Genomic DNA, 63,447 nt, shown 5'->3' on the forward strand with positions numbered 1-63,447 from the left:
CAATCCCTGCCGCTACTTCTCTTAAGACCCTAGGATGTAATCCATCAGGTCCAGGGGATTTATCTGCCTTCAGTCCCATTATCTTACTGAGTAGCACCTCCTTAGTGATTGTAATTGTGTTAAGTTCCTCCCCCACCCTATAGGCCCTCGACTATCCACTATCGGAATATTGTTAGTTTCCTCTACCCATGTCATTGGTCCCGATGTGGACCACGCCCTCCGGCTGTTCACCCTCTCCCCCCAGAATGCCCTGCAGCTGCTCAGTGACATCCTTGACTCTGTAACCAGGGAGGCAACATACCATCCTGGAGTCATGTCTGTGGCCGCAGAAACACCTTTCTGTTCCTCTGACTATTGAATCCCCTACCACTATAGATCTTCCATTCTTCTTTCCTCCCCCCCTCCCCCCCGTGCAGCTGAGACACCCGTGGTGCCGTGGATTTGGCTCTGGCTGCACTCCCCAGAGCCACCATCGCCCTCACCGGTACTCAGATCAGAGAACCAGTTGGAGAGCGAGATGGACTCAGGGGACTCCTGCACTACCTGCCTAGTCCTCCTCTTCTGTCCAGGGGTCACCCAATCCCTATCTGCCTGCACATTCTTAAGCTGTGGGGTGACCACCTCTAGAAACGTGATATGCCCGTAGCTCTCAGTCTCATGGATGCACCGCAGTGACTCCAGCCGCCGCTCAAGCTCCAAAACGTGGAGCTGGAGTTGGTGCAGCTGGAGACACCTCCTGCACATGTGGTCGTCCCGGCTGTGCGAAGCTTCCAGGATTTCCCACATGCCACAGGATGTGTAATCCACGGGACTGAGCTGTCCTGTCATCCCTCGAGTTACACTCGCAACTATCAAGTAGAACTAAACTCTCAACCTTAGAAAAATACACCCAGCAACTACTCAGCAATCCGCTGATTTAATTAACTGGCTCTCCTTAGATAATAAAGTTCACATATATTTACTGGCAGATCCGACTTACAACAATGCCAAAGGTTTCCGACTGAAAAGCAAAAGAAAAAGATTTACCAATCCACCAGCCAATCACTGACCCGCTGGGCTGTGACCCTGCACCAGCCGGTTCCTCCCGGACCGCCCCTCCTCCACTCTCCCCCCCCTCCTCCCGGACCGCCCCTCCTCCCCTCCTCCCGGACCGCCCCTCCTCCACTCTCCACCCCCCCCCCATAGATGACCCCTCTCCCCCCCCTCCCCCCCAGGCGGTCCCCCCTCCCCCAGACGGCCCCGACTTAATGAAAGCCTGTTGGCCGATGAGACGCTGTAAAGGTGCTGGTGAGCTGCTGGATTGTTCTGCATTTTGCCTGAACAGAAAATAACTGAACATTTATCCCAGTTTAAACTTTGCTATTATGAAATGTGTGTGTAGTTTAATGTGGCTCATGTCCTTGCTCATGTCGGCTGTAATTGTGTAGAAAGGGGATGTGTGAAGTGATGGTGTTTGTATGGAGATGTGAAACAAGGAAACGGTATCTGTGTGTGACAGTTACACAGCCCTGTGGTCACAGGCAGAACCATGCACCGATATCCTTGTGGTTATGGTTTGAGCAGGGTCAGATCAGGAATGTAGCAAACCAGTTCAGTATAAATATCGCCAGTGTAACCACAGCTTGTTAGACACACCTGGGGAGAGGAGCCCTGGGAACCCACTCCATTATCCCTGTTCTCTGGATCCAGTAACTATACTGTCTGTATGTTTGCAGTGCTGTTAATAACGTCAGTAAAAGTCAGTCTATCGTTCTGTGCTTGATTATCTGGTGTCTGAAACCACAAGACTCAATATTTAGAGTCAACAGGATGAACTAGTGAAAACATCACGACCCAATACTCCAGCTCTATATTCACAGGAGAAAGTTGGTCATCTAACTCCTCGAGTGGGCAGAGTAGAGAAAGATACTGACTCTCAGAACATCTCGAATCTGTTGTATATAGCGTTCAAATCCTGACCGGTTCCAATTGTCAGTTTCCATGACAGTGAAGGCAATTCAAGACAAAAAGGGGCGAGGGGGGGGGATGTAATGTGGGAAATGCAGCAGCCAATTTGTGCACAGCAGGATCCCACAAACAGCCCTGTAATGATGACAAGACAATCCGTTCTCAGTGATGTAAGTTGAGGGATACACATTACCCAGGACACCGGGGTGAACTCCGCCTGTTCTTCCTCTGAATCGTGGCCGTGGGATCTTTTACATCCAACTTAAAATCTAGGCAGGGCATCGGTTTAATGTCTCATCTGAAAGACGGCACCTCTGACAGTGCAGCACTCCCTCTGTACTGACACCTGGAGTCTGGGCCTAGATGATGTGCTCGGGCTCTGGATTGGGAATTGAACCCTCACTCGGCCGAGAGTGCTACCACTGAGCCAAGGCTGACAGGGTCTGTTCCCTGTTCCCGTTACACTAGACCGTGCCGGTGTTATTACACTGACCCACACATTCATACTGCAGTGGGCCTTGACTCTGTTATCACACATTCGGTAAAGCATTTGTTACAACAAGAAAACAACCAGAACTTACATTAATATAGTGCCTTTAATACAATGAAACATCTCACGGTGCTTAACACGATCGATATCAATAAGAAAACATTTTTTACACAGAGTCACAGAGAAAGATATCAGGACAGATTCCCAAAAGGTTGATCGAAGAGGTAGTTTTTAAAAAGAACCTTGAAAGAGGAGGTGGAGGTTTAGGGGGGAATTCCAGAGCTTAGAGCTTCGGCAGCTGAAGACACGGCCACCAATGGTGGAGCGATTAAAATCAGGGATGGGCAAGGACAGATTTAGAGGAGTGCAGAAACTCAGAGGGTGGTGGGGCTGTAAGAGTTTACAGAGATAGGGAGGGGCGAGGCCAGGGAGAGTTTTGAAACCAAAGATTAGAATTTTAAAATCGAGGCGTTGCTTAACCAGGAGCCAATGTAGGTCAGTGAGCACAGGGGGATGGGTGAATGAGGTTATAGCAATAGGCCCCGACTTGCACACACTATTAGAGGAGACCCAATCTTTGTTTTGTTGCACTGGACACTGCCTGTGTGACCATCACACTCGATCCAGCATTGTGTTCAGTATTACACTAGAGTCTGCCTCTGTTATTATTGGCTCAAACACTGTCTTTGTTACTCTCACAGTGGGCCATGCATTTGCTGTTATTACTCCGGACCCTGTCTCTGGAATTGTTACACTAGACCTGAAAATAACCTGCCCCTGTAGTTCCAGTTCTAGTGCACACCTCTATTATTATAACTGTAGATCGTGTCTCTGTTGTATTCCATCGAGTATGTTTCTGGTATTGTTAAAGTGTTAAAGGCTTCTGTTAGAGGGGATAGTGTCACACTTTGTTATTATTGCAAAAACGCTGTTTCAATTATTAAATACTTGTTTACAGTGTAAAACTAGGCCGTGTCTCTGTTTGTATTACGCCGGACCCTGTCTCCGTTTGTATTACGCCGCACCCTGTCTCCGTTTGTGTTACGCCGGACCCTGTCTCCGTTTGTGTTACGCCGGACCCTGTCTCCGTTTGTGTTACGCCGGACCCTATCTCCGTTTGTGTTACGCCGGACCCTGTCTCCGTTTGTATTATGCGGACCCTGTCTCCGTTTGTATTACGCCGGACCCTGTCACCGTTTGTATTACGCCGGACTCTGGGTCTTTTGTGATGCCCAATAGCGTGAGCCCAGGCTGGCCCAACAGCGTGTGCCCGGGCTGGAAGTGGGGGTGCAAACACGGGGCCTGCGGGCTGTGATTCGGGGCCTGGGACCGAGCCCGGGTGTGTGTGTAACGGATGGTGCGGAGTGTTGTCTCTCGAGCCTGGGCCCGCGCTCGGGCTGCGTGACCTCCCGGGATTTATTAACGCAGGGAACTATTTGTTCTGCACTTTTCTGATGGACAGGCGACAAGCCCCGCCCCGTGTCATGGCCCGCCCCCTCTAAGCCCAAATCATTCCATGCAGGTGGTGCCGAGAAACAGGACTGGGGTAAGGCACATACTGAGACTGTGGTAAGGCACTTCAGCTGGGGGAGTCATGCACTGGGAGTAGGGTAAGGCACTTCAGCTAGGGGAGTCATGCACTGGGAGTAGGGTAAGGCACTTCAGCTGGGGGAGGAATGCTTGAGCTTGGGGTTTGAGAGCTTGAGCAGCAGCGAGGGTCACTGCACTCGCGAGGCTGAGAGCTACGTGGATAGCACCTTTCAGGGGGTCGTCACCTCGCAGCATAAGAGTGTGCAGGCAGAGAGGGAATGGGTGACTGCCGAGACAGACATAGAGGACCAGGCAGGAAGTGCAGGACACCTCTCAGTGCATCTCACTCTCTGTACTGGTGGTTCCTCAGGGAGTACAAGGCATCATTGGTGGCTCAACTGTAAAAGGGGGGGGCAGTGGGAAGAGGAAGGTCAGAGATACGGAGGGGTGTCGGGCTGGAGGAGGTTCGAGAGATAGAGAGGTGTGTAGGTGCTGGAGGAGGTTAGAGGGATAGGGAGGATGTAAAAGCTGGAGGAGGTTACAGAGGGGGAGGGGTCGAGTGCTGGAGGAGGTTACAGAGGGGGAGGATTGTAATGCTGGAGGGGGTTACAGAGATAGGGAGAGGTGTCGGACCTGCAGGAGGTTAGAGATAGGATGGGGTTTAGGGCTGGAGGAGATTACAGTGAGGGAGGGATGTAGGGGATGGAGGTTACAGAGATAAGGAGGGGTTTAGGGCTGGAGGAGGTTTTCGAGAACAGGATGAGCGTAAGGGCTGGAGGAGGTTAGAGAGAGAGAGATGTTTGTAGGGTCTGGAAGAGATTACAGAGATAGGGAGGGTTGTAGGGCTGCAGCTTGTTACAGAGATAGGGAGGTGTGCAGTACTGGATGAGGTTACAGAGATAGGAAGGGGCTGGAGGAGATTGCAGAGATAGGGAAGATTCTGGTATTGGAGGTGGTTATGGAGATAGAGAGGGGTGGAGGGCTGGAGGAGATTACAGAGATAGGGAAGGGTGTAGGGGCTGTAGGTTACAGAGAGAGGAAGGGGTGTAGGGGCTGGAGTAGGTTGCAGAGATTGGGAGGGTTGTAGGGGCTCGAGGAGGTTAGAGATAGGAAGGGGTATAGGGCTGGAGGAGGTTACACAGATAGGGAGTTGTAAAGGGCTGGAGGAGGTTACAGAGAAAGGGAGGGTTGTCGGGCTGGAAGTGGTTACGGAGATAGGGAGGGGTGTAGGGGCTGGAGGAGGTTAGAGATCGGGACGGGTATCTGGTCTGGAGGAGGTTACAGAGATAGGGAGGGGTGTAGGGGCAGGAGGAGGTTACAGAGAAAGGGAAGGGGTCAGGGCTGGAGGCGGTTCGAGATAAGGAGGGGTGTAGGTTTGGAGGAGGTTACAGAAATAAGCAGGTGCTGGAAGAGGTTGCAGAGATATGGAGGGGTGTAGGGGCTGGAGGAGGTTACAGAAATAGGGAGGGGTGTAGGGGTAGGAGGAAGTTAGAGATAGGGAACGGTTCAGGGCTGGAGGAGGTTGCAGAGATAGGGATGGGTGTAGGGGCTGGTGGAGGTTAGAGATAGGGAGGAGTGTAGGGCGGAAGGAGGTTAGAGGGATATGGAGGAGTGTAGGGCTGGAGGAGCTTAGAGATAGGGAGGGTGGTAGGGGCTGGAGGTTGTTACAAGGGATAGGGAGGGTTGTTGGGGCTGGAAGTGGTTGCAGAGATTGGAACGTTGTCGGGGCTCGAGGAGGTTAGAGATAGGGAGTGGTGTAGGGGCTGGAGGAGGTTACACGGATAGGAAGAGGTGTAGTGCTGAAGGAGGTTACAGAGATAGGGAGGGGTGTAGGGGCTGGAGGTTACAGAGGTAGGGAGTGATGTAGGGGCGGGAGGAGGTTACAGAGATAAGGAGGGGTTTAGGCTGGAGGAGGTTAGAGATAAGGAGGGTTGTAGGGGCTAGGGGAGGTTACAGAGATAGGGAGGGGTGTAGGGCTGGAGGAGGTTACAGAGATAAGGAGGGGTTTAGGCTGGAGGAGGTTAGAGATAAGGAGGGTTGTAGGGGCTAGGGGAGGTTACAGAGATAGGGAGGGGTGTATGGCTGGAGGATGTTGCAGAGATAGGGAGGGGTGTACGGCTGAAGGAGGTTACAGAGATAGGTAGAGGTGTAAGGCTGGAGGTGGTGAGAGATAGGGAGGGGTGCAGAGGCTGGAGGAGGTTTGAGAGATAGGGAGGGGTGCAGGGGCTGGAGGAGGTTAGTGAGATAGGGAGGTATGTAGGGGCTGGAGGAAGTTACAGAGATAGCGAGGGGTGTCGGTCTGGAGGAAGTTAGAGATAGGGAGGGGTTTAGGGCTGGAGGAGGTTACAGAGATAGAGAGGGGTGTAGTGGCTGGAGGTTACAGAGATAGGGAGGGGTTTAGGGCTGGAGGAGGTTACAGAGAGAGGGAGGGGTGTAGGCGCTGGAGGGGATTACAGAGAAAGAGAGGGGTGTAAGGGCTGGACGAGGTTACAAACAAAGGGAAAGGTGTAGGGTCTGGTGGAGGTTAGAGATAGTGAGTGGTGTAGGGACTGGAGGTTGCAGTGATATGGAGGGCTGTAGGGGCTGGAGGACATTACAGAGAGAGGGAGGGTGGTATGGCAGGAGGAGGTTATCGAGATCGCAAAGGGTGTAGCGCCTGGAGGAGGTTAAAGAGATAGGGAGGGGTGTATGGGCTGGAGGAGGATATAGAGGGGGAGGCTTGTAGTGCTGGAGGACGTTACAGATAAAGGGAGGGTTGTCAGGGCTGGGGGAGTTTACAGAGATCGGAAGGGTTGTCGGGGCTGGAGGAGGTTACAGATAGGGGAGGGTGCAGGGGTTGGAGGAGACTACAGAGATAGGGAGGGATGTAGGGGCTGAAGGAGGTTCCATAGATATGTAGGGCTGTAGGAACTGGAGGTGGTTACGGAGATAGGGAGGGGTGTTGGGCCTGGATTAGATTAGAGGTAGGGAGGGATTTAGGGCTGGAGGAGGTTATAGACAGAGGGAGGGGTTTAGGGGCTGGAGTTGCTTACAGAGATAGGGAGGGGTCTAGTGCTGGAGGAGGTTACAGAGATCGGGAGCTGTGTCGGTGCTGAAGGTTACAGCGATAGGGACGGGTGTAGGGGCTGGAGGAGGTTAGAGAGATGTGGAGATGTGTTGCACTGGAGGTTACAGATGGGGACGGATGTAGGGCTGGAGGAGATTGCAGAGATAGCGAGGGGTGTAGGGTCTGGAGGAAGTTACAGAGATAGGGAGGGGTGTAGGGTCTGGAGGAGGTTACAGAGATAGGGAGGGGTATCGGGTCCGGAGGAGGTTACAGAGATAGGGAGGGGTGTAGGGTCCGGAGGTGGTTACAGAGATAGGGAGGGGTGTAGAGGTTGGAGGAGGTCAGAGATAGGGAGAGGTGTAGGGGATGGAGGAGATTAGAGATAGGGAGGGGTATATGGGCTGGAGAGGTTACAGAAATAGGGAGAGGTGTAGGTCTGAAGGAGATTGCAGAGATAAGGAAGGGTCTCGGGGCTCGAGGAGGTTACAGAGATCGGGAGGGGTGCAGCGATTGGAGGAGAGTACAAACATAGGGAGGGGTGAACGGGCTGGAGGAGGTTACAGAGATAGGGAGATATGTAGGTGCTGGAGGAGGTTAGAGATAGGGAGGTATGTAGGTGCTGGAGTAGGTTGGAGAGATACCAAGATGTGTAGTGCTGGAGGAGGTTACAGAGGGGGAGGGTTGTCGTGCTGGAGGAGGTTGCAGACGTAGGGAGGGATGTAGGGGCAGGGGGAGGTTAGAGAGCTAGCAAGAGGTGTAGGGCTGGAGGAGGTTACAGAGATACGGAGGTGGATAGTGGCTGGATGGGATTAGAGATATGGACAGGTGTAGGGGCTGGAGGAGGTTTAGAGATAGGGAGGGATGTGGGGCTGGAGGGGGTTTAGAGATAGGGAGGGATGTAGGGCAGGAGGAGGTTCAAGAGATAGGGAGGGATGTAGGGGTGGGGCTTTGGGGCTGGAGGAGGTTTAGAGAGATATGAGAGGTGTCGGTGCTGGAGGAGGTTGAGAGAGATAGGGAGGGATGCAGGGCTGGAGGAGCTTACATAGATAGGGAGGGTTGTAGGGCTGAGGAGGTTACAGAGATAGGGAGGGGTGTAGGATCTGGAGGTGGTTACAGAGATAGGGAGGTGTATAGGGGCTGGATGGGGTTACAGAGATAGGGAGGTGTGTAGGGGCTGGAGGAGGTTTAGAGAGATAGGGAGGGATGTAGGGCTGGGGCTTTGGCGCTGGAGGAGGTTTAGAGAGATATGAGAGGGGTCGTTGCTGGAGGAGGTTACAGAGATCGGGAGGGTTGTAGGGCTAAGGAGGTTTAGAGAGATAGGGAGGGGTGCAGGGCTGGAGGAGGTTAGAGATGGGGAGGGGAGGGGAGGGGAGGGGAGGGGAGGGGAGGGGAGGGGAGATTGAGGGATATTAACACGAGGCTGAGAATTTTAAATCAGAGCCTCGCTGGGGCCGAGGAGGGGGGGAGAAGTGCAGGAACACAACCCCCTCACTCCCTACCCTGCACTAACCCCCATCATCTGTTAAATCACCTGGAGTTCCAGTGACACTCCTCCCCCTCTCTCTCGGTATTTATCTACTCACTGCCTCACTCAAAGCGTATTGACAGTCCGTGTGAGAGCCCTCGTTGTCCCAGAATTGCTCCCCGTGGACACCGACTGACCTTCCCCGTGCCTCCACCACCCTCCTCCTGTTCCGTGACGGCCGACAAATTCAGGTTGTGTTCCAGTCAGCAAGCGAAAGATCGGGAGTGGGGGTGTATAAATTAAAACATTTGGCGGGCCGGAGGAAGGGGCTTGGGGGGCCGTGTCCTGCCCACAGGCCGTATGTTTGACACCCCTGAGCTACACTGTCAAGCCCTGTAAAAGTTTTCTATGTTTCAATGAAATCACCTCTCATTCTTCTAAACTGTAGAGAATATCGGCCTGGTCTACTCAATCTCTGCTCACAGGACAATCCCCCCATCCCAGGAATCAGTCTGGCGAACCTTCGTTACCATCCTCAATGGTCTGTACATCCTTCCTTGGGTAAGCAGCCAAACTGTACACAATACTCCAGGTGTAGTCTCACCAGGGCCCGATATAATTGCAGTAAGATGTCTGGGAACAAGTTATTATTTAAATGGAGAAAGATTACAAAATGCTGCAGTACAGTGGGACCTGGGGTCACTTGTGTATGAAGCACAAAAGGATAGTATGCAGGTACAGCAAGTGATCAGGAAGGCCAATGGTATCTTGGCCTTTATTGCAAAGGGGATGGAGTATAAAAGCAGGGAAGTCTTGCTACAGCTGTATAAGGTATTAGTGAGGCCACACCTGGAATACTGCATGCAGTTTTGGTTTCCATATTGACGAAAGGATTTACTTGCTTCGGAGCCCGTTCAGAGAAAGTTCACTAGGTTGATTCTGGGGATGAGGGGGTTGACTTATGAGGAAAGGTTGAGTAGTTTGGGCCTCTACTCATTGAAATTGAGAAGAATGAGAGGTGATCTTATCGAAATGTATAAGATTATGAGGGTGCTTGACAAGGTGGATGGAGAGAGGATGTTTCCACTGATGGGGGAGACTCGAACTAGAGGGCATGATCTTAGAATAAGAGCCACCCATTTAAAGCAAAAATGAGGAGGAATTTCTTCTGAGGGTTGTAAATCTGTGGAACTCGCTGCCTCAGAGAGCTGTGGAAGCTGGGACATGAAATAAATTTAAGACAGAAATAGACAGTTTCTTACACGATAAGGGGATAAGGGGTTATGGGGAGTGGGCGGGTAAGTGGAGCGGAGTACATGATCAGATCAGCCATGATCTTATTGAATGGCGGAGCAGGCTCGAGGGGCCGTACGGCCTACTCCTGTTCCTATTTCTTATGTTCTCATGTTTACTCTTATCCTCAAATCCTCTTGTAATAAAAGGCTGACATACCATTTGGTTTCTTCATTGCTTGATGTACCTGCATATTAACTTTCAGTGATTCGTATACAAGGACTCCAAGGTCCCTCAAAACACCAACATTTCCCAATCTCTCACCATTTCAAGTAGCTGTTTCCAGTCCACTTTGGCTAAATCACAGATCAGCTTAGTAAAATTGGCTTTTCCCCAGTTGAGAACTTTTATTGCTGGTCTATCTTTGTCCTTTTCCATAACTACCCTAAATCTAACTGAATTACGATCACTAGCACCAATGCTCTCCCACTGATACCCCTTCCACCTGCCCAGCTTCAGTACCTAATACTAAGTCCAGAACTTCCCCCTCTCTTGTTGGGCTTACTACAGACTGGCTAAAAAGTTATGTTTGTTGCTGACCCCTCTGCGAAGGGAAATAGGTCCTTCCTCTCCAATCCAACTAGGCCCCTCATAATTTTATACACCTCATTAAAGGTCTTGCCTCAGCCTCCTCTGTTCCAAAGAAAAAAAAATATTAAGACGGTTGGTGGGCTGGAGGAGGTTACCGAGATAGGGAAGGGTGAGACCCTGGAGAGATTTGAACAAGAGGATGAGTATTTTAAAGGCTGATGCCACCAGCCATCTCGCCCAGCACAGAATGTAACTCACTACCAACAGGAAGGATGTTATTTTAACTACTACGGATGCATAATGCGGGGAAATCAATCTCTGTCCCTCTAACTAACAGCGATATGGAAAGAGGGAAATTAATGACCTTGAAACACCTGGTCCACTTGGCACTGAAGTGTCTGAAACTCATAATAGTAACTCATAAATAGAAATAAAATACTGACAGATGTTAAACTGTTTTGTTGACAAAAGAAATCTCGATTTAACTTTTAAAAGGTGAATTGTTTAACAGGGATTCACACAGACTCACCTGATAGGCCGACTCAGGATCCACCCCTCAAGCACCGCGATTGGTTGCAGAACACACTGCTCCCTGGGCCCTCCGGCCTCTGACCTCTCTTCCTGTTGGTTCCCAGAGCAATCAATCACCAGTCGCCAACATTACACTGACAGATTAAGTTGAGGGGCTTGGAGGAAGAAATAAAATGAGGCCGTGAATCTGAGTTAAGAAATAAAATTAGAAAAGCATGATTAAATAAACAAGGAGAGGCAATATAAATTAAAGGGTACAATCCTAAAGGGTGTGCATGAACAGTGAGACCTGCGGGTAAATGTAGACAAATCCTTGAAGGTGGCAGGACAGGTTGAGAAAGCAGTTAAAAAAACTTACAGGATCCTGGGCATCACAGAGTACAAAAGCAAGGAGGTTATGATTAACCTTTCTAAAAATTGGTTCGGTCTCAACTGGAGCATTGTGTCCAATTCTGGGCACCACACATTAGGATGTGAAGGCCTGAGAGAGGGTGCAGAAAAGATTAACAAGAATGATTCACGAGATGAGGTACTTCAGTTACGTGGATTGACTGGAGAAGCTGGGGTTGTTCTCCTTGGAGCAGAGAAGGTTGAGAGGAGAATTGATAGAAGTGTTCAAAATCTTGAGGGGTCCGGACAGAGTAGATAGAGAGATACTGTACCCACTGGCAGAAGGGTAGAGAATCAGAGGAGATGGATTTAAGGTGAATGGCAAAAGAACCAAAGGTGACATCAGAAAATCTATTTTACGCAGCGAGTGGTTAGGATCCGGAAAGCACGGCCTGAAGGAAGACTCAATCACAGCTTTCAAAAAAAAAAGTTGGATAAGTATCTGAAAGAAAACATTTGCAGGGCTGGGGGAAGGGCGGGCCGTGGGACTAGCTGGGAGCAGGCAAGGGTTCGACGGGCCGAACGGCCTTCCGTGCTGTAACCATTCTCTGATTGTGTGAGCAGAACCACTCTGTTCCCTGACTCAATCTAAAGCCTTCCTGATCGTGAGCACCTCTTAAACCTGCCCTGCACCTTCACTGCTCCAAGGAGAACCACCCCAGATGCTGCAGCCATCATCTTATTGAATGGCAGCAGGCTCGAGGGGCCAAAGGGCCGACTCATCTCCTATTTCTGATGTTCTCATGTATTCATGTCACTGGTCCCCATCCTGCACCTGCTCCCTGCAGTAAGATGGCCGCCGCGCATGCTCCCTGCCCTGCAGCGGGACAATGGAAAGTATTGTGACATCGAGGAAGCCCCGGCCCCGTGCTGCCCAAAGATGGCGGCCGAACTCCCGGCAAACCCCGACAGTAACCAAGGCCCGTCCCCGCCCGAAGGTGCCCCACAGCCGCCACCCGCCGACTCGGCGGCCAAATCTCACCGCCCGCACGTGTCCGTGAGAAGGTGAGTCCTCAGGGAGGCTGGGCGCACTGCCCGGGCTGCTCATCCATCCTCCGCCGGGGAGGGGGCAAAACATCGTCCGTCCGCAGCTAATCTCCCACAATAGGCTGGCCCCGCGCCTGCGCACAACTCCGCCCCGCCTCACCTGGGCCCCCAGCTCAAAGGCTGCGAGCGGAGCCCACCAACAAACCCCCCCAACCGCCCGCCCGCAACACTCAGCCCGCAGCCAATGGCGAGGCGGCGCGGAGCATCAGCCCACCCAGCGCGTTGCTCCGCACCAATCAGTGGCGGGGGGGCGGGGCCGCGGCACCAATCAATCACTTGTCCCTGAAGGTGCTGACTCTGGCTGGGTTCAGTTCTACACTCACTGGTTCCCCTCTCCTGAAGGTACTGACTCTGGCTGGGTTCAGTTCTACACTCACTGGTTCCCCTCCCCTGAAGGTACTGACTCTGGCTGGGTTCAGTTCCAGACACTGACATCACTTTGTTCCTGCACCAAGATGGCCGCGCATGCGCGGTGCTACTCACTGAATCAAAATGGAGGAGCGCTGAACCTGCCTTCCTGTACGAAGATGGCCGCCGTTATCCTGGGCCTGTGACGGGAGAAAGCCCCGAAGCTGCAACCGCCGATATTCCGGTTATTATTCCGGGCTTGCGGCGGGAACCGGTTGTTTGTGAAGCCTCCCCCGCTCCCCGCTGGTCCCTTACTCCGCTCTGTCCCGCTGAAAAGGACACTTTTGAGGAGCCTGCTCAAAACATGCCTTCTCCGCCATTACAAGCCTCGCGCATGCTCCAAACACAGCCAGGGCCCGCGCCTGCGCACTGAGCTCCTGTAGTCTGGGTGCGGCACTTTCTTCTCCGCGGGGCACGCTGGGTACATAAGACCATGTTCAATCGGTGCAGGAGTGGGCCAGATACTGCACGGTTATATACAGAGTAAAGCTCCCTCTGTACTGTCCTAAACAATCCCAGGGCAGGTACAGCACGGGTTAGTTACAATTTAAAGCTTGCTGTACGCTGACTCATCAAACACTCCCAGGGCAGGTACAGTACATATTAAATACACAGTAAGGATCCAGCTACACTGTCCCACCAGGTATTCCCAGGGCATTTACAGCACGGGTTAGATACAGAATAAAGCTCACTCTGCACTGTCCCAAGAAACAATCCCAGGGCAGGTACAGCACAAGTATTTTGTTGTTAATCTGTAAATAAAAAGCCCCCTGATTAAAGGGGGGAGGAGACACAAATAAACCAATTAAACTTTGGACGGTAAACTTAAATCAAATTAACAGTTGGTTGCTGGAGGCGATGATGCACTCCAGTCCGTCTGGTGCTGATCTCTTACAGAAGGCCGCAAGCGTACTGGTGGCAGGTACAGCACATGTTAGATAGAGAGTAAAGCTCCCTCTACAGTGACCTATCAAACACTCCCAGGGCAGGTACAGCATGGGTTAGATCCGGAGTAAAGCTCCCTCTACATTCACCAATCCAACACTCCCAGGGCAGGTACAGCAGGGGTTAGATACAGAGTGAAGCTCCCTCTGCACTGTCCCATCAAACACTCCCAGTGCAAGCACAGCATGGGTTAGATACAGAGTGAATCTCCCTCTACACTGTCCCATCAAACACTCACAGGTACACAAACAAGTACAGCATAATTTAGATGCAGGGTAAATGTCTTTCTAAACAGGCAATCCAAAATTGCACAGGACAGGCACAACACAGGTTAGGTACACATCATCATCATTATAGGCAGTCCTTCGAAATCGAGGAAGAGTTGCTTACACTCGAAAGGTGAGTTCTTAGGTGACTAACTAGTCGAATACGGGAATTACAGTCTCGGTCACAGGTAGGACAGCCAGTCGTTGAAAGAAAGGGTGGGTGGGACTGGTTTGCCGCATGCTCCTCTGCTTGGTTTCTGCATGCGCACAGCGATGAGACTTGAGGTGCTCAGCGCCCTCCCCGGATGCATTTCCTCTACTTAGAGTGGACTTTGGCCAGGGACTCCCAGGTATCAGTGGGGATGTTGCATTTTATCAAGGAAGCTTTGATGGTGCACTTGAAATGGTTCGTCTGCCCACCTTGAGCTCGCTTGCCATGTAGAAGTTCTGAGCAGAGCGCTTGCTTTGGGAGTCTTGTGAGAACCATGTGAACAATGTGGCAAGCCAGATTAGGAAAAGGGGAGGTGTAACGAGATCTGGGTGTCATGGTACATCAGTCATTGAAGGTTGGCATGCAGGTACAGCAGGCGGTTCAGAAAGCAAATGGCATGTTTGCCTTCATAGTGAGGGGATTTGAGTACAGGGACACGGAGGTGTTGCTACAGTTGTACAGGGCCTTGGCAAGGCCAAACCTGGAGTATTGTGTACAGTTTTGACCTCCTAACTTGAGGAAGGACATTCTTGCTATTGAGGGAGTGCAGCGAAGGTTCACCAGACTGATTCCCGGGATGGCGGGACTGACATATCAAGAAAGACTGGATCAACTGGGGTTGTATTCACTGGAGTTCAGAAGAATGAGAGGGGATCTCATAGAAACGTTTAAAATTCTGATGGGTTTAGACAGGTTAGATGCAGGAAGAATGTTCCAATGTTGGAGAAGTCCAGAACCAGGGGTCACAGTCGAAGGATAAGGGGTAAGCCAATTAGGACCGAGATGAGGAGAAACTTCTTCACCCAGAGAGTGCTGAACCTGGGGAATTCTCTACCACAGAAAGTTGTTGAGGCCAATTCACTAAATATATTCAAAAAGGAATTAGATGAAGTCCTTACTACTAGGAGGATCAAAGGGTATGGCGCGAAAGCAGGAATGGGGTACTGAAGTTGCATGTTCAGCCATGAACTCATTGAATGGCGGTGCAGGCTAGAAGGGTCGAATGGGCTACTTCTGCACCTATTTTCTATGTTTCTATGTGTGTCCCTGGAGATGGAGCATGCGGTATCCACGAGAGATGGGCACCGCAGAGACTGGAGTGCATCATTTCAAGAGGGAACTGAATTTTAATTTTAATAAATTTGATTTGATTTGACAAAGCTTCCCTTAATGTTGAATTGTTAAGTTTTGTTTTTGGTGCCCTCAAAAATAATAAAGGGGCACTTTAATGAAAGTTTCTGGAGTGTGACGCCCCTCCCCACTTTAATCAGGGGACACTTGATTATTGTTTTACTTAAAATAGTTGTGAACAATGTGGCCCACCCAATGGAACTGGTCGAGTGTGGTCAGTGCTTTGATGCTGGTGATGTTGGTCTGATCGAGGAAACACCAGGACTGGTTTAATGAGAATGACGAGGAGATCCAAGAGCTAATTGTTAGCAAGCACAGGGCATTTCTGAACCTAAAACAACAACCCAACTCGGGAGCAGCAAAGCAGCATTACAGACGGCTTAAGGCCGAGGTCCAAGAAAAAACCTGTGACCTAAAGCATAGATGGTGGGTCGAGAAATCACAGGAGGTTCAGCAGCTGGCCGACAGCCATGATGTGTGACGAGTCTTCATCGCTGTCAAGGCCATCTATGGCCCAAGCACCCAAGGCCCCACCCCACTGCTGGCCAAGAATGGGGAAACACTCATCAAGGACACTGAGGCAGTCAGGACCCGCTGGAAGGAGCACTTCGAAGATCTCTTTAACTGAGACTCTGCCTTTGACTCGAGTGTCCTCGATTCCAACCCACAGCATGCTACCCGCCAACATCTCCGCAAAACCCCAGCCCTGCACGAGATAGAAAAGGCCATCCACCAGCTCAAGAACAACAAGGCAATGGGAGCGGATGGAATCCCCACTGAGGCACGAAAGTATAGCAGAGAGGCAATATTGGCAAAAATGCATCACCTCATCTCTCTCATCTGGAAGGAGGAGAGCATGCCTGGAGATCTCAGAGATGCAGTAATCTTTAACAAAGGGGACAAGTCCGATTGCGGCAATTACAGATGGATCGCCCTGTTATCAGCCACTGGGAAAGCCATCACTAGAATCCTCCCAAACCGTCTTCTCCCTGTGGCTGAGAAACTCCTCCCGGAGTCACAGTGTGGTTTTCGTCCACTACGGTGTATGACGGACATGAGTAGGTACACAGTAAGGATCTCAATACGCTGTCCCATCAGACACTTGCAGGGAAGGTACAGCATGGGTTAGATACAGAGTAAAGCTCCCTCCACAGTGTCCCATCAAACATTCCCAGAGCAAGTACAACATGGGTTAAACAAAGATGATACAGCTCCCTCTATACTGTTCCATCAGTCATTCCCAGGGCAAGTACAGCACAAGTTGGATACAGACTACATCTCCATCTAACTTGTCCAGTCATTCCAGGGCAGATATAGCATCGGATAGATATAGAGAAAATCTCCCTCTACACTGTTCTGCCAGACATTGCAAGGGCAGGTAAAGCATGGGTTAAATACAGAGTAAAGCTCCCTCTACACTGTCCCATCAACCGTTCGCAGGGCAGGTACCACCAAGCTCATGGTCTACAGGATTATAGTAATACCCGCCCTCCTGTATGGCTCAGAGGCATGGACCATGTACAGTAGACGCTCAAGTCACTGGAGATATATCACCAACAATGTCTCTGCAAGAACCTACAAATCCCCTGGGAGGACTGGCACACCAACATCAGCGTCCTTGTCCAGGCTAACGTCCCCAGCATTGAAGCACTGTCCACACTCGATTAACTCCACTGGGCAGGCCACATAGTTCGCATGCCAGACACAAGACTCCCAAACCAAGTGCTCTATGTGGAGCTCCTTCATGTCAAATGAGCTAAAGGTGGGCAGCGGAAACGTTACAAGGACACCCTCAAAGCCTCCCTGATAAAGTGCGACATCCCCACTGACAACTGGGATTCCCTGGCCAAAGACTACCTTAATTCGAGAAAGTGCATCCGGGAAGTTGCTGAGCACTTCGAGTCTCAATGCCGAGAGCATGCAGAAATCAAGCGCAGGCAGCGGAAAGAGCATGTGGCGAACCAATCACACCCACCCCTTCCCTCAGTGATTATCTGTCCCACCTGTGACAGAGTCTGTGGCTCTCATATTGGACTGTTTAGACATCAAATAACTCACTTCAGGAGTGGAAGCAAGTCTTCCTCGATTCCGAGGGACTGCCTATGATGATGATGATGATGAGGAGGAGGAGGACAAGTCAGGTTAGATGCAGAGTAAAGCTCCCTCTACACAGTCTCACCAGACATTCCCAGGTAGGCACAGCATGGGTTATTAAAGGTTAAGTCTCCTTCTAGCCTGTCCCAAACACTCACAGGTTAGGTACAGCATAGGTTAGATACAGAGTTAATCACCCTCTACGCTGTCCCATCAAACACTCACACAACAGGCACAGCACGGGTCAGTCAGAGAGTAAAGCTCCCCATAGATTGCTCCATCAAACACTCTCATTGCAGGTACAGCACGGGTTAGATACAGAGTAAAACTCCCGCTAGTCTCATTAAACATTCCCAGGGCAGGAACAACACGGGTTAGATACTGAGTAAAGCTCACTCTACACTGTCCCATCAAGCACTCAGAGGGAAGATACAGCACAGGTTAGATAAGAGAGAAAAGCTTGCTCTGCACTATCCCATCAAGAACTGCCAGGGCAGGTACCGCACAGGTTAGACAGCAAGGTTTAGGCTGGGTTTTCCAGAACTTGGGGCCTGGGCAACAGAAGGCACAGCCACCAATTATAATCAGGGATGCTCAGGAAGCCATATATCTCATGGGTGAGCGGGTGTCAGCGGTGGTTGTGGGGCTGGAGGAATTTACAGAGCTAGGGAGGGGCAAGGTCACGGAGGGATTTGAAAATAAGTATAAGAATTTAAAATCAAGGCGTTGCTCAACTAGAAGCCAATGTAGGTCAGTGAGCACAGGGCTGATGGGTGAGCTGGACTTGGTGCGAGTTAGGGCATGGGCAGCCGAATTTTGGATTAACACTAGTTTATGTAGAGTAGAATGTGGGAGAAGTGCATTGGAATAGTCAAGTCAAGAAGTCACACAGGCATGGATGAGGGCTTCAGCAGTGGATGAGCTGAGGCAAGAGCGGGGACGGATGATGTTACAGAGGTGGAAATAGGCACTCTTAATTATGCTGTTGATATCTGATCAAATAACCTATTTCAGGGTTAAGTATGAAACCAAGGTTGCGAATAGTCTGGTTCAGGCTCAGACAGAAGTTGGGGAGAGGGATGGAGTTTGTCACTCGGGAACGGAGAGTGTGGCAATGACAATTACAAATATCAGAATATTTCACAGGCTATCACGTGCAAAATGCATGGATGAGTTTTTAAAATCCAATCGGTTCCAAAAATGGGTTACAGAAAGTAACAGATTTCAAACCTTATGCACGATGGTTCAATAAAGGGGTGCTTCAAAGGATTTCAGCTGAGTTTAAGGTGAGACACTGCAGTTAAGTCTACAACAATCACAACCCATGTACTCAAATGGAACAAGTTTGGGGTTTGATAGAAGGCGAACTAGGTGAGAAGTGATATAAGTTAGATTAATAAAAAGCACTAAAATGGAAGAGTCAGTAACAGAACATCAATTAGTCTCCTCTGATCATGGAGGAATCAAATATTCGACACAATGTGTCTGAAACAAAGATAATGTATTCAACATTTATACACAATATTAATCTCCAGCTCAGGTAAAGGGGTTATTAAGATCATCAGAAACAAACATGAGGTGCCAGAATGAACATGGTTCAGTGCCCAAAGCAATCACAGTAAATCCTGTTCGAGTCACAAATGCAGCCTTTTTGCTCAGCTCATTTAAAACTGAGATGAGGAGGAATTTCTTCTCTCAGACTGTTGTAAATCTGTGGAATTCTCTGCCTCAGTGAGCAGTGGAGGCTGGGTCATTGAATATATTTAAGGTAGAGATAGCCAGATTTTTGAGCGATAAGGGAGTAAAGTGTTCCGGGGAGTGGGCAGGGAATCATAGAAACATAGAAACATAGAAAATAGGTGCAGGAGTAGGCCATTCGGCCCTTAGAGCCTGCACCACCATTCAAGAAGATCATGGCTGATCATTCCCTCAGTACCCCTTTCCTGCTTTCTCTCCATACCCCTTCATCACCTTACCGTAACGGACACATCTAACTCCCTCTTGAATATATCCAATGAACTGGCATCAACAACTCTCTGCGGCAGGGAATTCCACAGGTTAACAACTCTCTGAGTGAAGAAGTTTCTCCTCATCTCAGTCCTAAATGATCTACCCCTTATCCTAAGACTGTGTCCCCTGGTTCTGGACTCCCCCAACATCGGGAACATTCTTCCCGCATCTAACTTGTCCAGTCCCTTCAGAATCTTATATGTTTCTATGAGATCCCCTCTCATCTTTCTAAACTCCAATGTATAAATTCCCAGTTGATCCAGTCTCTCCTCACATGTCAGTCCAGCCATCCCGGGAATCAGTCTGGTGCAGATTCAATAGTAACTTTCAAAAGGGAATTGGATATATACTTGAAATGGAAAAAATTGCAAGGCTATGGGGGGGAAAGGGCAGGGTCGTGGGACTAATTTGGACAGCTCTTTCAAAGAGCCGGCACGTGATTGGCTGAATGGCCTCCTTCTGTGCTGTAAAATTTAATGAAATGTAAGTTGATGACCTAATGGTAACATGTTAAAGTCCTTGGCTTTCCCTACAGATCAGTAACACTATCCTTGCAATAGAATGCAATGAGACACTGAAATGATCTTTTAAACACAAGCAGCTTGGCACCTGTACCAACACTTCGGTACCTGTAACTCGACACAAACACAGATCACAAACATTCTGCTGGGATAGTATGAGCTTGCTTATTTTGCATGTTACTTCTTCAGCCTTGCATCCCTACACATTTCAGGGCAATTAGGTCCTCTTGCTGAGGGCTGAAACCTATCTGAAAAAATTGATACATTATTTCGATGAGATCTGCAGCATCAAATGGTCATAGAGTGTTGATGAACCTTTGGCCACTAGAGACAAGAATAAGACTTTTTTTTTCAACACAGGGTTAAGTTGGACAATTCCTTTCCAGGACACTGCTCAGCTGTCTACCTGCATCGAGGTGCCATTGAGTGGTTGGTTGTACATCAGTAGACTAGTATCGTCATAATCAGAGCTCGATATTTTTTTGTTAGATTTCCTTTTCGTTATTGACTCTTTGAACTAGTCGACATATCCACGTGGGAACATTTGGCTAACAACTCTTTTGGGGAAAACATAATAAATTAATCCAAGTGCCCCCCAATCTGGGGGACACTCCAAACACTTTTCACGTGCCCTTTTTTTTGTGATTTTTGTGGGGTTTTTTTGTTGGTTTTTTTTGGGTAGTAAAACGATAATTTACAAGTGCCCCCTATCAAAGGGGAGGGGGACACTAAAACCCAGCAATTAAAACAAATTAAACTTTAAGACATATAAAATCAAATTAAAATTTGTTTGCCGGGGGTGACAATGCACTCCAGTCCCTCCGGTGCCCACCTCTCGGGGAAGGCCGTGAGCGTACCAGTGGACACCATGTGCTCCATCTCCAGGGACACCGTGGCCCAGATGTAAGCACGGAAGAGAGGCAGGCAGTCAGGCTGAACGACCCCCTCGAACGCCCGCTGCCTGGACCGGCTGATGGCACCCTTGGCAGTGCCCAGGAGCAGTCCTACAAGTAGGCCTTCGGACCTACCCGCTCCCCTCCGCACAGGGTGCCCAAAGATCAGGAGTGTGGGACTGAAGTGCAGCCAGAAATTGAGGAGCAGCTCATTTAAATAATGGAACAGGGGCTGCAACCTCGTATATTCACTTAAAACGTGGAACATAGACTCTTCCAGACCGCAGAAATTGCAGGCGGCCTGAGAGCCCATGAACCGACTTAAAAATTTATTGCACGGGCCTGCTCCGTGCACCACCCTCCAGGCCAAGTTCCCGATAAATAGCGGGAGGACTCCTGCGTAGAGTGCACTCCATCGGGGTCCCCCGCCTCCTCCGGATGGCAAGATGGTACGCCATGGCGTGTCCGGATGGCAGACGAGGATGACAAGGTTGAGAGTGTGCAGGAGCAGCCCGTACAGGAAACCCCACCGCGCGGAACTGAAAGGCATGGAGGGGATTTCCTTGAGGCGGCTCAAGTTGTGAGGCACCGGCTCCCGAAGGAGGTTCTGGGATTTGGCGCCGATGAGGAATTCCGTCCAGATGGGGGTCAGTTTGGACGGGATCTCCCCACGTGCTTGAGCCTCCTCGACACACCTAACAGAGTCAGGGCCCAGAGCTGCTTTTAGCGACTTGATGGCATCGGCCAAGCAGTGGACGTCGGCCGAATTTAGGCGCCATGCCAGCATGTCTGGCGCCATCCAGCCTGCTCCTCCACCATCCAGCAGGTCCCTGACCATGGTCACCTCGCCAGCCACAGCCCTCTCGTCCGTCTGCCACCTAAAACCTTGATCGTGGAAGTACGGATTCCTGAGCAGTGGCTCCTGCAGGACAGCCGCCACTCCAGCTGGTGGAGAGCTGCACTTGGTGGAGACTTTGTTCCAACATTTGGCTAACAAGTCTGAAAAGAAAATGCCATCTGACTCAATCCTGACATTGGATCCTATTTTCCTTAAATGTACAAGGCAATTTCTTCACTGTCCTACCCTGTCCCCTCAAGGTGCTAACTCGTGCTGGGGACAGTTTGACAGCACATGGATGCCGTATGCTACTTTCCCAAGTGGCAATCCTTCAGTAAATGTCCGAAAGGAACTTGACCAGGGGTATCACAACCGAGTCCAAATTTGACAAGTTTTCTTGCAAGTAGGGATCAGTGGATCTGGCCGAAATTCTAGTTTCCTGAGTCCAGGGGCACCGAAACCAACTGTATCTCCAAACTGCTGTCTGAGACCAGCTAGCTCTGCAGAAAGCAATGATTGAACCTGGGACTATCTCGCCTCTTGGGCTCAGCTGCACACTAGCTATACCAACTACACCATCAGTGGAAACAAATAAGACAACTGTAAGAAGTAGCGAGGTACTGATGTCTGATTCTGTAATCTGTACAGCGAGACACCAGGTCTATTCTTGAGCACCCTTCTGCGCTCAAAGAAATGTCAACATTTTGCTTGAGTAACTCATTGATTGTTCTGTCTCACGCTTCAGAATAGCAGCTTAGAAGTCTGGTGTGGCTTTATGGTTTACATGGGTCCAGGCTTTGGCCTGGAGAAGGTTCTGTCTGTTAAATGTCGACCCATACAATTGGACTGAAATTGCTGTCCAATCATGGTTGAACAACTCTCAAATTGCTTTGCTCTTAGACCTAAATTGGCAATCAGCATGTGACTGATTGATACCTGCCAGCAGCAATGCCGCACCCATAGATTGGAGCGTTGCATTATTCTGTTCCTATTTCTCATGGTCATATGTACCCAGCATGCTCCGCGGGGGAGAATGTGCTGCACCCAGACTACAGGAGCTCAGTGCGCAGGCGCGGGGCTGGTTGTGTTTGGAGCATGCGCGGTGTGTGTAATGGCGGAGGAGACATGTTTTGGACAGGCTCCTCAGAAGTGTCCTTTTCAGCGGGACGGAGCGGAGTAATGGACCAGCAGGGAGCCGGGGAGGCTTCATAAACAACCGGTGTCCGCTGCAAGCCCGGAAGTGGGTGAGTTCGGGCAAGCAGGGGTGGCAGATGCTGCTTTGTCTTGTTTTTGCTATCTGTGCTGACACTAGAGCAGCTGATAAGGAGTGCGAGAGTAGGAGACAGAGGCCCAGAGACCAGCCCAACCAGTTGCAGACAAAGATAGAGGGTTTGAAATCGAGAGGTGACGTCGCAGCCAAGCTGGTAAGTGGTTGGCTGTTCGACTGGTAAGTATAACTCTCTTTTAGACTGACTTTTAGATTGGTTTAATTGGCAGCCAACCAATAAGTAGCTGTTTGGTGTTTAAGTAAATTTTAGTAAGTAAATTAATTTAAGGGTTGAGTCATGGCAGCAGAGCTCGGACATGTGTCATGCTCCTCCTGTGTTACGTGGGAAGTCAGGGACGCTTCCAGTGTCCCTGACTACTATGTGTGTGGGAAGTGTGTCCAACTGCAGCTCCTGACAGACCGCATGACGGCACTGGGAAAAAGAGTGGGAGAGCTATAGTGATAGGGGACTCTACTGTAAAGGGAATAGATAGGAGTTTCTGCGGACGCAACCGAGACTCCAGGATGGTATGTTGCCTCCCTGGTGCAAGGGTCAAGGATGTCTCGGAGCAGCTGCAGAGCATTCTGGAGAGGGAGGGTGAACAGCCAGTTGTCGTGGTACATGTAGGTACCAACGATATAGGTAAGAAGCGGGAAGAGGTCCTACAAGCTGAATTTAGGGAGCTAGGAGTTAAATTAAAAAGTAGAACCTCAAAAGTAATAATCTCTGGATTGCTATCAGTGCCACGTGCTAATCAGAGTAGAGGGAGCAGGGTAGTTAGAATACATACGTGGCTTGAGCAGTGGTGCAAGAGGGAGGGATTCAAATTCCTGGGACATTGGAACCAGTTCTGGGGGAAGTGGGACCTGAGCTGCAAGGAGGATGCTATCAGGCTGCAGATTGACTTGGATAGGTTAGGTGAGTGGGCAAATGCATGGCAGATGAAGTATAATGTGGATTAATGTGAGGTTATCCACTTTGGTGGTAAAAACAGAGAGACAGACTATTATCTGAAAGGTGACAGATTAGGAAACGGTGAGGTGCAACGAGACCTGGGTGTCATGGTACATCAGTCATTGACGGTTGGCATGCAGATACAGGAGGCGGTTAAGAAATCAAACGGCATGTTGGCCTTCATAGCGTGGGGATTTGAGTACAGGGGCAGGGAGGTGTTAGTACAGTTGTACAGAGCTTTGTTGAGGCCACACCTGGAGTATTGTGTGCAGTTTTGGTCTCCTAACTTGAGGAACGACATTCTTGCTATAGAGGGAGTGCAGCGAAGGTTCACCAGACTGATTCCCGGGATGGTGGGACTGACATATCAAGAAAGACAGGATCAACTGGGCTTGCATTCACTGGAGTTCAGAAGAATGAGAGGGGCTCTGATGGTTTTCGACAGGTTAGATGCAGGAAGAATGTTCCCAGAACCAGGGGTCAGAGTTTAAGGAGAAGGTGTAAGCCATTTAGGATCGAGATGAGGAGAAACCTCTTCACCCAGAGAGTGGTGGACCTGTGGAATTTGCTACCAAAGAAAGTTGTTGAGGTCAATTCACTAAATATATTCAAAAAGGAGTTCGATGTAGTCCTTACTACTAGGGGGATCAAGGGGTATGGCGAGAAAGCAGGAATGGGTTACTGAAGTTGCATGTTCAGCCATGAACTCATTGAATGGCGGTGCAGGCTCGAAGGGCCGAATGACCTACTCCTGCCCTATTTTCTATGTTTCTATAATAATCGGAATATCGGCGGTTACAGCTTCGAGGCTTTCTCCCGGTCACAGGCCCAAGGTAACAGCGGCCATCTTGGTACAGGAAGCATGTTCAGCGTTCCGCCATCTTGATGCAGTTAGTAGCAGAGTGCATGCGCGGCCATCTTGGTGCTGGAATGTTCGTGTCTGGAACTGAACCCAGCCTGAGTCAGCACCTTCAGGGCAGGGGCACCAGTGAGTGCGGAACTGAACCCAACCAGAGTCAGGACCTTCAGGGCAGGGGCACCAGTGAGTGCAGAACTGAACCCAACCAGAGTCAGGACCTTCAGGGGAGGGGAACCAGTGAGTGTAGAACTGAACCCAGCCAGAGTCAGTACCTTCAGGGGAGGGGAACCAGTGAGTGTAGAACTAGACCCAGCCACAGTTAGCACCATTATTGGAGGAGAGGGAGATGAAACCAGTGATTGTAGAACTGGACTCAGCCAGAGTCAGCACCATCAAGGGGGGAGTGGAGCCAGTGAGTGTCGAACTGTACGCAGCTAGAATTGGTGGGGAAAATTGGGAGTGGAGATGAAGCAGTCTATAACATAAGAATATAAGAAATAGGAGCAGGAGTAGGCCATTTGGCCCCTCGAGCCTGCTCCCCATTCAATAAGATTATGGCTGATCTGATCATGGACTCGACTCCACATCCGTGCCCGCTCCCCATAACCCTTTACTCCCTTATCGCTGAAAATGTGTCTCTCTCCACCTTAAATATATTCAAAGACCCAGCTTGCACAGCTCTTTGGGGCAGCTAATTCCATGGATTTACAACCCTCAGAGAAGAAATCTCAGTTTTAAATGGGCGGCTCTTTATTCTGAGACTATTTCCGCTAATTTTAGTTTCCCCTATGAATGGAAATATCCCTCTGCATCCAGCTTGGCGAGCCACCTCATTATCATTAAGTTTCAATAAGATCACCTCTCATTCTTCTGAACTCCAATGTGTAGAGGCTAAACCTACTCAACCTATGCTCAGAAATCAACCCCCTCATCTCTGGAATCAACCTAGTGAACTTTCTCTGAACAGCCTCCAATGCAAGTATATCCTTCCTTACATACAGAGACCAAAACTGTACGCAGTACTCCAGGTGAGGCCTCACCATTACTCTGTACAGTTGTAGCAGGACTTCTCTGCTTTTATACTCTATCCCCCTTGCAATAAAGGCCAAAATTCCATTTGCCTTCCTGATTACTTGCCGTACCTGCATACTAACTTTTTGTGTTTCATGCACAAGACCCCCAAGTCTCTCTGTAATGCAGCTCTTTGCAATTTTTCTCCATTTAAATTATAATTTGCGTTTCTATTATTTCTGCTAAAGTGGATAACCTCACATTTTCCCACATTATACTTCATCTGCCAAATGTTTGCCCTCTGACTAAACCTGTCTGTATCCCTTTGCAGATTTTTTGTGTCTTCCACACAATTTTTGTAACAACTGCAAACTCGGTCCCTTCATCCAAATCATTAATATGGATTGTAAATAGTTGAAGACCCAGCGCCAATCCCTGCGGCACCCCACTAGTCATGTTTGCCAACTGGAAAATGACCCATTTATCCCGACCCTCTGTTTTCTGTTAGTTAGCCAATCCCCTATCCACGTTAATATGTTACCCCCAACCCAGTGAGCTTTTATATTGTGCAGTAAACTCTTAGGTGGCACCTTATCGAATGCCTTCTGGAAATCCAAATACATCACATCCACTGCTTACCCCTTTTCCACCCTGCTCGTTACATCCTCAAAGAACTCCAGCGAATTTGTAAAATTGATTTCCCTTTCATAAAACCATGTTGAATCTGCTTGAATGAATGATGCTTTTCCAAATGTCCTGCTACTGCTTCCTTATAATGGACTCCAGCATTTTCCCAACGACAGAAGTTAGGCTACCTGGTATATGGTTTCCTGCTTTTTGTCTGCCTCCTTTTTCAAATCGGCAAGTTACATTTGCGCTTTCCAATCTGTTGGGACCGCACTAGAATCCAGGGAATTTTGGTAGATTACAACCAATGCTTCCACTATCTCTGCAGCCACTTCTCTTAAGACCCTAGGATGCAAGCCATCATGTTCAGGGGACTGTTCTGCCTTTAGTCCCATTATTTTACCTAATACTACATCATTAGTGATTGTATTACGTAACTCCCTACCTATAGCCCTTCGCTTATCCACTGCTGGGATGTTTTTAGTGTCTTCTACCATGAAGGACTCTTATTGTATTCTGTACTCTGTGCTAGCTTACTTTCATCATCTATCTTCCCTCTCAATCATTTTTTTAGTCGTTCTCTGCTGGCTTTTAAAAATGTCATAATCCTCTGGCCTCCCACTAGTCTTGGCCACACCATATGCTTTTGTTTTCAATTTGATTCCTCCCTTATTTCCTCAGTTAGCCACGGATGATTATCCCTTCTCTTAGTCTCTCCTTCTCATTGGGATATATTTTTGTTGCAGGTAATGAAATATCTCCTTAAATGTCTGCCACTGCTCATCAACCAGTCCCATTCTTTAATCTATTTTCCCAGTCCACTTTAGCCAACTCTGCCCTCATACCTCTGCAGTCTCCTTTTATTTAAGCTTAGGACCCTAGTTTGAGAACCAACTTTCTCACCCTCCAGCTGAATTTGAAAGTCAACCATATTATGGTCACTTATTCCAAGAGGATCTTTTAGTATGAGATCATTTATTAATCCTGCTTCATTACACAGTACTAGATCTAAGATAGCCTGCTCCCTGGTTGGTTCCACAACGTACTGTTCAAGGAAACTATCCCGGATACACTCTATGGACTCCTCCTCAAGGCTACCCTGGCCAATTTGCTTTGTCCAATCAATATGAAGTTTAAAATCACCCATAAATATTGCTGTTCCTTTATTACAAGCCTCCATTATTTCTTGATTTATACTCCGTCCAACAGTGTAGCTACTGCTTGGGGGCCTATAGACTCTGCCCACCAGTGACTTTCCCTTTATTATTCCTCATCTCCACCCAAACTGATTCAATATCTTGATCCTCTGAGCAAATATCGTTTCTCACTAACGCACTGATCTCATCCTTTATTAACAGAGCTTTCCCACCTCCTTTTTTTTTCTGTATGTCCTTCCGAATTGTCAAATATCCTTGAATATTTAGTTCCCAGTCCTGGTCACCTTGCAACCACGTCTCTGAAATGGCTATCAGATCATACCCATTTGTATCTATTTGTGCCGTCAACTCATCTATTTTGTTACAAATGTTATGTGCATTTAGACAAAGAACTTTTAAATTTGTTTTTTTACCGGTTTTTCCTGCTTTTTTCTTCTGTCCTTCAAACTCACTTTCTACATTTTTGCTTTCTAATTCCAGCTTTACTTCCCTACCGACTGAATCTATTCTCAGGTTCCCATTCCCCTGCCAAGCTAGTTTAAACTCTCCCCAACAGCACTGGCAAACCCCCCCACCCCCGGCGAGGATATTGGTCCCGGCTCTGTTGAGGTGCAACCCGTCCGGCTTGTACTGGTCCCACATCCCTCCAGAAGCGGTCCCAATGCATCAGGAATCTAAAGCCCTCCCTCCTGTACCATCTCTCCAGCCACGCATTCATCTGCTCTGTCCTCCTCCTATTTCTGTACTCACTAGCTCATGGCACCAGGAGTAATTTTAAATATTATCTTAGACAATGTCACTGTTTACAATTACACATGACCCTGTCTCGGTTTATATTACATTCGACCCTGCCTCTGTTTATATTACACTAGACCCTGTCCCTGTTTATATTACACTAGACAGTATCACTGCTTATAAATAGAAGTATAGAGTACAAACGCGTGGATATTATGATGAACCTGTACAAAACACTGGTTCGGCCTCAACTGGAGTATTATGCACAATTGTGTGCAACACACTTTGGGAATAATGTGAAGGCCTTGGAGAGGGTGCAGAAAAGATTTACGAGAATGATTCCAGGGATGAGGGACTTCAGTTACCTGGACAACTGGAGCAGCTGAGGTTGCAAGGGGGATAGAGTATAAAAGCAGAGAAGTCCTGCTACAGCGGTACAGGGTTTTGATGAGGCCACACCTGAAGTACTGCGTACAGTTTTGATCTCTGTATTTAAGGAAGGATATACTTTCATTGGAGGCAGCTCAGAGAAGGTTCACTAGGTTGATTCCTGACATGAGGGGGTTGACTTATGAAGAAAGATTGAGTAGCTTGCGCCTATACTCATTCGAGTTCAGAAGACTGAGAGGTGATATAATTGAAACATATAAGATATTGAGGGGGCTTGACAAGGTGCATTCAGAGAGAATATTTCCACTCATAGGGGAATCTAGAGCTTAGGGGGCATAGATTCAGAATAAGGGATTGCCCATTTAAAACTGAGATGAGGGGGAATTTCTTCTCTCAGGGTTCTAATTCTGTGGCATTCTTTGCCCCAGAGAGCTGTGGAGACCGGATCATTGAATATATTTAAGGCGAAGATAGATAGATTTTTTTAGCGATTATGGGAGTAAAGGTTTATGGGGAGCGGGCGGGGTAGTGGAGCTGAGTCCATGATTAGATCAGCCATGATTTTATTGAATGACGGAGCAGGCTTGAGGGGCAAATGGCCGACTCCCATTCTTATTTCTTATGTTCCCCTTAGAGCAGGGAAGATTGAGCGGGGATTTGATAGAGATGTTCAAAATCATGAGTGGTCTTGCCAGAGTAGATCGTGAGATACTGTTCCCATTGGCAGAAGGGTCGAGAACCAGAGGACACAAATTTGAGGTGATTGGCAAAAGAACCAAAGGCGACACAAGAAAAAACCTTTTTGCGTAGCGAGTGTTTAATATCTGGATTGCACGGCCTGAAAGGGTGGTGGAGGCAGACTCAATCACGGCTTTCAAAAGGGAGTTGGATAAGTACCTGAAAGAAAAACATTTGCAGGGCTGTGGGGTAAGGGTGGGGGAGTGGAACTAGCTGAGGTGCTCTTGCAGAGAGCTGGCACGGGCTCGACGGGCCGAATGATCTTGTTTCGTGCTGTAACCATTCTCTGATTCTATGGTTCTAACTCTCTCATCATAAGCCTCTATTCACTTCTCCCTCATATGCTGATCTTCAGTGCATCGATACTGGAAACACAGAGCGACCAATCCAGAGCCGCTCTGTATCAGGGTGGGCGCTGGATGCAGAAGTCGCTCCCTGGCCTCCTGTGTGCGTCTGTTTGTTGCATCAGTTTGAGCTGGATTGGAGAGGGGGAGAAGCTGCTGGGTTTAACCCCCAGTACCTCTGGGCCCAGTCGGGACCAACAATTTCCGATGAGAGACTATCAACGGCGGTGGATTCTAGGGGAGATTAGGTTGTGAAACAGACACTGCCCGCACAATGTAGAAGCGTATTGTTTTAGGAACAAGTATTTCTATAGAGGCTTTCAATATACAGATTTGTTTGAATCCATTCTTAGGATGTCGCTCGTAGGGCCAGAATATATTTCCAATTTCCATTTGCCCCTTCATAAGGTGATGGTGGGCCTTTTCGAACCGCTGCAGTCCGTGTGGTGAAGGCCCTCCCACAATGCTGTTAGGTGAGGAGTTCCAGGATTTTCACCCAGTGACGATGTAGGAACGGCGATATATGCCCAAGTCAGGATGGTGTGAGACTTGGAGGGGAACTTGGAGGTGATGGATTTCCATGCACCTGCTGCCCTGGTCCATCTAGGTGGGAGAGGTTGTGGGTTTGGGAGGTTCTGTCAAAGTTCTGGTCGAGTTACAGATGTTTAACTTCCCTCCCCTTCGCCCTGCCCACCTCTCCCTCCTCCCATAGAGGCCAGAGTCTTGTGTAGTCCCAGACCGGGTGGTGGGTTCCCTTCCCTGAAGGACATTGGTGATCAGTTGGGTTTTTTGACAATCCGGCAGCTTTCGTGGTCACTTTTTTTCTGTTGGCGGCCGCACAAATAGCCAGGTTCATTCAGCTCAATTTCACAACCTGCCTTTGTGTTTTTATGGGTTCTCTCTCACCCACCCTTTTTTCTGTTTGAAACTCACTTTACAGGTTATTAAAAGGAGAAGATTTGTCGACCAGAGGCTTAAACCAAACATCACATTAAGATATGACTGAGTCACTCAATTCATCGGGAATGGAATATCATCGGCCTTTGACCATGGAAGCAAAAAGCACTGTTCACAGTGGGGAGAAATGGTACACGTGCTCTGCATGTGGACAAGGCTTCAGCCGATCAGCCAACCTGGAGAGACACAAGTGCAGTCATACTGGGGAGAAACTGTGTAAATATGGGGACTGTGGGAAATATTTCAAGCTGGAAACACATTGGCGAGTTCACACTGGGGAGAGGCCGTTCACCTGCTTCGATTGTGGGAAGTGATTCGTTCGGTCCTCCCACCTGCTGAGGCACCAGCGAATTCACGCAGGGGAGAGGCCATTCACCTGCTCTGAGTGTGGGAGGGGATTCACTCAGTCATCCACCCTGATGAAACACCAGAGAGTTCACAAGTGACTGCAGGGGTGGGATTCTGCTATTATTGCTGCTGTTAATCACATCCCGACTGAACCATGTTCATTCTGACAGTTGAGGTTTGTTTCTGCTGATGCTAATAACTCCTGTAACTTGACTGGAGTTTAATATTTGCGATATAGACAAATAAATTAGTGTTGCTTTCAACATATTGCTGTGGATTTTTGTCTTTACCATGCGGGAGTGTTTAGCATCACCTGGCTGGAGCTCAGTGAGGACAATCTGTGGGGAGGATTGTATGGGGGGAGAACTTCAGCATGGGCACAGTCCTTCAGGGTCACACTGAGAGGGGCAAACGGCACTTTGGTCTTTCTCATCACACTTCACTGTCAGCAAAGTCACCGAGCGGGGTAAACTTGATGGTGTAAGGTGCGGATGATATCCACCCAAGTGTGTTTAAAGAGATGGGATGGGTGCTCTGTTAGCCCCTTGCCCATATCTCCAACCGCTCAGTAGCATCATTGGTTGTTCCTTGAGATTGGAAGGTAGCACACGTAGTTCCCATTTTTCAAATTGGGCACAAGTCAGAGCTCGGGAATTGAAGGCCCATCAACATGACCTCAATCACTGGAAAGGTGCTTGAAGGGATCCTGAGAGATGCTGTTTTCCATCATGGGGAAAGGGAAGGGGCCATGAGAGATACTGAACATGGATTCCGGTAAACATGGTCAAGTCTTACAAGCTAGCTTGAGTTTGTAAAGAAGTTGTTAGGTTGGTGGATGGGGGAATCTGGTTGACATTGTCTACCTCAAGGTGTCAAACTCATTTTCTATGGTGGGCCTGATCCAATATCCTGGCACTTGGCATAGGCCACATTCAGAAAAAGCTATTAAAATAGGAATACATGAAATAAACTACATCGGAATTTACATTTAGATTTGATTTACTGCCTCTGCTTCTGATCCCTGGCACCTCTTAGCTTGAGCATTCATGAACTGACCCTGCTCAAACCATAATCACAAGGATATCGGTGCATGGTTCTGCCTGTAACCACAAGGCTGTGTCACTGCCACACACACATATCGTTTCCTTGTTTCACATCTCCATACAAACACCAACATCCACACATCCCCTTTCTACACAATTGCAGCAGACATGAGCAAGGACATGAGGCTTATTAAAAGACACATTTCATTACAGCAAAGGTTACACTGGGAGACATGTTCAGTTATCTTCCATTACAGGCAAAATGCCGGGCAAACCAGCAGCACACTGGCACCTGAGCACTGTCTCATCGGCCTACAGGCTTTTCTTAAATAGATTTTCTGCCTGGATATAAACTTAAACCAGCTTTGCAGACGTGATGCTCTATTCACACATAGAAGGTGAGAGAGGTGCAGTGGGGAACATGCTATGTCCAGTAGCTGAAAGTGATTCACGGACTGGGTTTTGTGTTTAGTGATCCCAGGCGTGTTACCAATGCCAGCAAAGATGAAGCCCATGGAATAAAACGGACAGTGGATACTGTCTCACTGTAAGCGATTCAGAATGAGAAGCTTTAACAACAGCTGATGTTTCACAAAGGGAGACCTCAACAGACCAAAGGACATTGGAGGCGTTTAATGGGCTGTTTGTGTCACTGGGCTACAGGAGGCTATTTGTGACAGAAGGAAAGCTGTTCACAGCAAACAAACAGTTTACCTGCCAGTCCAGGGCCCACTCTGACCCCCACCTTCTCTCTCTCACTATTGATGGACACTGCTGCAGTAATTGCTCCTCTGACTTTTCCTCTCTTCTCCCTCCTTCACCCTTAATACACGACCCAACACAATCTCCCTTCCCCGACATCCTCACTGTGTTGGAGTCCACGCCAGTCTCCCCATCTGCTCCATGTTCTCTCCCTGGATCCTGAAACTACAGTCTGCATCCCTCTGTACTTAAGGAAGTGGCCCGAGAAATAGTGGATGCATTGCTCATCATTTTCCAACAGTCTATCGACTCGGTATCAGTTCCTATGAACTGGAGGGTAGCTAATGTAACACCACTTTTTAAAAAAGGGGGGAGAGGGAAACGGGTAATTATAGACTGGTTAGCCTGACATCGGTCATGGGGAAAATGTTGGAATCAATTATTAAAGATGAAATAGCAGCGCATTTGGAAGCAGTGACGGGATCGGTCCAAGTCAGCATGGATTTATGAAAGGGAAATCATGCTTGACAAATCTTCGAGAATTGTTTGAGGATGTAACTAGTCGAGTGGACAAGGGAGAACCAGTGGATGTGGTGTATTTGGACTTTCAAAAGTTTTTTGACAAGGTCCCACACAAGAGATTGGTGTGCAAAATTAAAGCACATGGTATTAGGGTTAAAGTATGGATGTGGATAGAGAACTGGTTGGCAGACAGGAAACATAAAGTCTGGATAAACGGGTACTTTTCAGAATGGCAGGCAGTTACTCGTGAGGTGCCGCATGGCTCAGTGCTGGGAACCCAGCTATTTACAATATACATCAATGATTTAGATGAAGGAATGGAGTGTAATATCTCCACGTTTGCAGATGATACTAAGCTGGATCGCGGTGTGAGCTGTGAGGAGGATGCTAAGAGGCTGCAGGGTGACTTGGACAGGCAAATGCCTGGCAGATGAAGTATAATGTGGATAAATGTGAGGTTATCCACTTGATGGCTAAAACATGAAGACAGAATATTATCTGAATGGCGACAGATTAAGAAAAGGGGAGTTGCAATGGGACAAGGGTGTCATGGTACATCAGTCATTGCAAGTTGGCTTGCAGGTAAGAAAGCAAATGGCATGTTGGCCTTCATAGCGAGGGGATTTGAATACAGGGGCAGGGAGGTGTTGCTACAGTTGTACAGGGCCTTGGTGAGGCCACACCTGGAGTATTGTGTACAGTTTTGGTCTCCTAACTTGAGGAAGGACATTCTTGCTATTGAGGGAGTGCAGCGAAGGTTCACCAGACTGATTCCCGGGATGGCGGGACTGACCTATCAAGAAAGATTGGATCAACTGGGCTTGTATTCACTGGAGTTCAGAAGAATGAGAGGGGACCTCATAGAAACGTTTAAAATTCTGACGGGTTTAGACAGGTTAGATGCAGAAAGAATGTTCCCAATGTTGGGGAAGTCCAGAACCAGGGGTCACAGTCTGAGGATAAGGGGTAAGCCATTTAGGACCGAGATGAGGAGAAACTTCTTCACCCAGAGAGTGGTGAACCTGTGGAATTCTCTACCACAGAAAGTAGTTGAGGCCAATTCACTAAACATATTCAAAAGGGAGTTAGATGAAGTCCTTACTACTCGGGGGATCAAGGGTTATGGCGAGAAAGCAGGAAGGGGGTACTGAAGTTTCATGTTCAGCCATGAACTCATTGAATGGCGGTGCAGGCTAGAAGGGCTGAATGGCCTGCTCCTGCACCTATTTTCTATGTTTCTATGTTTCTAGGTACAGCAGGTGGTGAAAAAGGCAAATGGTATGTTGGCCTTCATTGCAAGCGGATTTGAGTATAGAAGCAGGGAGGTCTTCCTGCAGTTGTGCAGGGCCTTCGTGAGGCCTCACCTGGAATATTGTGCTCAGTTTTGGTCTCTTAATCTGAAGAAGGACATTCTTGCTATTGAGGGAGTGCAGAAAAGGTTCATGTGACTGATTCCCGGGACGGCAGGACTGACCTATGATGAGAGACTCGATCGACTGGGCCTGTATTCACTGGAGTTTAGAAGAATGAGAGGGGATCTCATAGAAACATATAAGATTCTGATGGCACTGGACAGGTTCGATGCAGGAAGAATGTTCCCGATGTTGAGAAAGTCCAGAACCAGGGGACATAGTCTAAGGATAAGAGGTAAGCCATTTAGGACCGAGATGAGGAGAAACTTCTTCACTCAAAGTTGTTAACCTGTGGAATTCTCTGCCGCAGAGAGTTGTTGATGCCAGTTCGTTACATATATTCAAGAGTGGGTTAGATATGGCCCTTACCTCTAAAGGGATCAAGTGGTATGGAGAGAAAGCAGGAAAGAGGTACTGAGGTGAATGATCAGCCATGATCTTATTGAATGGTGGTGCAGGCTCGAAGGGCCGAATGGACAATTCCTGCACCTATTTTCTATGTTTCTATATTTCTAACTAACTCTTCCCCCTCCTGAAGTCTTCAGGCTCTAAAACTGAAGCTTGGTGGCCCTCAGTCCCTGCTCCTTGATTTACATCCCCTTCTCTCCTCCTCTTTCCCCCTTGGTTGTGTTCCACACTCTGGGCCTTGGGCCTTCCCTGGGGATTCTCAGTATGAACAGGGTGTGTGTGTTGAGACAGGATGTCCCAGCTTTCCACCTTTAAAGGGACAAGGAGAGGACCAGCTTGGCTGAATGGCCCTGCTTAGTGACATCACTGCAGCGCCTAGCAACCACCCTCCCTGAGCCCTGCTCATTATGGGCTGGGTTGAGCTCAGTGCTGTCACAGGAAGGGCAACAGGAGCAGGATTCGAGCCGTGTGGAGCCCAGGATTAATGGGGAGAGGTACAGGATCAATTTATACCTTATTGAGTGAGAAATGTCAGTGTCCCAGACACTACCTGTCCCTCAGTATCTGTGTCGAGGAGCGACCGATGGGTTCAATCTGTATCTAACCCATGCTGTGCCCGACTGGAGAGTGTTTGATGCTGGCACGAGGTGCTCAGCTCAATGAACACAACATTTTACCATAAGATGATCAGATAAACCCATCAGCTTCTCCCCTGGACACAGGCCCTGAAGGACCGGGAGTGTCTCTAATAATTTAGCTGGTGCCCTTGATTAAATTTAAGCACCTCACATCTCTTTTTAAAAATTCGTTCAGGGGATGTGTGTCTCGTCTCTCACCTCTCATTCTTCTAAACGCTGGAGAATATAGGCCTAGTCTACTCAATCTCTCATAGGACAATCCCCCCATCCCAGCAATCAGTCTGGTGAATCTTCATTGCACTCCCTCTATAGCAAGTTTATCTTTCCTTCGGTAAGGAGACCAAAACTGCACACAATACTCGAGGTGTGGTCTCACCAGGGCCCTGTATAATTGCAGTAAGACGTACATACTCAAATCCTCTTTTAATAAAGGCCAATAAACCTATTGATTTCTTAATTGCTTGCTGCACCTGCATATTAATTTTTAGCGATTTGTGTACAAGAACACCCACGTCCCTCTGAACAGAATGTTTCCCAAACTCTCACCATTTAAAAAAAATACTCTGCCTTTCTATTTTTACTATAAGTGTCTAACTTAACATTTCTTCACCTTATATTTTATTTGCCATGTTCTTGCCCACTCACTGAGCCTGTACATATCCGTTTGAAACCTCTTTTCATCCTCCTCACACTTACATCCCCAAATGGCTTTGTAGCCTCAGCAGACTTCGATATATGACATTTGGTCCCCTCATCCAAATTATTGATATAGATTGTGAATAGCTGGGGCCCAAGCACCGATCCTTGCAGCACCCCAACAGTTACAGCCTGCCAACCCGAAAATCACCCGTTTATTTCTACTCTCTGTTTTCTGTCAATTAACCAATCCTTAATCCTTGCTCGTATAATAATCTCTTGTGAGGCACCTCATCGAATGCCTTCTGTAAATCTAAATACACGTCTGTTCCAATGGGATTCTCACAGCCTCTTTGTCTGACTGGCTCTCTCTTTCCCATCATTTCGGTCTGTCCCTGTCTTTGCCTGTCTTTGTTAGTCCCTGCCTGTAAGCTGAGAAGTATTTCCATCATTTTCTGTTTTAGTCTCTATCGCTCTCTCTCTATCTGTCTCTCTCCTTGTCACTGCCTTTATCATTGTCTTTCACTCACTCTTTCCCTCTCTCTCTTAATAGATCACACACACACAACTCTGTATATGTATATATTTGATTCTTTATCGCACTCAGTCTGCCTCTCCTTCTCAGTCTCACACTTTCTGTCTCTCGTTGTTTCTATCTCGCTGTCTGTCTCTCCCTATTTGTCGGTTTGTCTCTGTCTCTCAATGTGTATGTCGACTTCTCATGTTGTCCAGTTCTGTTCACAGTGGCTCGATTCCTGCTCTGACAGAACTGGTACCCGTCAGTTCCTCGTCAGCATAGTGGTGAATGTACCCGCCTGTCACGCGGGTAATCGGGGTTCAATTTTTCTGAGTAACGTTTAAAAAGGCAGCGACACAGTAGTCGTGGCTGAGTGGTTAAGGCGATGGACTAAAAATCCATTGGGTTATCCCGCGCAGGTTCGAATCCTGCCCACTACGATTCTCTGCATTTTTCATTCCATTTCACAATTTCACCGGTTCTCTGACAAACTGATCCTGAGATAGATGGAATAACATCCCACACCTTTCAACTTTGAAATTTTTTTCTCATTTTTATTAATCTGCAATATTCACGATACATCCGTTTCACAAATCGCATACATCAGTCAAAGTTGCGACAGTGATTCAGCCTGTCTATCCCTCGAGATGTCAAAGTCATCTGTGCATGCCCGTTGGTGCGTGCAAATTTTTGGTTATGTGTGTGTGTCTCGCTGTCTGTCTATCTCTTTATATGTCTCTGTGTATGTGCAACTGTCTGTGGCAATCATCACTATTAATTTGGTATGTCCTGGAACTTATAAAAAAGACTTGGGGAAAATAATACGGTTGTGAACTTTTGTATCGGCTTTGGTTCAGTGGCCGCATTCTCGACTGAATCGGGAGTTTGTGTGTTCAAGTCGCCTGAGACTTGAGAATATCATCTTGGCTAACACTCAAGTGCAGCACTTGGGGAATTTTGCAATGTTGAAGCTGTTGACTTGCGGATGAAATGTTAAATTGAAGCTCCGTCTGCACCCTCGGGTGGATATGAAAGTTCCCAGTGCATTACTCGAAAAAGAATAGGAGAGTTGCCCCCGTGTCAATATTACTAAAAATTTTCGTAAATGCTTACTGAAAGCCGATGTGTATGTGTTTGTATGTCGGGTTGGGGTTGAAGCCCAGATTCTCACAGAGACAGAATCCAGGTTCTCACAGGACCAGAATAGCCGAGTGGTTGAGGCGTTGGCATTAAATTCAATGGGTTTGTCCCGCGTGGGTTCGTCCCCCACTCCTGGTATCTCTTTAATTTAACACGGATTTCCTCCCATTCTGATCAGTGAGACCCGATTTTCATCGGTTGAATCAGCAATTTTCTGTAACAATGTGACACTCTGAACCGATAATGAAATGAAATTGTGAAATGTATGTGTCGCTCGGTTTCTGCCTCTCTCTCTCTCTTCAGAAAGTTTTGTATGTTTGAGTCTTTGTCTCTCTCAGTCTGACTCACTCTGTCTGTCCCTGATTCTCTGTTTGTCTTTGTCTCTCAATCTGTCTCTTTCTCACGGTGCCACGTCTGTTCCAATAGGATTCTCTCAGACTCTTTGTCTGACTGGCTCTCTCTTTCCCATCATTTCGGTCTGTCCATGTCTTTGCCTGTCTCTGTTATTCCCTGCCTGTAAGCTGAGAAGTATTTCCATCATTTTCTGTTTTAGTCTCTATCGCTCTCTCTCTATCTGTCTCTCTCCTTGTCACTGTCTTTATCATTGTCTTTCTCTCACTCTTTCCCTCTCTCTCTTAATAGATCACACACACACAACTCTGTATATGTATATATTTGATTCTTTATCGCACTCAGTCTGCCTCTCCTTCTCAGTCTCACACTTTCTGTCTCTCGTTGTCTCTATCTCGCTGTCTGTCTCTCCCTATTTGTCGGTTTGTCTCTGTCTCTCAATGTGTATGTCGACTTCTCATGGTGTCCAGTTCTGTTCACAGTGGCTCGATTCCTGCTCTGACAGAACTGGTACCCGTCAGTTCCTCGTTAGTATAGTGGTGAATGTACCCGCCTGTCACGCGGGAGATCGGGGTTCAATTTTTCTGAGTAACGTTTAAAAAGGCAGCGACACAGTAGTCGTGGCTGAGTGGTTAAGGCGATGGACTAGAAATCCATTGGGTTATCCCGCGCAGGTTCGAATCCTGCCCACTACGATTCTCTGCATTTTTCATTCCATTTCACAATTTCACCGGTTCTCTGCCAAACTGATCCTGAGATAGATGGAATAACATCCCACACTTTTCAACTTTGACATTTTTTTCTCATTTTTATTAATCTGCAATATTCACGATACATCCGTTTCACAAATCGCAAACATCAGTCAAAGTTGCGACAGTGATTCAGCCTGTCTATCCCTCGAGATGTCAAAGTCATCTGTGCATGCCCGTTGGTGCGTGCAAATTTTTGTTATGTGTGTGTGTGTCTCGGTGTCTGTCTATCTCTTTATATGTCTCTGTGTATGTGCAACTGTCTGTGGCAATCATCACTATTAATTTGGTATGTCCTGGAACTTATAAAAAAGACTTGGGGAAAATAATACGGTTGTGAACTTTTGTATCGGCTTTGTTTCAGTGGCCGCATTCTCGACTGAATCGGGAGTTTGTGTGTTCAAGTCGCCTGAGACTTGAGCATATCATCTTGGCGAACACTCAAGTGCAGCACTTCGGGAATTTTGCAATGTTGAAGCTGTTGACTTGCGGATGAAATGTTAAATTGAAGCTCCGTCTGCACCCTCGGGTGGATATGAAAGTTCCCAGTGCATTACTCGAAACAGAATAGGAGAGTTGCCCCCGTGTCAATATTACTAAAAATGTTCGTAAATGCTCACTGAAAGCCGATGTGCACGTGTTTGTATGTGGGGTTGGGGTTGAAGCCCAGATTCTCACAGAGACAGAATCCAGTTTCTCACAGGACCAGAATAGCCGAGTGGTTGAGGCGTTGGCCTTAAATTCAATTGGTTTGTACCGCGTGGGTTCGTCCCCCACTCCTGGTATCTCTTTAATTTAACACGGATTTCCTCCCATTCTGATCAGTGAGACCGGATTTTCATCCGTTGAATCAGCAATTCTCTGTAACAATGTGACACTCTGAACCGATAATGATATGAAATTGTGAAATGTATCTGTGTCGCTCGGTTTCTGCCTCTCTCTCTCTCTTCAGAGAATTTTGTATGTTTGAGTCTTTGTCTCTCTCAGTCTGACTCACTCTGTCTGTCCCTGATTCTCTGTTTGTCTCTGTCTCTCAATCTGTCTCTTTCTCACGGTGCCACGTCTGTTCCAATAGGATTCTCTCAGACTCTTTGTCTGACTGGCTCTCTCTTTCCCATCTTTTCGGTCTGTCCATGTCTTTGCCTGTCTCTGTTATTCCCTGCCTGTAAGCTGAGAAGTATTTCCATCATTTTCTGTTTTAGTCTCTATCGCTCTCTCTCTATCTCTCTCTCTCCGCGTCACTGTCTTTATCATTGTCTTTCTCTCACTCTTTCCCTCTCTCTCTTAATAGATCACACACACATCTCTGTATATGTATATATTTGATTCTTTTTCTCACTCAGTCTGCCTCTCCTTCTCAGTCTCACACTTTCTGTCTCTCGTTGTCTCTATCTCGCTGTCTGTCTCTCCCTGTTTGTCGGTTTGTCTCTGTCTCTCAATGTGTCTGTGGACTTCTCCTGTGTCCAGTTCTGTTCTCAGTAACTCGATTCCTGCTCTGACAGAACTGATATTCGTCAGTTCCTCGTTAGTATAGTGGTGAGTATCCCCGCCTGTCACCCCGGATATCGGGGTTCAATTCCCCGAAGGGAAGGCAGTTGTTTCAAGATGTCGAATTTTACTTCTGTTTCTTGGAAGAGATGCATATTAAAAAGTTCCAGAGCAATATCGAACTGCAAAAATACAGGTGGAGGAGATTGCCTCGTCCAGATTTTTAGCAAACGGAGAATTTTTCAGGAGTCTTTGGCCGTCTGCTGCACAGAGTTGGATGACTGAGTTTTTTCTGAGTAACGTTGAAAAAGGCAGCGATACAGTAGTCGTGGCCGAGTGGTTAAGGCGATGGACTAGAAATCCATTGGGTTATCCGGCACAGGTTCGAATCCTGCCGACTACGATTCTCAGCATTTTTCATTCCATTTCACAATTTAACCGGTTCTCTGCCAAACTGATCCTGAGATAGATGGAATAACATCCCACACCTTTCAACTTTGACATTTTTTTCTCATTTTTATTAATCTGCAATATTCACGATACATCCGTTTCAAAAATCGCAAACATCAGTCAAAGTTGCGACAGTGATTCAGCCTATCTATCCCTCGAGATGTCTGAGGCATCTGTGCATGCCCGTTGGTGCGTGCAAATTTGTGGTTATGTGTATGTGGGTCTCTATGTCTGTCTAACTATTTTTATGTCTCTGTGTATGTGCAACTGTCACTGGAAATCATCACCATTAATTTGGTATGTCCTGGAACTTATAAAAACGACTTGGGGAAAAAAAATACCGTTGTGAACTTTTGTATCGGCTTTGGTTCAGTGGCCGCATTCTCGACTGAATCGGGTGTTTGTCTGTTCAAGTCGCACTCCTGAGACTTGAGCATATCATCTTGGCTAACACTCAAGTGCAGCACTTGGGGAATTTTGCAATGTTGAAGCTGTTGACTTTCGGATGAAATGTTAAATTGAAGCTCCGTCTGCACCCTCGGGTGGATATGAAAGTTCCCAGTGCATTATTCGAAAAAGAATAGGAGAGGTGCCCCCGTGTCAATATTACTAAAAATGTTCGGAAATGCTCACTGAAAGCCGATGTGCATGTGTTCGTATGTGGGGTTGGGGTTGAAACCCAGATTCTCACAGAGACAGAATCCAGGTTCTCACAGGACCAGAATAGCCGAGTGGTTGCGGCGTTGGCCTTAAAACTCAATGGGTTTGTCCCGCGTGGGTTCGTCCCCCACTCCTGGTGTCTCTTTAATTTAACACGGATTTCCTCCCATTCTGATCAGTGAGACCGGATTTTCATCGGTTGCATCAGCAATTTTCTGTAACAATGTGACACTCTGAACCGATAATGAAATGAAATTGTGAAATGTATCTGTGTCGCTCGGTTTCTGCCTCTCTCTCTCTCTTCAGAGAGTTTTGTATGTTTGAGTCTTTGTCTCTCTCAGTCTGACTCACTCTGTCTGTCCCTGTTTCTCTGTTTGTCTTTGTCTCTCAATCTGTCTCTTTCTTACGGTGCCACGTCTGTTCCAATGGGATTCTCTCCGACTCTTTGTCTGACTGGCTCTCTCTTTCCCATCATTTCGGTCTGTCCATGTCTTTGCCTGTCTCTGTTAGTCCCTGCCTGTAAGCTGAGAAGTATTTCCATCATTTTCTGTTTTAATTTCTATCGCTCTCTCTCTATCTGTCTCTCTCCTTGTCACTGTCTTTATCATTGTCTTTCTCTCACTCTTTCCCTCTCTCTCTTAATAGATCACACACATACATCTCTGTATATGTATATATTTGGGTCTTTTTCTCACTCAGTCTGCCTCTCCTTCTCAGTCTCACAATTTCTGTCTTTCGTTGTCTCTATCTCGCTGTCTGTCTCTCCCTGTTTGTCGGTTTGTCTCTGTCTCTCAATGTGTCTGTCGACTTCTCCTGGTGTCCAGTTCTGTTCACAGTGACTCGATTCCTGCTCTGACAAAACTGGTACCCGTCAGTTCCTCGTTAGTATAGTGGTGAGTATCCCTGCCTGTCGCGCGGGAGACCGGGGTTCAATTCCCCGACGGGGAGGCAGTTGTTTCAAGATGTCGAATTTTACTTCTGTTTCTTGGAAGAGATGCATATTAAAAAGTTCCAGAGCAATATGGAACTGTAAAAATACAGGTAGATGAGATTGCCTCGTCCAGATTTTTAGCAAACGGAGAATTTTTCAGGAGTCTTTGGCCGTCTGCTACACAGAGATGGATGATTGAGTTTTTTCTGAGTAAAGTTTAAAAAGGCAGGGACACAGTAGTCGTGACCGAGTGGTTAAGGCGATGGACTAGAAATCCATTGGGTTATCGCGCGCAGGTTCGAATCCTGCCGACTACGATTCTCAGCATTTTTCATTCCATTTCACAATTTAACCGGTTCTCTGCCAAACTGATCCTGAGATAGATGGAATAACGTCCCACACCTTTCAACTTTGACATTTTTTTCTAATTTTTATTAATCTGCAATATTCACGATACATCCGTTTCAAAAATCGCAAACATCAGTCAAAGTTGCGACAGTGATTCAGCCTGTCTATCCCTTGAGATGTCTGAGGCATCTGTGCATGCCCGTTGGTGCGTGCAAATTTTTGGTTATGTGTGTGTGGGTCTCTGTGTCTGTCTATCTATTTATATATCTCTGTGTATGTGCAACTGTCTGTGGAAATTATCACCATGAATTTGGTATGTCCTGGAACTTATAAAACGACTTGGGGAAAATAATACGGTTGTGAACTTTTGTGTCGGCTTTGGTTCAGTGGCCGCATTCTCGACTGAATCGGGAGTTTGTCTGTTCAAGTCGCACTCCTGAGACTTGAGCATATCATCTTGGCTAACACTCAAGTGCAGCACTTGGGGAATTTTGCAATGTTGAAGCTGTTGACTTTCGGATGAAATGTTAAATTGAAGCTCCGTCTGCACCCTCGGGTGGATATGAAAGTTTCCAGTGCATTATTCGAAAAAGAATAGGAGAGTTGCCCCCGTGTCAATATTACTAAAAATGTTCGTAAATGCTCACTGAAAGCCGATGTGCATGTGTTTGTATGTGGGGTTGGGGTTGAAGCCCAGATTCTCACAGAGACAGAATCCAGGTTCTCACAGGACCAGAATAGCCGAGTGGTTGAGGCGTTGGCCTTAAAACTCAATGGGTTTGTCCCGCGTGGATTTGTCCCCCACTCCTGGTGTCTCTTTAATTTAACACGGATATCCTCCCATTCTGATCAGTGAGACCGGATTTTCATCGGTTGAATCAGCAATTTTCTGTAACAATGTGACACTCTGAACCGATAATGAAATGAAATTGTGAAATGTATCTGTGTCGCTCGGTTTCTGCCTCTCTCTCTCTTCAGAGAGTTTTGTATGTTTGAGTCTTTGTCTCTCTCAGTCTGACTCACTCTGTCTGTCCCTGTTTCTCTGTTTGTCTCTGTCTCTCAATCTGTCTCTTTCTCACGGTGCCACGTCTGATCCAATGGGATTCTCTCTGACTGTTTGTCTGACTGGCTCTCTCTTTCCCATCATTTCGGTCTGTCCATGTCTTTGCCTGTCTCTGTTAGTCCCTGCCTGTAAGCTGAGAAGTATTTCCATCATTTTCTGTTTTAGACTCTATCGCTCTCTCTCTATCTGTCTCTCTCCTTGTCACTGTCTTTATCATTGTCTTTCTCTCACTCTTTCCCTCTCTCTCTTAATAGATCACACACACATCTCTGTATATGTATATATTTGAGTCTTTTTCTTACTCAGTCTGCCTCTCCTTCTCAGTCTCACACTTTCTGTCTCTCGTTGTCTCTATCTCGCTGTCTGTCTCTCCCTGTTTGTCGGTTTGTCTCTGTCTCTCAATGTGTCTTTCGACTTCTCCTGTTGTCCACTGCTGTTCACAGTGACTCGATTCCTGCTCTGACAGAATTTGTACCCGTCAGTTCCTCGTTAGTATAGTGGTGAGTATCCCCGCCTGTCACGCGGGAGACCGGGGTTCAATTCCCCGACGGGGAGGCAGTTGTTTCAAGATGTCGAATTTTACTTCTGTTTCTTGGAAGAGATGCATCGTAAAAAGTTCCAGAGCAATATTGAACTGTAAAAATACAGGTAGATGAGATTGCCTCGTCCAGAGTTTTAGCAAACGGAGAATTTTTCAGGAGTCTTTGACCGTCTGCTGCACAGAGCTGGATGACTGAGTTTTTTCTGAGTAAAGTTTAAAAAGGCAGCGACACAGTAGTCGTGGCCGAGTGGTTAAGGCAATGGACTAGAAATCCATTGGATTATCCCGCGCAGGTTCGAATCCTGCCGACTACAATTCTCAGCATTTTTCATTCCAGTTCACAATTTAACCGGTTCTCTGCCAAACTGATCCTGAGATAGATGGAATAACGTCCCACACCTTTCAACTTTGACATTTTTTTCTCATTTTTATTAATCTGCAATATTCACGATACATCCGTTTCAAAAATCGCAAACATCAGTCAAAGTTGCGACAGTGATTCAGCCTGTCTATCCCTCGAGATGTCTGAGGCATCTGTGCATGCCCGTTGGTGCGTGCAAATTTTTGGTTATGTGTGTGTGGGTCTCTGTGTCTGTCTATCTATTTATATGTCTCTGTGTATGTGCAACTGTCACTGGAAATCATCACCATGAATTTGGTATGTCCATAAAAACGACTTGGGGAAAATAATACGGTTGTGAACTTTTGTATCGGCTTTGGTTCAGTGGCCGCATTCTCGACTGAATCGGGAGTTTGTCTGTTCAAGTCGCACTCCTGAGACTTGAGCATATCATCTTGGCTAACACTCAAGTGCAGCACTTGGGGAATTTTGCAATGTTGAAGCTGTTGACTTTCGGATAAAATGTTAAATTGAAGCTCCGTCTGCACCCTCGGCTGGATATGAAAGTTCACAGTGCATTACTCGAAAAGAATAGGAGAGTTGCCCCCGTGTCAATATTAATAAAAATATTCGTAAATGCTCACTGAAAGCCGATGTGCATGTGTTTGTATGTGGGGTTGGGGTTGAAGCCCAGATTCTCACAGAGACAGAATCCAGGTTCTCACAGGACCGGAATAGCCGAGTGGTTGAGGCATTGGCCTTAAAACTCAATGGGTTTGTCCCGCGTGGGTTCGTCCCCCACTCCTGGTGTCTCTTTAATTTAACACGGATTTCCTCCAATTCTGATCAGTGAGACCGGATTTTCATCGGTTGAGTCAGCAATTTTCTGTAACAATGTGACACTCTGAACCGATAATGAAATGAAATTGTGAAATGTATCTGCGTCGCTCGGTTTCTACCTCTCTCTCTCTCTTCAGAGAGTTGTGTATGTGTTTGTATGTTTGAGTCTTTGTCTCTCTCAGTCTGACTCACTCTGTCTGTCCCTGTTTCTCTGTTTGTCTCCGTCTCTCAATCTGTCTCTTTCTCATGGTGCCACGTCTGTTCCAATTGGATTCTGTCAGACTTTTTGTCTGACTGGCTCTCTCTTTCCCATCATTTCTGTCTGTCCATGTCTTTGCCTGTCTCTGTTAGTCCCTGCCTGTAAGCTGAGAAGTATTTCCATCATTTTCTGTTTTAGTCTCTATCGCTCTCTCTCCATCTGTCTCCTTGTCACTGTCTTTATCATTGTCTTTCTATCACTCTTTCCCTCTCTCTCTTAATAGATCACACACAAACATATGTGTATATGTATATGTTTGAGTCTTTTTCTCACTCAGTCTGACTCTCCTTCTCAGACTCACACTTTCTGTCTCTCGTTGTCTCTATCTCGCTGTCTGTCTCTCCCTGTTTGTCGGTTTGTCTCTGTCTCTCAATGTGTCTGTCGACTTCTCATGGTGTCCAGTTCTGTTCACAGTGGCTCGATTCCTGCTCTGACAGAACTGGTGCACGTCAGTTCATCGTTAGTATAGTGGTGAGTATCCCCGCCTGTCACGCGGGAGACCGGGGTTCAATTCACCGACGAGGAGGCAGTTGTTTAAAATTGTAGAATTTGACTTCTGTTTCTTGGAAGAGATTCATATTAAAAAATTGCAGAGCAATATCGAACTGTAAAAATACAGGTAGAGGAGATTGCCTCGTCCAGATTTTTAGCAAACGGAGAATTTTTCAGGAGTCTTTGGCCGTCTGCTGCACAGAGATGGATGACTGAGTTTCTTCTGAGTAACGTTTAAAAAAAGCAGCGACACAGTAGTCGTGGCCGTGTGGTTAAGTCGATGGACTAGAAATCCATTGTGTTATACCGCGTATGTTTGAATCCTGCCGACTACGTTTCTCAGCATTTTTCATTCCATTTCACAATTTAACCGGTTCTCTGCCAAACTGATCCTGAGATGGATGGAATAACGTCCCACACCTTTCAACACTGACATTTTTTTCTCATTTTTACTAATCTGCAATATTCACGATACATCCGTTTCAAAAATCGCAATCATCAGTCAAAGTTGCGACAGTGATTCAGCCTGTCTATCCCTCGAGATGACGAAGGCATCTGTGCATGCCCGTTGGTGCGTGCAAATTTTTGGTTATGTGTGTGAGTGTCTCTGTGTCTGTCTATCTATTTATATGTCTCTGTGTATGTGCAACTGTCTGTGGAAATCATCACCGTGAATTTGGTATGTCCTGGAACTTATAAAAAAGACTTGGGGGAAATAATAAGGTTGTGAACGTTTGTATCGGCTTTGGTTCAGTGGCAGCATTCTCGACTGAATCGGGAGTTTGTGTGTTCAAGTCGCAGTTCTCAGACTTGAGCATTATCATCTTGGCTCACACTCAAGTACAGCTATTGGGGAATATTGCAATGTTGAAGCTATTGACTTTCGGATGAAATGTTAAATTGAAGCTCCGTCTGCACCCTCGTGTGGATATGAAAGTTCCCAGTGCATTACTCGAAAAAGAATTGGAGAGTTGCCCCCGTCTCAATATTACTAAAAATGTTCGTAAATGCTCACTGAAAGCCGATGTGCATGTGTTTGTATGTGGGGTTGGGGTTGAAGCCCAGATTCTCACAGAGACAGAATGCAGGTTCTCACAGGACCAGGATAGCCGAGTGGTTGAGGCGTTGGCCTTAAATTTTAATGGTTTTTTCCCGCGTGGGTTTGTCCCCTACTCCTGGTATCTCTTTAATTTAACACGGATTTCCTCCCATTGTGATCAGTGAGACCGGATTTTCATCGGTTGAATCAGCAATTTTCTGTAACAATGTGACACTCTGAACCGATAATGAAATGAAATTGTGAAATGTATCTGCGTCGCTCGGTCTCTACCTCTCTCTCTCTCTTCAGAGAGTTGTGTATGTGTTTGTATGTTTGAGTCTTTGTCTCTCTCAGTCTGACTCACTCTGTCTGTCCCTGTTTCTCTGTTTGTCTCTGTCTCTCAATCTGTCTCTTTCTCACGGTGCCACGTCTGTTCCAATTGGATTCTCTCAGACTCTTTGTCTGACTGGCTCTCTCTTTCCCATCTTTTCGGTCTGTCCATGTCTTTGCCTGTCTCTGTTAGTCCCTGCCTGTAAGCTGAGAAGTATTTACATCATTTTCTGTTTTAGTCTCTATCGCTCTCTCTCCATCTGTCTCCTTGTCTTTATCATTGTCTTTCTATCACTCTTTCCCTCTCTCTCTTAATAGATCACACACACACATCTCTGTATATGGAGATGTTTGAGTCTTTTTCTCACTCAGTCTGCCTCTCCTTCTCAGTCTCACACTTTCTGTCTCTCGTTGTCTCTATCTCGCTTTCTGTCTCTCCCTGTTTGTCGGTTTGTCTCTGTCTCTCAATGTGTCTGTCGACTTCTCATGGTGTCCAGTTCGGTTCACAGTGGCTCGATTACTGCTCTGACAGAACTAGTACACGTCAGTTCCTCGTTAGTATAGTGGTGAGTATCCCCGCCTGTTACGCGGGAGACCCGGGTTCAATTATCTGACGGGGAGGCAGTTGTTTCAAAATGTAGAATTTTACTTCTGTTTCTTGGAAGAGATTCATATCAAAAAATTGCAGAGCAATATCGAACTAAAAAATACAGGTGGAGGAGATTGCCTCGTCCAGATTTTTAGCAAACGGAGAATTTTTCAGGAGTCTTTGTCCGTCTGCTGCACAGAGATGTATGACTAAGTTTTTTCTGAGTAACGTTTAAACAGGCAGCGATGGAGTAGTCGTGGCTGAGTGGTTAAGGCGATGGACTCGAAATCCATTGGGTTATCCCGTGCAGGTTCGAATCCTGCCGACTACGATTCTCAACATTTTTCATTCCATTTCACAATTTAACCGGTTCTCTGCCAAACTGATCATGAGATGGATGGAATAACGTCCCACACCTTTCAACACTGACATTTTTTCCTCATTTTTACTAATCTGCAATATTCACGATACATCCGTTTCAAAAATCGCAAACATCAGTCAAAGTTGCGACAGTGATTCAGCCTGTCTATCCCTCGAGATGACGAAGGCATCTGTGCATTCCCGTTGGTGCGTGCAAATTTTTGTTGATGTGTGTGCGTGTCTCTGTGTCTGTCTATCTCTATATATGTCTCTGTGTATGTGCAACTGTCTGTGGAAATCATCACCATGAATTTGATATGTCCTGGAACTTATAAAAAAGACTTGGGGGAAATAATAAGATTGTGAACTTTTGTATCGGCTTTGGGTCAGTGGCAGCATTCTCGAATGAATCGGGAGTTTGTGTGTTCAAGTCGCACTTCTGAGACTTGAGCATATCATCTTGGCAAACACTCAAGTGCAGCACTTGGGCAATTTTGCAATGTTGAAGCTGTTGACTTTCGGATGAAATGTTAAAGTGAAGCTCCGTCTGCACCCTCGAGTGGATATGAAAGTTCCCAGTGCATTACTCGAAAAAGAATAGCAGAGTTGCCCCCGTGTCAATATAACTAAAAAAGTTCGTAAATGCTCACTGAAAGCCGATGTGCATGTGGTTGTATGTGGGGTTGGTGTTGAAGCCCAGATTCTCACAGAGACAGATTCCAGATTCTCACAGGACCAAGATAGCCGAGTGGTTGAGGCGTTGGCCTTAAAACTCAATGGCTTTTTCACGCGTGTGCTCGTATCCCATTCCTGGTCTCTCTTTTATTTAACACGGATTTCATCCCATTTTGATCAGTAAGACCGGATTTTCATCGGTTGAATCAGCAATTTTCTGTAACAATGTGACACTCTGAACCGATAATGAAATGAAATTGTGAAATATATCTGTGTCGCTCGGTCTCTGCCTCTCTCTCTCTCTTCAGAGAGTTGTGTATGTGTTTGAGTCTTTGTCTCTCTCAGTCTGACTCACTCTGTCTGTCCCTGTTTCTCTGCTTCTATCTCTCTCTTTCTCACGGTGCCACGTCTGTTCCAATTGGATTTTCTCTGATTCTTTGTCTGACTGGCTCTCTCTTTCCCATCATTTCGGTCTGTCCATGTCCTTGCCTGTCTCTGTTAGTCCCTGCCTGTAAGCTGAGAAGTATTTCCATCATTTTCTGTTTTAGTCTCTATCGCTCTCTCTCAATCTGTCTCTCTCCTTGTCACTGTCTTTATCATTGTCTTTCTCTCACTCTTTCGCTCTCTCTTTTAATAGATCACAACACACACATCTCTATATATGTACATATTTGAGTCTTTTTCTCACTCAGTCTGACTCTCCTTCTCAGACTCACACTTTCTGTCTCTCGTTGTCTCTATCTCGCTGTCTGTCTCTCCCTGTTTGTCGGATTGTCTCTGTCTCTCAATGTCTCTGTCGACTTCTCATGGTGTCCAGTTCTATTCACAGTGACTCGATTCATGCTCTGACAGAACTGGTATCCATCAGTTCCTCGTTAGTATAGTGGTGAGTATCCTTGCTTGTCACGCCGGAGACAGGGGTTCAATTCCCCGACGGGGAGGCAGTTGTCTTAAGATGTCGAATTTAACTTCTGTTTCTTGTAAGAGATGCATATTAAAAAGTTCCAGAGCAATATAGAACTGTAAAAATGCAGGTAGATGAGATTGCCTCGTCCAGAGTTTTAGCAAACGGAGAATTTTTCAGGAATCTTTGGCCATCTGCTGCACAGAGATGGATGACTGAGTTTTTTCTGAGTAACGTTTAAAAAGGCAGCGACGCAGTAGTCGTGGCCGAGTGGTTAAGGCGATGGACTAGAAATCCATTGGGTTATCCCGCGCAGGTTCGAATCCTGCCGACTACGATTCTCAGCATTTTTCATTCCATTTCACAATTTAACCGGTTCTGTGCCAAACTGATCCTGAGATGGATGGAATAACGTCCCACACCTTTCATCTTTGACATTTTTTTTCATTTTTATTAATCTGCAATATTCATGATACATCCGTTTCAAAAATTGCAAACATCAGTCAAAGTTGCGACAGTGATTCAGCCTGTCTAACCCTCGAGAGGTCTGAGGCATCTGTGCATGCCCGTTGGTGCGTGCAAATTTTTGGTTATGTGTGTGTGGGTCTCTGTGTCTGTCTATCTCTTTATATGTCTCTGTGTATGTGGAACTGTCTGTGGAAATTATCACCATGAATTTGGTATGTTCTGGAACTTATAAAAACGACTTGGGGAAAATAATACGGTTGTGAACTTTTGCATCGGCTTTGGTTCAGTGGCCGCATTCTCGACTGAATCGGGAGTTTGTCTGTTCAAGTCGCACTCCTGAGACTTGAGCATATCATCTTGGCTAACACTCAAGTGCAGCACTTGGGGAATTTTGCAATGTTGAAGCTGTTGACTTTCGGATGAAATGTTAAATTGAAGCACCATCTGCACCCTCGGGTGGATATGAAAGTTCCCAGTGCATTACTCGAAAATAAATAGGAGAGTTGCCCCCGTGTCAATATTACTAAAAATGTTCGTAAATGCTCACTGAAAGCCGATGTGTATGTGTTTGTATGTGGGGTTGGGGTTGAAGCCCAGATTCTCACAGAGACAGAATCCAGGTCCTCACAGGACCAGAATAGCCGAGTGGTTGAGGCGTTGGCCTTAAAACTCAATGGGTTTGTCCCGCGTGGGTTCGTCCCCCACTCCTGGTGTCTCTTTAATTTAACACGGATTTCCTCCCATTCTGATCAGTGAGACCGGATTTTCATTGGTTGAATCAGCAATTTTCTGTAACAATGTGACACTCTGAACCGATAATGAAATGAAATTTTGAAATGTATTTGTGTCGCTTGGTTTCTGCCTCTCTCTCTCTCTTCAGAGAGTTTTGTATGTTTGAGTCTTTGTCTCTCTCAGTCTGACTCACTTTGTCTGTCCCTGTTTCTCTGTTTGTCTCTGTCTCTCAATCTGTCTCTTTCTCACGGTGCCACGTCTGTTCCAATGGGATTCTCTCAGACTCTTTGTCTGACTGGCTCTCTCTTTCCCATCATTTCGGTCTGTCCATGTATTTGCTTGTCTCTGTTAGTCCCTGCTTGTAAGCTGAGAAGTATTTCCATCATTTTCTGTTTTAGTCTCTATCGCTCTCTCTCTATCTCTCTCACTCTTTCCCTTTCTCTCTTAATAGATCACACACACACATCTCTGTATATGTATATATTTGATTCTTTTTCGCACTCAGTCTGCCTGTCCTTGTCAGTCTCACACAAACTGTCTCTAGTTGTCTCTATCTCGCTGTCTGTCTCTCCCTGTTTGTCGGTTTGTCTCTCTCTCTCAATGTGTCTGTCGACTTCTCCTGGTGTCCAGTTCTGTTCACAGTGACTCGATTCCTGCTCTGACAGCAGTGGGACCCGTCAGTTCCTCGTTAGTATAGTGGTGAGTATACCCGCCTGTCACGCGGGAGACCGCGGTTCAATTCCCTGATGAGGAGGCAGTTGTTTCAATATGTCGAATTTTACTTCTGTTTCTTGGAAGAGATGCATATTAAAAAGGTCCAGAACAATATCTTGTGTTGGGGGACTTTACGAACCGAGCTGCCATTACCAGTCGCTCCCTTCTGTACTGTGCAATGATTGTAAAGCTAATTCAGTGACTTGAGCCATTCTAAAATGTCTCACTGTTTTTGATGATGCATTTCACTTGCTTGTCTAATTTGGAAAGAGTTCAGAATTGTGCATTGTGACGAAGTTTTCCTTCACAGGTGGAGTCAAATTTGTTTCAAAATATTCTGTTCCCACTTTCCCCAACCTCCCCCCCACCACCCCCGCACCCCCAACCCCAAATTTTTAGAACACTGCAGTACTGACTGGGACGGTCACAAGTTCGATCCTTGATCTGGGCTTTTAGTTGAGCTCAGCCAAGGCAGCAGTTCACAGGTTATAATTGTCCTCTGTACAACTGGGAAGTGTGTGGATGTCATTTGAGGACAGGAGTTGAGGCTGTGATGCCTACCACAGTGGCAATCCTGCTGGCCCTCACTGAATCGACTGACCGTGAGGCACTAGAGGTTAACTAATGTCTGTGGAATTGCACCGAGCCAGATTCAGCACTTTCTGGAGATAATAAAGCTCAGGCGATGAAATGAATGTTGATTTTAGACAGTAAATGTCTAGAATAAGGAATTTAGGAGGGACAGGAGGGGACAGAATGTTCCATAGAATCTAGAATTGTCTATTCTTAATTTATATCCTGTACTTAAAGTAACAACGTTTGTAACCACCATTTATTTGCAGGGTATTAGAAGGGGAGGATCTGCAACTGGGAAACACAATCCAGACATCGCGTTAAGATTTGACAGATTCCCCAGATTGATCAGGATCATCTTATTATCAGCCTTTGTAAAAACACCAATCACAGCGGGGAGAAACAGGACACATGTTCTGTGTGTGGATGCTCCTCCAACCAATCGTTCAGCCTGTGAGACTCGTGCACCCACCTGACTCAACACTGTAAATGTGGGGACAGCGGGAATGGATGCTGTTGTGCGTGGAAAGAGATTCAGTCGCTCATCTCACCAACTGACATTCGAGCAGATAGATAACAAACTTTCCCCTGTGAATATAGAGCTGGGTTGTTAGTCCGTGATGTGTTCACTTATTCATCTTGGTGACTCTAAACCTTTGCCAATTATTTCATGTGATCAGTTTACATGTACATATTTTTTAAAATGCATTTGCTGAGTGGATTCAAATTTAAATTGAACCCAGGTTTGCAGGCGGGGTGCTCCATTCACACATCGAAGGTGAGAGAGATGCTGTGGGGCACACGCTAAGTCCAGTATCTGAAAGTGATTACCAGACTGGGAACTTGTCCCGGAGAGTAACTGATGGTATGAGAACTGTAATAATCCAGAACTAGAAAGAAGAAAAGGCCCAAATTGGTGCAGTCAGTAACAGGACATCAGTTAGTCCCCTCTGGTCTTGGAGATATCAAATATCGACACACTGTGTTATTTGAAATATGAAAATATTAAGCTATAGCCCAGTTATAGGTTATTCACATCAACAGAAACAAACCCCAAGTGATACAACAAACATGATTCAATCAGGATGCGATTAACAGCAGCAAAAACAATAGAATCCAACTCCTGCAGTCACTTGTGAACTCGTTGGTGTCTCAGCAGTTGGGATGACTGAGTGAATCCCTTCCCACACTCAGAACAGGAGAACGGCCTCTCCCCAGTGTGAATTCGCTGGTGTGTCAGCAGGTGGGATGGCTGAGTGAATCCATTCCCACACTCAGAGCAGCTGAACGGGATCTCCCCAGTGTGACTGTGACTATGCATTTTCAGCTTACAAGGTTGGGTTCAGTTCTGCAACCGCTGTGCGCAGAGTGAGAATAAAATCAATGAGCTGCCGATTCTTTCCGCTGGACAATGGGTCTTTTGTGCTGGCCCAATAGGGTGAGACGGGCTGGCCGAATAGGGTGAGCCCAGGCTGGCCCAATAGGTGAGTCCAGGCTAGTCCAATAGTGTGAGCCGGGCGGGCCCAATCGTGTGAGCCGGGCTGGCCTAGTAGGGCGTGGCCAGGCTGGCCCAATAGGTGAGCCCGGGCTGGCCCAATGAGGTGAGCCTGGGATGGCCTGGGCCAGGTGAGCCTGGGCTAGCCCAATAGGGTGATCACAGGCTGGCCCAATAGGGTGAGCCAGTTTGGCCCAGAGTCACCAGACAACAATCACCAGAACAACAAGGTTCCCTTTCAGGGGCCACTGATCTGGGCACAAACATGATGACTAATAAAACTGACAGACACCCTGAAGCCCCGCCCACCCAATGTCCCTGCCGTGTCGAAACTCCGAATGGAGCACTTGCTTTAGGAGGCTTGTATTGGGAATATGGACAGCAGAAATTGTAGAGTACACTCCATAACGGCTCATGGTTGACCTTGTCAAAGTCCTTCGTCATGTCAAAGAATGTTGAACCAAAGCCTCAGTCACTGACACCAAGTTCCTCCCATGTGATATAAACCAACCCTTGTCACTGACAACAAGTGGACTGGGAAAATATGTTGGAGGATAAGACTGTAGAAATGCAATGGCAAATATTTAAGGATATATTTCATAACTCTCAGCAAAGATTTATTCAAGTGAGAAATAAAGATGCTAAGAGAAGGATGAACCATCCCTGCCTAACTAAGGAAGTAAAGGATGGTATCAAATTGAAAAAAGGCATATAATGTTGCGAACGACAGTGGAAGGCCTGAGGATTGGGAAATTTTTAGAAACCAGCAAAGGACGACGAAAAAATGATAAAGACAGTGAAGATAGCAGATGAAAGCAAATTAGCAAGGAATATGGAAACAGAAAATAAGAGCTTCTACAGGGATATAAAACGGAAACGAGCAGCTGAGGTCCCTTAGAAGGTGAAACTGGAGAATTAATAATGGGAAACACGGAAATGGCAGAGACTTTAAAAAAATAATTTTGAATCGGTCTTCATGGTAGAGGGCACCTAAAAACTTCCTAATAGTTGATAACCAAGGAGCTATTGCGGGGGGCGGGGGAGCGGGGGAGCAATCACTATCACTAGAGATCAAGTACTAATCAAACTAATGGGACTAAAGACGGCCAAGTCCCCTGGACTTGATTACATGCATTCTAGGTTCTGAAAAAAGTGGCTGCAGAGATAGAGGGTGCATCGGTTGTAATCTAACAAAATTCCCTAAATTCTGGCGAGGTCCCAGTGGACAGGAATACCGCAAATGTAACACCCCTAATTAAAAATGAGTGAGACAGAGAGCAGGAACCTATAGACCAGTTAGCCTACCATCTGTCAGTGGAAAAATACTGGAGTCCATCATTAAGGAAAAGTAGCAAGACATTTAGAAAATCATATTGCAGTCAAGCAGAGTCAGCATGATTTTATGAAAGAGAAATCATGTTGACAAATTTCCTGGAGTTGTTCGAGGATGTAACGAGCGAAGTGGATACAGGAGATCCAGTTGATGCTGTATATTTGGATTTCCATAAAGCATTCCATATGGTGCTACAGAAAAGGCTAATGCACAAGCTAAGAGCTCATGGGGTTGGGGTTAATGTATCACCGTGGATGGAGGATTGGCAAACTAACAGAAAACAGAGAGTCGGGATAAATGGATCATTTTCAGGTTGGCAAACTGTAACTAGTGGAGTGCCACAGGGATCAGTGCTGGGGCCTTAACTATTTACCATTTATATTAATGACTTGGATGAAGGGACCGAGTGTAACATAATCAAATTTGCTGATGATACAAAGATAGTTGGGAAAACAAGCTGTGAGGAGGACGCAAATAATCTACGAAAGGATATAGCCAGGCTCAGTGAGTGGGCAAAATCTGGCAGATGGACTGTAATGTGTTAAAATGTCAGCTTATCCCCTTTGGTAGTACAAATAAAAAAGCAAATTATTCTTTAAATGGGGACGATTACAAAATGCTGCAGCACGGAGGGATCTGGCGGTTCTTGTACATGAAATGCAAATATTTAGCATGCAGGTACAGCAATAATCAGGAAAGCAAATGGTATGCTGGCCTTTATTGCAAGGGAGATGGAGTATGAAAGTAGGGAAGTCCTGCTATAAATGTACAGGGCGTTGGTAAGACCACACTTGGAGCACTGCACACAGTTTTGGTTTGGACTTGACTCCATTGCCGTGCCAGGGGTTTTGCTACACCAGATGGGGGACACCATTTGGGGATACTGATTCCCCACCAATTCACATTCCCCTTCTTTCTGGTGGATAATGGAGGGGCCGCTGTGTGTAATGTGCAAGTCAGTAAGAATTGTCAGCAAGCTCTATCTAATTGGAGATTATATTCAGTACAAACGTTTACATTATTATAGATTGTGTACCAAAGATCAAGGTAGGATTAAAGTAAAAGTTCATAATTCTATTTTTGAGAGTTGCTGCATTAAGGGGAAAGATAACACACAGAGTTTTTAAATGGACACTGCAGCCCCGAGAACACAATCAGCAATATATCCAGAATATTAAGGTCCAGCCCAGTTTCAGGGTTATTATCAGCAGAAACAAACCCCAACTATGAGAATGAACATGGTTCAGTCGGGATGTGATTAACAGCAGCAATAACAGCAGATTCTAACCCTTTGTGTTACTTGTGAACTCGCTGGTGTGGCAGCAAGTCGGATGACTGAGTGAATCCCTTTCCACACTCAGAGCAGGTGAACAACCTCTCCCCAGTGTGAACTCACTGGTGTGTCAGCAGGTGGGATGACCGAGTGAATCGCTTCCCACACTCAGAGCAGGTGAACTTGTTCTCCCATGTGTGAACTCGCTGGTATTTCAGCTGGTGGGATGATGCAGTGAATCCCTTTCCACACACAGAGCAAGTGAATGGCTTCTCCCCAATGTGACTACGTCGATGAATTTCCAGTTCTGACGGCGATCTGAGTCCATTCCCACAGTCACCACATTTCCACGGTTTCTCCGTGGTGTGGGTGTCCTTGTGAATCTCCACAGTTGGTCGATCAGTTGAAGCCTAACCCATGTGCACAAAACGTTGACAGTTTCTCGGTGCTTTGTATGCTGCGATGTTTTCTTCAGGCTGTGTAACTGGTTAAAGCTCTTTCCACAGTCCGTGCACTGGAACACTCACTCGGGAGTGTGTGTCTCAGTGCCTTTCCAGTCAAACTGATGTTTGAAATCTTTTCCCACAGGCAAGACAGACAAACATTGCTCCTTTCACTTTCAAAGGCCGATGATATTCAGGTCCTGATGCATCGAGTGACTCTGTCAGATCTTGACATGATATTTGGTTTGTGTTTCCTGTCTGAAAATCTCCCCTTCTAATACGCTGTAAAATGGGATAACAAAACTCATCGCTGCCAGTACAGGACAGAAATTCAGGATATACTCATCTAGTTTCCATGGAACATGCTTATCTCCCTTGTCCTTCCAAAGCTATAAATCCCTCTCCCACACGTTGGCCCACCTGCTGTGCTGAAATCCAAATCAACACAAATTTCGAGACAGTTTCTCCTCCACTCCCAGTTTTCACTACCAATTTTGGTTGGGTTCAGGTTTACACTCACTGGTTCCCCTCCTTCTCCTTCCCAGAATGTGCTGACACTGGCTGGGTTCAGTTCTACACTCACAGGTACACTTCCTTCTCCTAAAGGTGCTGACTCTGGCTGGGTTCAGTTCTACACTCACTGGTTCCCCTCCCCTGAATGTGTTAAATGTGGCTGGGTTCAGTTCTACAATCACTGGTTCCCCTTCCCGGAAGTTGCTTACTCTGGCTGGGTTCAGTTCCAGACACTGATATCATTCACTTTGTACCTGCACCAAGATGGCCGCACATTGCACTGTGCGACTAACTGAATCAAGATGGCGGAGCGCTGAACCTGCCTTCCTGCACCAAGATGCCCGCTGTTAGCCTGGGCCTGTGATTGGGAAAAAGACCCGAAGCTGCAATCGCCGATATTCTGGTTACTATTCCGGGCTTGCGGCGGGTACCGGTTGTTAATGAAGCCTCCCTTACTCCCTGGTGGTCCATTATTCCCCTTCGTCCCACTGAAAAGGATACTTCTGTAGAGCCTGCCCGAAATGTGTCTCCTCCACTATTACTCCAAACACAGCCAGGACCAGCACCCGCGCACTGAGCTCCTGGACTCTGCGTGCGGCACATTCTCCCCCACGGGGCATGCTGGGTACATAAGACCATGAGAAATAAGAGCAGGAGGGGGCCACCCGGCCCCCGGAGCCTGCTCCCTATTCAATAACATTGGACGGGATAGTCTAGGGGGGGGGCTTTACTCCATATCTAATCCGTGCTGTACTTGCCGTGGGAGTATTTGACGCGACATTATCGAGGGAGCTTTACTCTGTATCTAACCCGTGCTGTACCTGCCCTGGGAGTGTTTGATGGGACAGTGTAGAAGAAGCTCTAATCTGTATCTAACCAATGCAGTATCTGCTCTGGAATGCTTGGGGCAGGGTTGAGGAAGATATACTCTGTATCTAACCTGCTTTGTACCTGCCCTTGCAATGTCTGCTGGGAGAGTGTTGAGGGAGCTTTATTCTGTTTCTAAGCAAGGCAAATATATTCTTCCTTAGATAAGGCGACCAAAACTGTGCACAATTCTAGAGAGATTAGAGAGAGAATTATACTGTATCTACATTGTGCTGTAGCTGTCCTTGGAGTGTTTATTTCGACAGTGTAGAGGGAGCTTTACTTAGTGTATAACCAATGCAGTACCTGCTCTGGGAGTGTTTGATCGAACAGTGTAGAGGGAGATTTACTTTATATGTAACAAATGCTGTATCTGCAACGGAATGGCTGGGTCAGGGTAGAAGGAGATGTACTCCGTGTAACCTGTGCTGTACCTGTCCTGGGAGTGTTTGATGGGGCAGTGTAGAGTGAGTTCTACTCCCTATCTGACGCTGCTGTACCTGCCCTGCGAGTGTTTGATGGGAAAGTGTAGAGGGAGCTTTACTCTGTATCTAAACACGTGCTGTACCTGCACTGGGAGTGTTTGATGGGACAATGTTGAGGGAGCTTTACTCTGCATCTAACCACGTGCTGTACCTGCCCTGGGAGTATTTGATGGGATAGGGCAGAGGGAGCTTTACTCTGTATCTAACCCGTGCTGTACCTGTCCTGAGAATGTTTTGTGGCAGGGTTGAGGAAGATATACTCCATGTCTAACCTATACTGCACCTGCCCTGGGACTGGTTAATGGCAAAGTGTAGAGGGAGCTTTACGCTGTATCTAAACCATGTTGTACGTGCCTTGGGAGCATTTGGGATATTGTAGTCTGAGATTTACTCTGTATCAACCCTGATAGAGTTTGAGACAGGATAGAGTGAGATTTACTCTGTATCTAACCCGTGCAATACTGGTAGTTCTGATATCAGTAGTAGTGAAAATGCTAAAATCTATTATTAAGCACGTAGTATGTAATAACACGATTGGGCAGAATGAACACGGATTTATGAGAGGGAAATTGTACTTGACAAATCTGTTAGCATTTCTTGAGTTTGTCACTCGCAGGATAGACAAGGGCGAAGCACTTGATATGGTTTATTTAGATTTACAAAAGGCATTCAATGAGGTGCCACAAAAGGGATTATTAAACAAAATTATCGCTCGTGAGATTAGGGGTAATATATGAACAAGAATTGGTTAACGGTCAGAAAACAGAGAGTAGGAATAAACGGGTGATTTTCGGGTGGGCAGGCTGTAACTGGTGGGGTGCTGCAAGGATCGGTGCTTGGGCCCCAGCTATTCACAATCTATATCAATAATTTGGATGAGGGGACCAAATGTAATATATCGAAGTTTGCTGAGGCTACAAAGCTAGTTGGGAATGTAAGTGTGAGGAGGATGAAAAGAGGTTTCAAAGGGATAGAAAAAGGCTCAGTGAGTGGGCAAGAACATGGTAAATGGAATATAATGTGAAGAAATGTTAAGTTAGATACTGACAGTAAAAATAGAAAGGCAGAGTATTTATTTTAAATGGTGAGTGATTGGGAAATGTTGGTGTTCAGAGGGACCTGGGTGTTCTTGTATACAAATCGCTAAAAGCTTATATGCAAGCAATTAAGAAAGCAAATGGTATATTGGCCTTTATTACAAAAAGATTTGAGTATAAGAGTAAAGACATCTTACTGCAATTATAAAGGGCTCTGGTGAGACCACACCTGGAGTATTGTGTGCAGTTTTGGTCTCCTTACGTAAGGAAAGATAAACTTGCTATAGAGGGAGTGCAATGAAGGTTCGCCAGGCTGATTTCTGGGATGGGGGGATTGTCCTATGAGAGATTGAGTAGACTAGGCCTATATTCGCTCTCGTACAGAAGAATGAGAGATGAGAGGCGAGGCCCACATCCCATGAACGAATTTTTAAAAAGAGATGTGAGGTGTTTAAATTTGATCAAGGACACCAGACAAATTATTAGAGACTCTCCCTGTCCTTCAGGACCTGTGTCCAGGGGTGAAGCTGATGGGTTTATCTGATCATCTTTGGATTAAATATTGTGATCATTGAGCTGAGCACCTCGTGCTAGCATCAAACACTATCCAGTCGGGCACAGCGCGGGTTAGATACAGAGTGAACCCATCGGTCGCTCCCCGACACAGATACTGAGGGACAGGGAATGTCTGGGACAATGACATTTCGCACTCAATAAGGTATAAATTGATCCTATACCTCTCCCCATTAGAAGAGGTTGTTAGAGCACAGAAGAATGAGAGGGGACCTCATAGAAACGTTTAAAATTCTGACGGGTTTAGACAGGTTAGATGCAGAAAGAATGTTCCCAATGTTGGGGAAGTCCAGAACCAGGGGTCACAGTCTGAGGATAAGGGGTAAGCCATTTAGGACCGAGATGAGGAGAAACTTCTTCACCCAGAGAGTGGTGAACCTGTGGAATTCTCTACCACAGAAAGTAGTTGAGGCCAATTCACTAAATATATTCAAAAGGGAGTTAGATGAAGTCCTTACTACTCGGGGGATCAAGGGTTATGGCGAGAAAGCAGGAAGGGGGTACTGAAGTTTCATGTTCAGCCATGAACTCATTGAATGGCGGTGCAGGCTAGAAGGGCTGAATGGCCTGCTCCTGCACCTATTTTCTATGTTTCTATGTTTCTATGTTTCTAATCCTGAGCTTCACACGGGTCAAATACTGCTCCTGCTTCCCTTCCTGTAACAACACTGAGCTCAACACAGACCAAAATGATCAGGGCTCAGGGAGGTTGGTTGTTAGGCACTTTAGTGATGTCATAAAGCAGGGCCAACAGCCCAGCTAGTCCTCTCCATGTCCCTTTAAAGGAGGAGAACTGGGACATCCTGTCTCAACACATATCCCTCTGTTCATACTGAGAATCCCCGGGAAAGGCCCAAGGCCCATAGTGTGGAACAGAACCAAGGGGGAAAGAGGAGGAGAGCTGGGATATCCTGTCTCAACACACATCCCCCTGTTCATACTGAGAATCCCCGGGGAAGGCCCAAGGCCCAGAGTGTGGAACACAACCAAGGGGGAAAGAGGAGGAGAGAAGGGGACGTAAATCAAGGAGTGGGGACTGAGGGCCACCAAGCTTCAGTTTTAGAGCCTGTAGACTTCAGGAGGGATAAGCGAGTTCTGTAGTTTCAGGATCCAGGGAGAGAACAAGGAGCAGATGGGGAGACTGGTGTGGATTCCAGCACAGTGAGGATGCAGGGCGAGAGAGATTGTGTCGGGCCGTGTATTAGGTGTGTGGGAGGGACAAGAGAGGAAAGGTTAGAGGAGGAATTACTGCAGCAGTGTCCATCAATAGTGAGAGAGAGAAGGTGGGGGTCGGAGTGGGCCCTGGACAGGCCGGTAAACTGTTTGTTTGCTGTGACCAGCTTTCCTTCTGTCACAAATAGCCTCCTGTAGCCCAGTGACACAAACAGCCCATTAAACGCCACCAATGTCCTTTAGTCTGGTGAGGTCTCCCTTTGTGAAACATGGGTTGTTGTTAAAGCTTCTCATTCTGACTCACTAGTGAGACAGTATCCGCTGTCCCTTTTATTACATGGGCTTCATCTTTGCCGGTATTGGTAACACGCCCGGGATCACTAAATACAAAACCCAGTCTGTGAATCACTTTCAGCTGCTGGACTGAGTGTGTGCTCCACAGCATCTCCCTCACCTTCAATGTGTGAATAGAGCATCACGCCCGCAAAGCTCGTTTAAGTTCATTTCCACGCAGCAAATCTATTTAAGAAAAGTCTGTAGGCCGATGAGACACTGTTCAGGTGCCAGTGTGCTGCTGGTTTGTCCGGCATCTTGCCTGTAATGGAAAATAACTGAACATTTCTCCCAGTGTAACCATTACTGTAATGAAATGTGTCTTTTAATCAGCCTCACGTCCTTGCTCATGTCTGCTGCAATTGTGTAGAAAGGGGATGTGTGAACAGATGGTCTTTGTATTGAGATGTGAAACAAGGAAACGGTATCTGTGTGTGGCAGTGACACAGCCTTGTTGTCAGAGGCAGAACCATGCACCGATATCCTTGTGCTTATGGTTTGAGCAGGGTTAGTTCATGAATGCTCAAGCTAAGAGGTGCCAGGCATTGGGAGCAGCGGCAGTAAATAAAATCTAAATGCAAATTCCGATGTAGTTTATCTTCATTTATCCTATTTTAATGGCTTTTGCTGAATGTGTCCCATGCCAAGTGCCAGGATATTGAATCAGGCCCACCCGAAAAAATGAGTTTGACATCCTGAGGTAGACAATGTCAACCGTATTCCCCCATCCACATCCTGACAACTTCTTTACAAACTCAAGCTAGTTTGTAAGACATGACCTTGTTTTCCAGAATCCATGTTCAGTATCTCTAATGGCCCCTTCACTTTCCCCATGATGGAAAACAGCATCTCTCAGGATCCCTTCAAGCACCTTCCCAGTGATGGAGGTCACGTTGATGGGCCTTCAGTTCCCGAGCTCTGACTTGTGCACAATTGAAAAATGGGATCTACATCGGCTACCTTCCAATCTCAGGGAACAACCCATGAATCTACTGAGCTGTTGGCGATATGGGCAAGTGGCTGGCAGAGCACC

At 46.9% G+C, this 63,447-nt stretch overlaps 1 long non-coding RNA gene and 7 other non-coding genes across 8 annotated transcripts; all 8 read left to right on the forward strand.

Annotated features, from left to right (window-relative positions):
- Positions 1–22,756: 22,756 nt before the first annotated feature.
- LOC139235313 (uncharacterized) lies at positions 22,757–31,240 on the forward strand. Its single transcript, XR_011588452.1, has 2 exons — positions 22,757–22,831; positions 30,611–31,240. It is a non-coding gene; the product is annotated as an uncharacterized lncRNA (long non-coding RNA).
- A 5,972-nt stretch (positions 31,241–37,212) lies between these two features.
- Positions 37,213–37,293, forward strand: trnaf-aaa (transfer RNA phenylalanine (anticodon AAA)). The gene has a single exon. It is a non-coding gene; the product is annotated as a tRNA-Phe (tRNA).
- Positions 37,294–40,903: 3,610 nt separating this feature from the next.
- On the forward strand, positions 40,904–40,984 carry trnas-aga (transfer RNA serine (anticodon AGA)). Its single transcript has one exon. It is a non-coding gene; the product is annotated as a tRNA-Ser (tRNA).
- Positions 40,985–42,567: 1,583 nt separating this feature from the next.
- Positions 42,568–42,639, forward strand: trnad-guc (transfer RNA aspartic acid (anticodon GUC)). Its single transcript has one exon. It is a non-coding gene; the product is annotated as a tRNA-Asp (tRNA).
- A 1,877-nt stretch (positions 42,640–44,516) lies between these two features.
- trnad-guc (transfer RNA aspartic acid (anticodon GUC)) lies at positions 44,517–44,588 on the forward strand. Its single transcript has one exon. It is a non-coding gene; the product is annotated as a tRNA-Asp (tRNA).
- Positions 44,589–44,807: 219 nt separating this feature from the next.
- On the forward strand, positions 44,808–44,888 carry trnas-aga (transfer RNA serine (anticodon AGA)). The gene has a single exon. It is a non-coding gene; the product is annotated as a tRNA-Ser (tRNA).
- A 3,825-nt stretch (positions 44,889–48,713) lies between these two features.
- On the forward strand, positions 48,714–48,794 carry trnas-cga (transfer RNA serine (anticodon CGA)). The gene has a single exon. It is a non-coding gene; the product is annotated as a tRNA-Ser (tRNA).
- Positions 48,795–50,658: 1,864 nt separating this feature from the next.
- Positions 50,659–50,739, forward strand: trnas-aga (transfer RNA serine (anticodon AGA)). The gene has a single exon. It is a non-coding gene; the product is annotated as a tRNA-Ser (tRNA).
- The last annotated feature ends 12,708 nt before the right edge of the window (positions 50,740–63,447 follow it).

This window comes from Pristiophorus japonicus, chromosome 23, assembly GCF_044704955.1.
Source record: "Pristiophorus japonicus isolate sPriJap1 chromosome 23, sPriJap1.hap1, whole genome shotgun sequence".
NCBI lineage: Eukaryota > Metazoa > Chordata > Chondrichthyes > Pristiophoridae > Pristiophorus > Pristiophorus japonicus.